The sequence below is a fragment of the Neolamprologus brichardi genome, chromosome 2, assembly GCF_056152115.1.
Source record: "Neolamprologus brichardi isolate AB-2024 chromosome 2, ASM5615211v1, whole genome shotgun sequence".
Taxonomy (NCBI): Eukaryota; Metazoa; Chordata; class Actinopteri; order Cichliformes; family Cichlidae; genus Neolamprologus; species Neolamprologus brichardi.
The window spans coordinates 9,366,639-9,438,727 of NC_142105.1; the positions used below are offsets into that span (position 1 = coordinate 9,366,639).

General features: G+C 41.3%; 3 protein-coding genes across 3 annotated transcripts; 1 reads left to right on the forward strand and 2 right to left on the reverse strand.

Annotated features, from left to right (window-relative positions):
• Positions 1-23,931: 23,931 nt before the first annotated feature.
• Positions 23,932-32,436, reverse strand: b4galt7 (beta-1,4-galactosyltransferase 7). Its single transcript, XM_006797625.3, has 6 exons — positions 31,916-32,436; positions 28,785-29,123; positions 27,178-27,403; positions 26,543-26,626; positions 25,814-25,918; positions 23,932-24,712 (listed from the first exon to the last, which is right to left on the reverse strand). Exons 1-6 carry the CDS (start codon positions 31,966-31,968, stop codon positions 24,557-24,559), a joined length of 963 nt encoding a protein of 320 aa, XP_006797688.1. The 5' UTR covers positions 31,969-32,436; the 3' UTR covers positions 23,932-24,556.
• A 1,339-nt stretch (positions 32,437-33,775) lies between these two features.
• Positions 33,776-38,119, reverse strand: tmed9 (transmembrane p24 trafficking protein 9). The gene is made up of 5 exons (XM_087847180.1): positions 37,930-38,119; positions 37,025-37,125; positions 36,379-36,504; positions 36,124-36,270; positions 33,776-35,171 (listed from the first exon to the last, which is right to left on the reverse strand). Exons 1-5 carry the CDS (start codon positions 38,117-38,119, stop codon positions 35,022-35,024), a joined length of 714 nt encoding a protein of 237 aa, XP_087703306.1. The 3' UTR covers positions 33,776-35,021.
• Positions 38,120-38,502: 383 nt separating this feature from the next.
• tmem216 (transmembrane protein 216) lies at positions 38,503-41,292 on the forward strand. The gene is made up of 6 exons (XM_087852551.1): positions 38,503-38,571; positions 39,654-39,667; positions 39,754-39,847; positions 40,464-40,556; positions 40,859-41,060; positions 41,154-41,292. The coding sequence occupies exons 1-6, from the start codon at positions 38,562-38,564 to the stop codon at positions 41,167-41,169; spliced, it is 429 nt and encodes a 142-aa protein (XP_087708677.1). The 5' UTR covers positions 38,503-38,561; the 3' UTR covers positions 41,170-41,292.
• Positions 41,293-72,089: the final 30,797 nt, after the last annotated feature.

Below are 72,089 nucleotides of genomic sequence, written 5' to 3' on the forward strand. Positions count from 1 at the left end.
GTATTTGCGGCTCCCAGTGTTTTCTTTTGCGTGGAAACCGGGTCCAAGTGGCTCTTTGGGTGTAAAAGGTTGCAGACCCCTGAGTTAGCTGTTTGACAACTACTGTTTCAAGGATTTTTGATATGAAAGGAAGGTTGGAGATTGGCCTATAATTAGCTAAGACTGCTGGGTCTAGAGATGCTTTTTGAGTAAAGGTTTAACTACAGCCAGCTTGAAGGCCTGTGGTACATAGCCGATTATTAGAAATAGGTTGATCATATTTAAGATTGAAGAATTAATTAATGGCAGGACTTCTTTGAGCAGTTTTGTAGGAATGGGGTCTAAAAGACACGTTGATGGTTTGGAGGAAGTAATTATTGAAGTTAACTCAGAAAGATCAATTGGAGAAAAAGAGTCTAACTTAACATCAATGGTACTAAGAGTAGCTGTAGATAATATTACATCTGTGGGATGATTATTGGTAATTTTTTCTCTAATGATAAAAAATTTATTTGTGAAGAAGTTCATGAAGTCATTACTAGTTAACGTTAAAGGGATGGTTGGCTCAAAAGAGCTCTGACTTTTTGTCAGCCTGGCTACAGTGCTGAAGAGAAACCTGGGGTTGTTCTTATTTTCTTCAATCAGTGACGAATAGTAAAATGTTCTGGCTTTGCGGAGGGCTTTCTTATAAAGCAACAAACTATTTCTCCAGGCTAAATGATGATCCTCTAAATTTGTGACACGCCATTTCCTCTCCAGCTTACGAGTCATCTGCTTTAGGCTACGTGTTTGAGAATTATACCACGGAGTCAGGTACTTCTGATAGAGACCTTAGTTTTCACAGGAGCTACAGTATCCAGAGTCATACGTAGTGAAAAGGTAAAATTATTAACAAGATAATCAACCTCTGTTGGAGTAGCGTTCAGATAGCTGCTCTGCTCTGTGTTGGTACAGGTCATTGAAGATGATAACAGTGGGTGGATTATATTCTTAAACTTAGTTTCAGCACTTTCAGAAAGACATCTAAATGTTATCAGGAAATGATCAGACAGGAGAGGGTTTTCAGGAAACACTGTTAAATGTTCAGTTTCTATGCCATATGTTAAAACAAGATCTAGAGTGTGATTAAAGTGGTGGGTGGGTTCTTTTACATTTTGAGAGAAGCCATAAGATGCAAGGTTATAAGATACCATGCCAGCCTGTCCTAAAAATCACACTCTCTGATGAACAGGTCGATTACATTCACACATAAGTGTTTGAGTCCAGCGATGAGATAGACCCACTTCAAAGAAGCTTTCACTAAAACTGGCCAACAACAGCTAACAGGAGCGCATACATAACTCAGTATGTAATCTGTAATCTGGTGATATAGATGTATGTGTGTTTACGGGCAATTTACAAACTGGAGTTCCTGATGGATAATTTTGCTCCTTTGAATGGCGCCTACTGGATGAAATCTAAGATAAAAACCAGCGTCAGAAACAGCAGCACCTAGCTGTAGCTTTTGATATAAAAGCAATAAATCAGTATTTTAAACTGGTAACAGGGCTGACTAACGGGAGCTATTACACTGCTTGTTAATCCTGTCATCTTCATGAGATAGTCCTCAAAATTGATGAGTAAACTGGGCTAAAATAATCACGTATAATTTGTGAGTTTTCACAAATTCACAAATATTTAAATTAAGCTACAACTAGGTTTTCTGCTACTGCATGCTGATTGGTTGGTCGTTCCTCAGTGGTGCACATTTTCTAATTTTAACTCCAGAAGGCATGTAAGGGGTGCATGTGGTTCTATGACCTCCCTAATACTCATACAAATTTACTTTAAAACGACAGACACAAGTAGAATGAAGATGGAGCTGTATCTATGGCTCACAATTTACAGTAAACTAATGAGACTGGTGGTCGGCTGAAGTCGGAGATCACATGACATCATTATTACTGGATGGTGTGTGTGTCTATGTTAAAGCAGCTGCTGCCCATCGGTCCCTGATGACATCACTGTGGTTTGGTTAATGATGAAAGCCAAGCTGCAGGTACAGATGGTCCACAGGAGACAGTTACCAACAACACACACACACACGTTTTCTGCACTTCAGAGGACATTACACTCACATTTAACATGACCTGTGTGTCATATGCAGAAAATGGTTATTATTATTATTTATGCATGGCGCCATGAAGTGAGCCTGCTCTGTCACATATATGTGTACTGTGTGTTATGTATGTTGTCCAGCAGCTGCGAGAGGAGTACAGGAAACATCAGATTACCTCACCATAGGGGTTAGTACATGCAGCAGTTACACTGGAGCTGACGCACATACTCGTGCGCATACAGGTCCACACATGTTTAGTTTGTGCACGCGCACAAAGCACACATTAGTGTGTCCCTGAAGGTGTGCATTAACTGTGTTTAAGGTCTGCAGGGAGCTAGTTAACTAACAGCCCGAGGGTCATCATTAGTGTAACTAAACTCCTCGTTCACTGAGTCTGTGAGCCAGACCAACAAACAAACAGTAAACAGAGTAAACAAACACATCTGGGACTGGAAAATGATAATGATCTAGTAAATAGTCTTCTACGCCGATATATATGTTGAACAACAGTAAAAGCAGACAGAGGGGAGGAGCTCGGGGGGAGATATTGACCAGGATGTGAAGCTCTGAAAAGCCACTGTGTCACTTTAAACGCTAAATTATAAACCAAGCTGCCAACCACAACCTCTAAACAACCCGCCTGATACTGTGTAGGTCTCCCTTAAGGCAGTAAAGCACCCCGACCTGTCGGGGCACGCACAGTGGGCTTCTGGGTATTCTGTAACTCTCAGTACGTTAGTCCTTTGTGTCTGTGGCATCAACTTTATATCAAACACAGACTCAGCTTCCAGGTCTGAAATGTGAAGTCTCAAACGTCCTCTTGTTATAAAGTCTGACTGTATTTAAATGAATGAGAGGTACCTTATTAACTAGTGGGTGGTCTCATGGTGGTACAATCCATCTTTTGCTCACTTTGCTCTGCTGATGCATTGTTGAATAAATGTGGAGTCCCTCAGGGGTTGATCCAGGGCCCCTTACTGTTTCTGTTACCACTGCATAAAGTTACTTAAAAGTTCAAACTTTCTTTTTGCCTCTTTGCAGATGATACCCTGCTGTCTCATCACATCTGTTCCAGCCTGGCTTTCCATTAGAAACTCTTGGATGATGACTAACCTTCTTTGTGTTCAGTGGGCATTAGCTGCACTCAGTGCTGCAGGTCCTCATGTTGTTTGCATCCAGGACCTCTGGTGTCTATCTTCAGTGCCACCAATAGCAGAGAAGAAAAGTCAGTGTTGCAGAATTTGTCCCTGTACCTTATCTTTTAGCTTTAAGGTGACTGCTGGTGGATCTGAGGGGAGAAAACCTGAGCTAAACTATTCATTGCTAATAACAATCAACCTTCACGTCTCCTGGGGTCTATTTGGCTCAGAGTTATTTAAATGTAATTATCAGATGGTGATAATGAATCTCTGAGTGGTCAGCACATCCTTCAAAGAACGTTAACAGGAATGTGTCCATGGTGTGTCCAGCTGCCATAATCGCTGCTTCCACTTTAAATCTCCACAGCCGACTTATTTTTCCCTGACCGCCTTTAAAGCAGCTTCGACTTTATGCTCTCTTTATTTGTCACTGCTCGTCAGGAGGAGGTTCTGCTCTTATCTTTAAATGCTGTCATTCTGTAAACTGTTTATTGTCCTCTGTGTGCAGCGTACATCCACACAGCTCGACAGCAGGTCTGAGCTACAGCTGGTGTGTGTGTGTGTGTGTGTGTGTGTTAATTGTGACCCGTGGGCTCCATGTGAAGGCTTGGTATAATTATCTGTGTAATTGTCGTGTATTTTGTAAAGTGCCAGATCATTTAATTCAGGATTAGATCTTCTCACCTCCAAACGGCCAGGGGCGATGCTCCCACTTTACCCCCACCCCACCCCACCCCTCCCACACACACACACACTCACACACATACACACACACACACACACACACACACACTGCCTGATTACTGGAGTCTTCATAAGGAAGTGAAGGGGTTAAATGTCCACACTTTCTCACTTTGTCTCCTCTTCATTCCTCCTTTTTGTTCTCCCAGAGTCGAGGAGGGTATAAAGTCGCTCGTCCATCTGTGATGTGGACTGCGAGAAGCTACTCACACACACACACACACACACACACACACACCACACACACAAACACACGATCATGCAAACACTGATTTACATGTCTATGTAATTTGTAACATGGAAATGTACAGACAGATGCAAAAATTATTTTTATACTGTGTTTACATGTTGAATCCCTCACAGACCGTTTGTGGATTTATGGCTTAGCAAATCATACAAACACTGATTACACACAGCAGTGACAGCATAACAATGCAGGGCATTTCCAGAGGTTTGCAGGAATGCTGCAGCTGAAAGACAGGAAGAATGTCCTGCCTGACCAAACCTCAAGTAATCCATTTTCAAATTCCTATAAACAAAACCGGCAGGTACTCCACCTGTCACTCAAATAGGCCACACCCCTTACAATGTAACCCTTAATACAATTTAAACAGGTGAGTTATAAAACAGTTATTATAAATGGGCCAGTTATTGATAGCCAAAAAATCTGAGTGGAAGCAGTTTTTGTATCAGGCTGTAAACATGATTTTTGTGCTGTTGAGTTGGACATGACAGTCTTTGGCAGGGGTGTCCAACTCCAGGCCTCAAGGGCCGGTGTCCTGCAGGTTTTAAATCAGCTGATTTAAATGGCTAAATTACCTCCTCAACATGTCTTGAAGTTCTCCAGAGGCCTGGTGATGAACTAATCATTTGATTCAGGTGTGTTGACCCAGGGGTGAGATCTAAAACCTGCAGGACACCGGCCCTCGAGGCCTGGAGTTGGATACCCTGGTCTATGGGGACTGACCATTGACTGTAGAAAACAGTCAATGGTCCCATTGACATTGACTGTCAATTGACTGTCAACAGTCAATTGACTGACATTGACATAGAGGAACTGCAGGTTTTGGCGCTTAATTTTTCAGCTCTGACGTTGTTTGTGAGGGATCGTTGTGCTTATAAATCATTCAGTTTAAATAACATCTGAAAATTAAATGTAATATTTTTTCTGACTACTTCTTGTTTTAAAATGTTTTTACCAGCGCCTGGTAGGAGGTGGCATTTTTTGTCACCTCATCTTTGGCTTCATTTTTCATCCCCAGAGTTTTGTACATAAAGCAAGAACACAGAAAAAGTGCAATCAGACCTCGCGGTCGTGTTTCCTTCCATCTGTTTTTATCTGCAAATCTTCAAACTAGCCAAAAAATCTGAGTGGAAGCAGTAAAATGTTGAGTTGGCTGCTCTTGGCATTATTTTTTAATTTAAACTTTCCTAATTTAAAACATTTAGTGGATTTATCCACTAAATGATCCACTAAATGATTTATCCATTTAGTGGATTTATCCACTAAATGAGCAGATAAACTCGTCTGCAGAGAAAATGTGAATAAACTGTGTGATGTAAAGCATGAGTGACACTCATTTGTAGAAATCGGGTGAAAACCAGTGAGTTTCTTTCCTTCCTCACCTCAGAGCTCTTAATCCTCTAAACTCCCGAGTTCAGACTTCTGAAGACTTCCTGAAAAGCTCAGGTGCGTCAACGTGTGTGTGATGTAACAGACTCATCAGGCTGACAGCAGCGTAACTCTATAGCCTGTTTGATCAGCCAGTTTTCAGTCACGCTCATGTTGACTTAACTAAACCAAAGCGCCTGCAGCGAGGAAATCACACTACTTAGTGTCCATCTATGAGCTTGTTTGAGCAACTAAAGAAGATGAAAAGTGAGAAATGAACATCAGTTTCCCTCCAGGCTCCGGACGTTTTAAACTCCAACATCTGTTCACGGTTTGAATTTTAAAAATAATCTAAATGAGTACAACCGGGAGGTAAACTGGGACTCTTTCTCCAGCAGCTGCTGCTGTCGGTGTTAACAAACACTAAAAAGCTCTGTAATGTTAAAGACTTTAAAATATCTCCTGTAAATCTTGGCCCTCTGGTTTTTTCACTGATTAAACCACATTGGTGGTTATTTGTCTTCATAATGTAGAACAAAGCTTCTAACCAGGTGATTCTTTGACTTCTGCAGCTTTGCAGACATGTGGCTACAGCGGTGACAGCTCTCCTGTTGTTGCATGAATCTAAATGTGAGTATTTCATCAGGAGGCAACCCGCGGACTTAAGCCAGGCCTGCAATTAAAATTCTTCATCCTGCTGACGGACAGGCCTGTAAAGAGAAGTCACACCCCGCTTCATTGTGATCCAGTTTCACACACAGCCCGCTGGGTCGAGTCCAGAACAAACGAGGCGTGGGCTGTTAGTGTTTACATACCGCACAGATTCATGATTGGCAGTTGGCACAGAGCTTCCTCTGCTCACTGAGTGACACATGCACTCTGTTGTAACCGTTAATAGCAGAAAGAATGTGTTTCACAGGACTGACAAAGAGGAAACGTGAAACCTTCAGCTGTGCTCGACGTGGATTCTGACGCACAAATGCACGCCGTTTACATGTCCTCAACCTGCTGCCATCGCTGATAGATGCTAAGCTGCAATGCTTAAAGCCAACAGCAGACTGCTGTGGATTGCTAATGAACGGTGGCTACAGATGGGTAAAAAGTCCAAACCCATCTACCACGATACCGGCAAGTCAGGAAAGTGAGGTCACAGGCTCTCCAATGCACGCCACAATCTTGAAACGGTTCAGAGGGTCAGCAGCACTCCTCAGAATGGAGGATGTCTTGATTGAAGGTCCAGATGAAGCAAAACGCCCCTCATACAGAGGACAACTGGTCAGGCACGTAAAACGTCTGGCTCGTACACCATCATCATTAGCGACGACCTTGACCAAAAGAAAAAAGGAGGACTCCTCTGGAAAAAGTGTAGCTCGTGATCGTCAGATAAAACCCTTGAAGTTCAGGGTTAGGGTGTTAGGCAGAGCGATATTTTGAGGACTCGCAGTTTCACTAACACCATTTTGGTTTCAAAAACTCAAAGGGACAGGTCTGACTGTGACTTGACAATCACAAGTTGTGCCAATGAGCACATCATGGAAAATCCTCCGTTTTGACTCACACTGACCAAAAACGGTCAACATTTTCTACAATGGCTTCATTTTTCTGACTTCAAAGCTGCGTCCATGTTTTTTTTGAGCAGCATTCATTTCAAATCAATTTTATTTACATAGCAAAAAATCACAACAGTTAACATGGTCACCTCAAGGCGCTTTATATGCTAAGGTAAATGGACTGATTCTTATATAGCACTTTTCTGCTCTCCCAGAGCACTCTATACAACATGCCACATTTACCCATTCACACAAGCACTGTTTCTGTGCTTTTGAAGTGCTTTTCTACCAAAAGCTGGCTGGTAATTACCTTCAACTAAATGCTGATAAAACGGAAGTCATTGTCTTTGCTCCTGAGAAATTTGTTCCCCTTGTGGTTAAAAATCTAGGCCCTCTTGCTTCTTATATTAAATCATCCATTAGGAACCTTGGTGTTACATTTGATCCAGCTCTGACGCTGGACACACACGTTAAATCCTTGGTTCGCTCTTGTTTTTACCATTTAAGAAATATCGCTAAGCTGAGTCCCATTGTGTCACGTTCCAAATTGGAAATAATTATTCATGCTTTGGTTTTATCTCACTTAGACTATTGTAATTCCTTGTTTGCTTGCTTAAGTAATGCCTCCCTGGAACGACTGCAGGGTGTTCAAAATGTTGCCGCTAGGCTTCTGACAAAGCATCACAAATACCTCCATGCCACTCCCCTGCTGATTCAGCTGCATTGGCTCCCTGTCAAGTTCAGGGTCCAATTTAAGATCATAATCATGACTTATAGGGCTCTGCACGGTGTAGCTCCAACTTACTTAAGTGATCTTCTTCTTTCTTATCACCCCAGCAGGTCCCTGAGGTCTTGTGACCAGGGATTGCTGGTTGTCCAGCATACAAGGTTAAAAACAAAAGGTGACAGAGCGTTTGTATCAGTGGCTCCCAGACTCTGGAACTCGCTCCCTTTGAGTTTGAGATCTGTGGACTCAGTCATGTTTTATCTGTTTAAACTTGCTTTTGGTTGATTTTGTTTTGTTTTAGATTTTAATGTCTGTTTTCTGCCTTTGTAAAGCACTTTATGATTTCATCTTGAAAGGTGCTATATAAATAAAATTTTACTTTTTTACTTTATTCACACACACTCATACTCTGATGGGTGCATCGGAGAGCAACTTGGGGTTCTTGTCCAAAGATATTTGGTATGCAGACTAGGGGGAGCCAGGGATTGAACCACCAACCTTCCAACAACAGTAATAATAATGATAATAACTTCTTCTCCATCATACTGGACGTGATACAACTACCAGGGTGGGGTCATGTTAACAATCCATTAAAATCTGACTTACATCCACCAAATTGTCAAGGTCAACTTCATGATTTTTTGTCAGAAAAATACCAAACAGCTTATATCTGACCTTTGACCCATGACCTTGAAACATTACATATTAAAACTGTGTGTTTTATTTTATTAGTCATTTTTGATTTGAGGAGAATTGGCTGAAAAATGTTGCACAGCTCTATGCCCTTATATATATATGTTACTCGATATGGTTTTTTCAGGGTCAACTTTGACCTTGTTTGCTAAGAATGAGGGTCAAGGTCAAATGGTTACGCAAGCTAGGTACTTATGTCCCTAGTTTGAAGACAATTCATACAAAATTGTGAGTATATATAAAGTTTCTATGGATTTTCACATTAGATGTACCCGTGAGCCAATTTTTTACCAAAATTAAATCAGCTCAGCTGTTATTGGTATCAACTATCAGACAAACATTTTAACATGATATCTAGAAAACTGTGGATGCTAGACTGCTGACAGACAAACAGACAATTGGCTGACGAGACAGATGATGAGCTGCCCTCGAGAGCTTTGTTTTGGAAATGCTTGTAGGGAAGTTTGCAGTTTTCCACTGAGTTTCTGGAAGCAGTTTTCAGGTTTTCCCGAATAAAGCATGAAGTAAATTTTGTGATTTATGGTCATTATTAGAGTCAGAAAAGAGGATTATCCAGGGTGTTTAAACGCAGACAAGCTGCCTCACTGTAACACCGTTACACCAAATACAACAATCACGATGTAAAAATCACAAACTTTGCAGTTTTTTAATGAAATTTAAGATTTTTTTGTGAAACTCATTGTTTTATTGCCCTTTCTGCTGTTTGATGTTTGATGCAACACTTTTTCACAGCTTACCTCAAGCTTCCAGTAGCACTCAATCTATCTTATGCATCACCCATCCACCCTGACAGGTTTACCTGTGCAGGTGTGTTGAGTAGTTTAGTAATCCTTGTGTCATTTACACCATTTACTGAATCACTGACTCAGATATGTTTTGCCACATTGTGTCACGTCCAAGAAACCGCATTCGTGGCAGCAGCTGCTGAACGTCGCTGTCACTCAGGTATGTTTATAGATGGCATTTGTGTCAGATGAGTTTTAATGGATGTCTTAAAGAGTAATTTACGGCTACTTGTCACGACCAGTTTACAAATGCCAAAGCTCCCTCCCTCCTTGTGAGAAAGAAAATGCCTTTTGCTGTAATCACCGATTCATCTCGCTGCTAAAATACCTGTTATTATCCCCGACAGGTATGAAGGCCTACAACCCTCCGCTCACACACGTCAGATAATTTCCACACGTCCATCTCTCACAAGAGAAAAAAGCAAACATACCACCGTGCTGTGCTAGCTCGAAGACTCCCGTCTCAAAATTTACTACCAGTCTTCTTCTGTCTGCTTTAAATATATCATTATTTTCACATTTCCTTCCTGCGGGGGTCTGAGCCGCTCCGCTCTGAAGAAAGCGGTGCAGCCAGGAGGATCCACATGCTTATCATATGCTTCATGCATGCAGCAACAATAAAAAACAAAACAAAACACAAATAAAGCACAGACTGTACTTACTTCCCATAATAACAATGACGAATCCAGAGCTGGAATTCGTTCCTCTTTGTTTTTAGGTTCAGAAGCCAGAAAGTGAAAAGAATATGATGTTATCAAAACAAAATGTTTTACTGAATACAGCATAAAACTTTTATCCACAGCAAAGAAAATATTTAAAACCAGTTCATCCTTTTGCTGTGCTGCTGTGGTTTAAAGGGGACATAGATTAGTAACAAACTAATGTTCTCATAAACTTATAATTGATGTATTAAAATTACATTAAAATTACATGGAAGCCAGTTTGCAATGTTTGCTAATGTTGGGCTTTGATAAACGGTTTGATTACATTCTCACATCATATAAGAGTTTATTCAACTTTATCCAACATCCACTTCAAAGAACGCTAATGAACAGCAGCTAACAGAGGCTAACAGCAGCATAAGCAACAGATCAACATGTCCTCTACAACAGTCCCCAACCTTACGCCACGGACCGGTTTAATGGCAGACAATATTTTCACGGACCGGCCTTTAAGGTGTCACGGATGAATACAACAAAATAAAACGATACAACCAAGACAAAAACTGGTATTTTGTAAATATAATAACAAACGCGAAATTCACTGTGTAATTGTGTAACTTGCGTCCTCCTGAAGTGCGCCAACAACATTGAGAGTAACATCCTCCTCTCTGCCCCTTAAGGCTCTCTGGTCGCTATGGTAACGCGTAAATATTTCTTTCAAAATAAGATGCACAACTATAACACGGGAAAAGACCCAGGGAAACTGAGTAAACGATAAAAACCCTGAAAACCATAAATTTCATAGCCGAGCCTCAACTCTCACGGCCCGTTACCAAACGACTCATGGACCATTATCGGCCCGTGACCCGGGGGTTGGGGACTGCTGCTCTACAACTCACTTCAGTGTCACTGTCGCTGGTCAGATTTGAGCTTCTCAGAGTCATCAACTCCTTTCACAAGGTTTTCCAGCCTCCTGCAGAGTAAATAAAGGTTTATGCTTTCGCCCGGCATAGACAGCTGAGGTAAACAGCAGATGCTGGTTGGATGTGGCGATTATGGGGTACAGCACAAGTTTAGTGTTTTGATGTCTCTTGGCTGACTAAAACTTATCTGTCCTATAACTGAAACTGTAGCTAGGGTTATGCACTTGAATTGGGAGGAACAAAAAAAACTAAACTCAGTTGACTGCATTCTGCAATCTACTGATATCTAGTGGTGAGAATTTACAAAGTGTAACTTTATAAGCTCGAGGATTAACTTACAAATCTTCACTTTATCTCATAATGTGTCTGAGAGTGACAGCAGTAAGTCTGAGTTGGACCATGAATGTTTTTCTTTCACTTAAACGGAGTACGGGACAAAACCGAAGAGGTATTTGGCTCGGTTCAGACTAATGCGAACACCTTTAATGAGGCGTCTTTCATTTATATCTATCATATCTAAACTGTAATCGCGGCCTTTGTTATCATTTCTGTTTGGTTTAGTGAGGTCAGTCAGCACAAAGCGCTCACCTGAAGTTTGTGGTGTGCTCCGATTTTCAGAGTGGCTGATGATGGAGAGAAGTTTAAAGTGTGGGAGGTGGGAAAGGGGAGGAGGGGTCAGTCCTTATCTGATCCAGACCACTTTAGGAAGACACCTGTGGCATCCTGGACGATATATTACCACCTAAGTAGCTTCAACCTCCCCACCCTCCCCCTCAGGTTCAGCGCTGGAGGTGGGCAGAGTCGTCAGACAGCTGCAGGCAGGAAGTGAAGACGACGGGCGGGAACGTCTTTTATTTATGGAGCGCTGAGTTTAACGAGGAGGAGTGCCAGACGGCGAAGGTGATCCGGTTCAAAGCGAGGAATGATGGGATGACACTCATTTAATTAAGACACTCAAATTTAATTAAGACAGCGACTAATCTCGTCCATCGGCTCGCTCGGTCTCACGGCTGAATCCATCCATCATTTATTCACAATACGGGACAGACAGTTAAATGAAAGCAACAAAATCAAGAGTACTTCAAAGACATTCCCATTAGAGAAGTGTTACAATTCAAACAGGTGCAATAACATAAGAGTCACTGAGTGTTTATGAGACTGATTTAGTCTGTAACTTAGACACAAACGTGAGGTGTTGTTTCAGAGGATAAAGAAGCCTGTTACGGGAATTAAAGTGAGTGTCACAGTGAAAAGAAAGTAACCCTTCTTTAAACGCTCAGGTTCAGAAGACGTCTGGATGAGATGGCCAAGGAGCGCTGGGCCAGTTTCTGATGTGATGTTTCACAGCTTGATGTGAGGGGAGAGTGTGCAAATGAATATGACCCACAAGCTCATTGTCTCGTACGCCTCGTATACATGTGTAAGCGTCTTTGATCGCCCTGTTCTGTCTCGATGTTTTTAAATGTTATACAACAAAATTTAAATTATTATTAATTACTTTGAAAATACTAAGGTTTTATGTATCAGTGTACTGTTATTTATTGAACAAAAACCAAAGAGACGGGCAGAAACTGCCCACCTTTGTGGCTTCCACAGGAGTTACCGGGTGTCAAAGTTCGGCCCTCAGCCTGACTCTGTGATGCTGTGATGGGATTTATGGTGTTGTTCATGTCATTAACTAACACACAAAAAGCATAACAAAAATCTGAACATCTGAAAAAAGTGTCTGAATGTGAAAACCGCAGAGATATAAAAAACAAAATAAAGGTATTTATACGCTGCATATTTTCTCACTAGTGTGATGAACTGAACTGATTTTCTCACATTGGGGCTGAATCTGGGATCCTTTTGGTGTTTACGGCTCAGTTAAAGGGCTGGTCAATGTAGGCTGTGGGTCAAAGGTCATAAATTGAAATAAAAGGAAAAAAAATAAGCTGTGAGAGCAGGCAGAGTTAGCTAAAAACTTTACTGTTTTTGTCCAGACGTACCTGTCGGCTCGGCAGGTAAACACGTCCACGGACAAAAAGAAACATGGCGGGCTGGCGGGCGGGTAAACAAACCATTGCAAGGAGGGAGGCGTTTAGCAGCTAATTGTGTTCACTGGGGAGCTGTTATGACCTCAGTTAAAAGCTGTAAACTCCCACAACCCTGAGGGGCTGGAAACATACGCTGTTACAGGAAGAGCCCAGGGGCAATGAGGAGGACTCACCTGGATGCACACACCTGAGCGAGAACACACACAAATGTAGAAATGAGAAGAAACAGATGAATGTCCCTTAGAAACACACACACACACACACCTGGAGACAAAGGGAGTGTTTCTCACCTACACACACACCTACACACACACACACACACCTGAGCAGGCCCCCTCATCACAACCTGTCATCACCTGAGGTGTGGATGGAATAAACATCCTGGGCTCGTCCAGCAGGTAATGTCAGCACATCAAAGAGAAACTGTGACGGCTCTCAGATCAGCTCCAGCACACAACCGAGGCTCGAATCCTCCAGATTAACTGCAGATTATCAGGATAAACTAATCCTGTTAACTCACATCCAGCTCACCTTTCTCCTCTGCCTCTGATTGGTTATCTTGAATTAAGTTATCTTGCTGTTAAAGTTATTTGCTTCATGTTTGATTGACAGGCTGTTAATGAAACAGACTAATATGAGGTAGGTATGTTGGAAACCCTCCCAGCTGGGGCAGATTTATTTTTTTGTTTTCCGGTTCCCTAAACAAAACGTAGGTGCGGTTTGTCTGGTCTGCTCGCTCAATAAAACAAGTATGTGAAATTTCAAAAATCTACAAGAACACACCAACCTTCTGAAGTGTAGCTTCAATCATTAGCACCAGCAGCACCGCTGCAAGTGCATGAATAAACATCTGCCATCCAGCAGCATGGATGAAGAGATTAAAGGTTTATTAATATTTCATTGACGGCTGTGAGTGGCGGATGGCAACACGGAGAAAGAGATGATCCGGATTCGGCCTGCAGGAGACAACAAAGGAAAATCTCTCAGATCTTTGATTCCACCGAACACTCAGACGTCTGCCGACATGTCCGCTCTGATGCCAGCTACATATCGAAGCGTCCTTTTGTAACACCGAGGCGTGCAGGCCATTTGCACGGTGGGCAGGGTGAGGGCCGAGGTCGTGCTGAGACACATCGTCCGGCAGCGTCCCCGTAAACACCCCGCTGAGCCCTATGATCCGCCCGCTGCATGTTTCACATGAATATATGAGGTGCTACTTTATAATCGAGTCACATCTATGATTTGAAACCAGACGGTTTTTGCAAGAGAGAAGAAGAACTTCAGTAACAACAGCGGACAAATAAATTCGGTTAAAAATGACGAAGGCCCTAAAACGGGGGCAGAGCGACCAGGTGGAATAAATGTTTGGGCCTGTTACCTGTGACTCCTGCTGACGTGGTTGGACGACATTCCCGCTTAAGTACATTAAGACGTTACGTTGGGCCTTGGGTCTTCGCCTGTCAGGCACTTTCATCTCAGACGGGTCAAGTCGTCTGTCGGCAGCTTAAAACAAAGCGCACGCCAGTTCCTGTCGCTCTGCACTTCCTCACAGGTGACGAGCAACAGGAGCGCCACATCTTCTGACACTAATGAGCAGTTTGTGATTCTTCACAGTTAAACAGATGAGAGCATGACAGAGCAAAAGTGCATCATTATAACTGTTGTATAGTTGAAAAAAAACATCTCCTCGGTGTGAAAAGTTATGACCTGTACCTTTATCCAAGTATTAAAACAGCTTTCTAATGTTCTCTGTAAACTGAAAAGGAGCCGGGCCAATCAGAGGTTTGTGTGAGGGGTCAGGAGAACAAAAACAGGGCTCGGTGGTTCCTTTGTGCCACTTTGTGGAGGCTTGGGTCCTCTGAAGTGTCGCTGGTTGAATATGAGAGATCGTGAGATGTTTAATCGACACGGTTTGTGGAAGTTGTGCAGATTTTCAGAGATATTCTAGACGACAGGCTGGTCGGCATAAAGCACACCAGCGTTACCGCAGACGTGATGAGACAGCCGTCTGAAAGCTTTATGATTTAAACATAAAGACCCTTTTCAGTCTGTAATTGTGAAAATTCCTGTAAATCAAAGCTGAGATGTAAACGGGGACTCCCTGGAACCCCCTCGAGGGACCCCGGAGGGGGTCACCAGCCTCAGATAGAGAACCGGTGCTATCCTCGCCCAGGCCATCACTCATTGCCTGGAAGCTCCTGCGGTTGTCTCCTAAACGGTAATTTACGCACTGTTGTGGAGGACAAATTGCTGCAGGAGCTGCACCATTAGCTAAACTGCATTCACACGACGTGTTTTCACCTGCAGCGCAGCTATGCCAAAAATGTCATAACTCAGCGCCGTGCTGCCGCCAGCCACAGACACGGGCGTTATCGGAGGGAGGCGAGCGTGGATTATACGTTGCGCGAGCTCTCACACTGATAAACATCTTTGTATTTAGGTTTTCACGCAGGAAGTACCTTTCATTACTTATTTGTAACGGGCATGGAGGGAAAAACCTGCAGAAAACAGAAACTCTGATTAATCAGAAGCACAAGGAAGAAGAAACCCAGACGTGATGCACGGCGTACTCTGGGTCAGTTATGCTGACCCAGAGTACGCCGAGTTTTTGTGGATGAAGGCAGTGAGCTTTGGCCTCGACACGAGCGTCAGAAAAAAACATGCCAACAGGGGCGTCCGCACGGGACATTGAGGCTCCGACTGCACAAGGCACCCTGTGATGTATTTAACGCCCTCTCATATGTCAGCAGTATCGTTCGCGCTCATTGGTCGTCGCTTCAATTGCTTCAAAGTTGAGAGAAGCTGAACTCGGGACGCGCCCTGCGGTTGTTTTGCCCGTTACTTGCCATCTCTTCCTTTGTGGACTCCTTATGAAGTTATTTCTTTCTTCGTGGCGTCAGCTGACGACCCAAACGTACATGAACGACTTCACGTTTTACTCAGTGTGACCCGAAAAGAGCAACTGAGACCATAAACAGCCGTCGCCCCCTGCTGGCCATTAGAAAGAATGCAGGTTTAAGGCGCTTTGTCATTGGCTTCACGTTTCAGACCCAAAAGTGATGTCCATGATTTCAAACTCAATGTTGTAAAGTAAAAAAAAAAAAACCGCAGAAATTAATACAGATGAAACCATAATGACAGATTCTTAGTGATGATTAAACGTAATTTTAACAAATAACATTTTATTTTTTTTATGACATGAAGAGCTTCTCTAAACTGACAGAAAAATGTAAAAACGGAGCAACAGTTTGAAAAATGTATTCCAAGCAAACAAAAAGTCTAAAAGTCTATCGACTGTTTGTGAACTCACCGATACGTATTTACTTTGGATTCAGCTGATCCTAATTGTTAGTATAGAGTGAAATAAATCAGCTTGTTATTGCCTGATTTATTATTCCATGGAGGGTTATGAAGAAATCAGACGCTAAACAGTCTCTTCTTCTGTTTGAGTAAAGACCTGTGAGAGGAAATTGGATCTGTGGCACTCACAGGCAGTGGACTTCATAACAAACAGCACAGCGCCTCCCAGTGGCCTGTATCTGCACCAGCACAACAGATCAGAGCTTAATAAAACCGTCCTGTTTGAGCAACAACTGAGCAAGATGTATGTAAAACATGAAAATCAATAAAAGCACAATTTGAAAAATGGGCCCTGCTATTGATTCATTAATAAGGATGCAATTTAAGGCTCAATATTTTATTCAAATTAAGTGTTAATTTATAAACGAGACTTTCAACAGATTATTTTAACTATATATTTAATATATTTCAAATACATTTGAATGGCTGTTAAGTGTTAAATTATTATAATTTACATACACAGACACAGTGAGGTCCATTTAAGAAACCACAGATACTCTCAGATTAAACAAAGAAGAAATGTTTCAGGTCATCATCAGTGACCTTCCTCTGAAACAGATTTCACTGACTCAGCAGAAACTGAAAAGTCCACCTGTCAGAAATGTGGCTTCACACCTGACCTGTTATCCTTCCACTGAAGCAGATTTCACATGAAAATAAATCAGCTGGTAGAAATCATTTTAATTCACTGTGATGGTAGGAAAATGGCTACAAGCCGAGTGTAAAACACAAAAAGTCATTCAGTTATCAAATAATATCAGGACACCAAGGATCGGACGAGACTCGTACCACACCACATCAAACCCAACACTGAATGAGGAAGGAGAAAGAAGAGAACAGTCCGTCACAGGGCGTTTACAGGTATGCACAAGTTAAAGCTAAATTAGCATCCTACTTAATAGAAGTTATTATGGAGGTGGCTTGCTGTTTAGGGTTAGCTGGTATTTTTCCGTCACAGGTAGCTAATAAAGCGTCATGGTGACCTCTGACCTATGACAGAATACATCTTGGCTCTGAAAGCACTGGGGAGGAGTCTACAGCTACAAGGAAATACCTCCTTAACAATCTGGTCGTTAAGTGATGACGTGACGAATCCTACTTCCGGGCCTAAAGTAGTCTGCGTTTAATATAGCTTTTGTGTTGTTAACATGTTTAATATTATGTATTTTCTTCTATTTAATCTCAAAAAGCTCCTAAAACAGTCAGTGATCACTGTTGACCTCCCTCGGCTTTTATTACCGCTAATCATTTATTTAAGCTCAGTTTTTAAAACCTTAGGATGTAACTACAGCCCAGCCCATGCAGCAGTATATGAATGACTAACCTCGTATTGTGGATGGATTATCTCAGTTGTTCTCCTGGCTGAAGTTTAGTCCTTTTACAGCATCCTACCATGCCATTACATTTGTTCCTGACCACCGAGAACACTCACGTTAACTTTTATCGAGTGGAAAAAAAGTTAACTTGTTTATATTATGCTAACATAGCTGTGTCGCTAGCAGTCGCGAAGCACATCATTATATACCAGCTAGCCAAACTTCAGTAACCCTACAAACGTCACTGCTGTTTCATTTTCTGTCTTCATTTATGTTGGAAGTGATAACAAAGCTGTACGTTTTCATTTGTTTCCAAAACCCCGCAGTCAGGACATGCTATATTGTATTTAGATAGAAGCTAGCGAGCTAACTTCCTGCTAACTTCTATCTCCGTTAAATGTCATAAATTCCGTTTTCATGGATGCCTGGATGTTAAACTCAATTGTTACACCTGGTAGAGCAGAACGCTGATCATTTTATTAAAGATGAAAGACTTTAGACAGTTTTTCAACTCTCAGTAATGCCATAGTGATCGTTTGATATATGGACCTGCACAGTGTTGGGGAGTAACGGAATACATGTACCGCCGTTACGTATTTAAAATACAAAATATGAGTAACTGTATTCCGTTACAGTTACTGTTTAAAAAGGTGGTATTTAGAATACAGTTACTTTGTTGAAATAAATGGATTACACAGAGGTACTTCCCTGTTTCATATTGTCGCGGGTCAGGACCAAAATGGTCAGGACTGTTTGGGTTTTGTTTGACAGCTACGTTCTGTTGTTCCAGGCGGCAGCGTTACGGTTGCCATGGTAACAGGGTGACACTCTCTCTCTCTCTGTGTTTCCTGGGTGAGAGAGCGCCTTTTTGTTGTTGTTGTGCTAAGCTAATAGACAGAATGCGTTAAAGAATGTATCATCATAGGCAGTGTAGTCCGTGCTGCAGGATGGATGGATGAAGAATGGACTGCCATACCCGTTATGTGTCTGTGAGCGCGAGGTGGGAGAAAAAGGAAAAGTACGAGTTGTCATCGAGCAAAAACGGGAGCTGGAAGCATGTAAATATAATAATAACCACTGTAGCCAAGAAGAGTGCCTGACGAGCCCAGTTGTAAGTAAGCTATTAAGACTCGACTGTATGCTGTGTTCGTGTTTTCCTCCGAAACAATAAGTTCCGTTGGAGCAGCCTTTCAACGCCTCTCTCTGTCACTCGCAAGCAAGGTTGACCCAGACAACAAAGTAAAGCTAGTTTTCGGCTACGAGCCCGACACGGAACCCGACGTATTAGCCAGAGGTCCCTTTACTACGGTTCGGAGCCGCGGACCTTCAGTAACAGTAATAAAACATTCGTGTAGTTGTAAACAGCATGATAATATATTAAGTAATCCAAAGTATTCAGAATACGTTACTCTCATTGAGTAACGTAACGAAATACGTTACAGAATACATTTTGGGGTATGTATTCTGTAATCTGTAATGGAATACATTTTAAAAGTGACCTTCCCAACACTGGACCTTCAGCGGAGTTTAGGGTCAGACACGGCTAGTGACGTCAGACTTAACGACCGGATAAGTAGAACTGACAATGAAACTTATAAAAATGAAACAAAACCTTTGTAAAAAAAATAAAAAACAAACAAAATCCCCACTCTTTAATAAGGAAACTCAGAAAAGTACCAGAAATTAAACTGAAAACTAAAATAAAAAATAAAAGTTCTGAAAACATGGATGAAACAGAAGCGCTGCTTACAAAGCAAGAAGTTTGACATTAGGCACATTTATTTTTTAATAAGACCTTTCATAACTCAGTCAACCGACAACGCCAACTCCACAAATGCTAATATTATCAGATGTCGGGTTATTAAAAATATAAACAGAATTTCTATTTCTATGTAAATTTTGTCTCACTGTGTAACGTTTAACGTCCTCGAGCCGTCAAAACCAGCAGAAACAAACCTGAGAGGGAGACACACGGGTTCAAGTCGTCGTTTGAGTTTCTCATTCTTGTCACAGATGAGAGAAGAATAATTAAGAATAATTATTGTGTCTTAACCATTAAAAAGGTGGAAGTAAAATGATTTTTAAGCACAGACTTTCAGTCAGGTTACGTCTCTGTTATTAGCAAAGCTTTCATTGTGGAGCGGTTTTCAACCACAGAAGAAGTAAGAAGTAATAACTGACTTTATTTGGATCTCCTCGTGGTATTATTGCAGGAATACAAACATCACATACGTGTGTGTGTGTGTGTGTGGTCTTGTGAAATTTCTGTCAGGTTTCCTGCAGAAGCTTCCAGCAGCAGCAGCAAAGCAGCCAATCAGAGTGTGACAGACGAGTGTGAGCGTGACCATCTGTACGTGGACTGATGCCGAAACACACACACAGAAAACACAGACCGTGTCATGTCTTTAAACCATGGACTAAAAAATGAGAGGAGTCACGTGTTGTTGTAACTTCGTCAGAGTGTAAACTACAAACAGAAACACGCATGAAATGATTCCCAGCAACGTGAGAAGCAAAGCAGCTGGAACGCTGACAGATCCCAGATCAGTCAGCAAAGTCACGTACTCGTGTTTACTGGTCAGAACTGGGGACGTTTCTGACTCTAGGATAAAAACACGTACAGCATTCCCAAACTACTCAACTAGAGTTAAAGTCGGAAAAAACTATAAATTAAATCAATCAATAAAAATATGCTGAAAATAATCCATCCATCCATTCGCTTCCGCTTATCCTTTTCAGGGTCGCGGGGGGCGCTAGAGCCTATCCCAGCTGTCATAGGGCGAGAGGCAGGGTACACCCTGGACAGGTCGCCAGTCTGTCGCAGGGCCAACACACAGGGACAGACAACCATTCACGCTCACATTCACTCGCACATTCACACCTAATGGCAATTTGGATTTTCCAATTAACCTATCCCCACAAGCTGCATGTCTTTGGACGGTGGTAGGAAGCCGGAGTACCCGGAGAGAACCCACACAAACACGGGGAGAACATGCAAACTCCACACAGAAAGACCCCGGCCTGATGTTGGAATTGAACTCAGGACCTTCTTGCTGTGCGGCAACAGTGCTAACCACTGTGCCACCGTGCTGCCCATATAAATATGCACCGACTGAAACTTTGTAAATCACGGTTTGCTTATTTTCCGTCCGATTTCGGCATGGGTTAAAATATTAAAAACAGACATGTCCTACTTTGTCCGGTTCCGTCTAAATGTAACGGAACAAGTTCCCATGGCTTTCCGACACATCCCACAATGGCTGATGAACATGCCGGGATCCTTTCACAACTGACTCTCAAAGTAAGGTCTGCAGATTGTTGCATCCCATCGACACACTGCCAACAACCCTTGATGGGTGAAGATGGCTCATAAAGGTCGCTCCACTGATGCCGTTTGAATGGAACAACCAAAAAGGTTGAGGAAGTACAGGAGCTACCTATTCAGCAAAAGCTTGGGTTTCTGCGGTTTGCTGGCACTGACATCAGATGTTATGGTGTGAATCACCGTTATAAACATTTAGCCAACCAAAGAGCCCAACTTTGCCCGTTCAAAGCTTAAGAAGAATCCCGATGTATTATGGAAATGCAGCACACAGATTTTTCAGGAAGGACTGGATTTCTCTTGAAAGTGTCTTCCAGGAGAGCCACATCCCTCCACATCCAAATATTAAAACTCGTAGCTGGGTTTCAGGATTGGGACATCTACCAGACGGCGACACTGTAAATTAACTAAAACTTGTCGAGGTTTCGATCCTCTTAAAAACAATGGGCAGGAAGTTTAACTGCTGGACCGGAGTTTTTAAAAAGCCAAGTTCCTGTTGCTAAAAATAATCTCCACACCAGTGTAGCTGGACTGAAGATCACTCTGCACCTCTGTCCTGTTTCCAAGCATCAACATGCACAGACAATGCAGAAAAGCAGCACTTTTACAATATCCTCTCCCCTTTTTTGGTGACTGTTTCTTCCCCACAATAACAGGAGTGCTGTGGGTGAAAATGGTGTGACATTATGTGAGTCTACGGCCTCACTTTCAGCTCTGTGAGACTGTAACACTGACTGTGAAGAAGACGATGCCCTGACAGGGATAATGGATGAAGTCTGTTTTTGGAGTTTGCTTTCAGATGCAAAAAATAAATTAAAGTGGACCCTTATTTCCTCTCATTGGTCTCCTGCTACAGTGGACATTCATATATAATGATGTGAGCGTATGAACACTAATCCATGTGAGACAAAGCTCAGGCGGCAGATACTCTAAACACTCAGTTTATTACAGTTTTTTCTACTGTTGGATCCGTATGATGTCATAAAAAAAGGATACACCTAATATAGTCAGCTCAGAGGCAGAAACTCCACCCACCTTATGGTCAGACTTTGAGGCAGCCAATCGGAACAAAGCTGTATTGAAGGAGGAGCTAAAAGTCGTTGTTTCATAGAAAGAACAAACTGAGATTATTTTGAGCTGGAAATATGGAGTTTAGACAGATAAAAAGCGTATACAGGAGAAAGAAAATAGATGGGGAATAAAATGAGGTTATTTTTCCTTCATGAGCACTGTAAAACTTTGTGGTGTGTTTTAATGTCTGATTAAACTTTAAATTCATGGATCGGCTCACCAGAAATCTGCAGCAGATTTACTAAAGAGGTGGACACGGCAAAGGCTGAATGGAAACGAGGCGTTTTTGAGCGTCTCACAGGTGTTTTTGAGGATGAAAACTGAACACTAAACAAACATGGTTCAAACAGAGAAAGCAGTGCTGAGCAGCTCTGCACATGCGTGTAAAAGCTGCGTTTGTTCCAGGAGAAAAACCTCCAGATGAGCCGTTTGGTTGTTTTGCCTCTGTCTGGTCCCTCTGTGTTTTATTAGCCGTGGAGTAAACATGATTGCAGCCTCTCATCCCTCAAGTTTATATTTTATTTTTTGCTAATTGCTTCATAATAGAAGCATAATGCCTTACATTCATTAACTAAGGCTGAAAATTAAGTGTCGGCGTCACATCTGCTCCCGAGCCCTCGGTGTCTATAAATACGTGTGAACCGCGGCGCCCAGCTCTCTCAGTTATTACTATACAATTTCCATTATCTGATATTACTGCTCCGATAAAGCACTATAATCACTGAGTGGGGAATTAAAAAAATTAGCACAGAGCTGCAGAGCAGGAGTGCTGCTCGGGTCTATTTGTAGCAGCGTGGAGGTGTTTTTTTCCCCATCGCAGTCACCTCCAACAAAAGGTGAAAATTGCACCCAGAGTGGGGAACAGCTCAGAGGGGGGTGAAGGTGTAGATTCACCCCATCCTCTTCTCTTTGTCTCCACTGCCGAATTTGGCTCATCCCCTACAATCCACAGCTGTACCATCTGAGCTGGTTTCTGTTTGCTAGAAATGATGGGGGGGTTTCAGGGGCCCTCAGAGGCCTCCAGGGAGCCACGAGTGGCTGATATCCAGCAGTGAAACAAAGCCGAGCTAATCAACATGTGTTAACGCTGCTGTTAGACAAGAAACGCGAAGACAAACTGTGAGTCTAAAGGCTCCTTTAGGAAGTGTTTGTGTCCATTTGCTGTTGTGTAGCTACTGTTCCAGTCCTGGAGGTCAATATGAAACATGATAAATAATAAATAATCAGTGTAAGTTATTCAAACTCTGATATACACTCAGTGTCATGTGCCTTTTTTCTGCTGCTGGCTCTTTATGATGTCATACAGAGAGATCTTTACTTTGCATTGCACACACAGAGCTCTGCAACATCACCGATCACTTCCCTCAGGTATCTAATCCATCAGATAACAATATATTTAAACCATAATGTAAGTATTGGATTTTGCAGGAACTGTTTGTTAGCTGCAGGTCAGAAATCCCTCGTAGACCTTTCCACTCCAGCGGGTTGACTCTTATTTTCAAATCAGAGAACTGCAGCAAGAGCAGTTTTAAATCCAGTGAGCCAAACTGGAAATGATCAAAATTACAGAATAGTACTTAAGTAAATTTCCTTAATTTAACATTGCGGGCACACACTTCCGTGCTTGTACAGGATTTTTCCGGGAGCGTTGGTTTCTCACACCACCAAAGTTAACGAATCAATGTATCATTAATTCATTCATTTTTCAAAATAAAACAGTCAAAACGAATAACACACACATCCCGTTAAGATTTTTTGTTTTGTCCATTGGACACAAGTGCCGTAACCCGGAAGTGACTTTTACTGCTGGAAAAAAAAAAGAAGAAAAAAACAACAAAAGTTTAAACTGTGAATATGACTGAGCGGTGGTTTAATACCAGCCAGAAGACAAACAGATGGGTTGAAACAGAGAGTTTATTTCTGAAATGTAAAATCAGCATACAGTGACCCCAACACTCCTACAAGCGTCCATTTTGACCAAAGTCTTCCCTAAAAAGAAAACAAAAAAACAAAATACATGAAGGAATGACTCAATTTCAGCAGGACAATAAAAACACTTTCACTTCACTGACTGATGAGTTTTTATTCCATCTTTACCTCCATCGTGGGTAAAAAGAAAAAAAATCAGTCCTGTGACGCTCACATGATACAGGAGTAACGGACACTCGTGACGCCCGGAGAAGTGTGCGGCGCTCTCTGCATGTATTTGCACGGCCCCGAGCTGAGTCTAAAAGCTAAAAAACAGGCTGCAGGTCTGCGTTCACGCCGTGCCAGCAGGTACCAGGAAGAGCAGAAAAACATGAGTCCTGAACTGGATCCGTCCAGGCTGCTGAGGTCAGAGGTCAGACGCCGACAAACCATCTTCGGATCATTTGTTATTAATTATTGTTACTAATACAGCAGTTTTCATGTGGAGATGTACCTCAAAGAGTAAATTAAACATTTGTTTGGACGCTCCAGCTGCAGATTTATCCGTAAAAGAGTCAGAAACAGGAACCGCTGTCCTCAAACCGGCTGCCCGCTATCCCAGAAGACACCAGGGCGTCTGGTTCTGGTCGCATTCCAGTTTGGTGTTGATGACAGTGCAGGGGGCGCCGCTGATGGTCAGCTCCTGTCGGGACTCCACCTCATAATGGAGGTTAGTCAGACCCCCCTCCGGATCCACCTTAAACTGTTCCTACAGGGAGAAGGAACAAGAGGAGGAGGGGGAGGAGATTGTTTTGAGTTTAAAAACTGCGAAAGCTCAGGTTTACAACAAAATCTAAAAAAATTAACTTTGTCACACAATCACATAATTGCTCAGGCACACGAGACAGCAGTTGAGGGGTGCAGCAGTGACATGAAATGATCTGTGAACATGTTGGCGTTCGATAAGGGAGCACGAAGAGAACCGAGGAGGTGGCGGGATGTAAAAAGGAAGGCAAAAGGGGGCGTGAAGCAAGCAGCAGCCTCCTGCATCACCTTCAACTGCTTCTTCTACACACATGGAAGCTTCTGCGGCACGTTGAAAACGCTCCTAACGTCTGCTGGAGCCACCTAAATCCTTAACTAGCCAATCAGCACGCATTAGTGTAATGCTAACATTTTATGGTTTTAGATTAAAATTACACTGCTGAAACATTTTTACGACAATGTTTTCTGTCACCCTTCTCTCTTTCAGCTCCTCATATTTTAGTCTTAGACTCTTTTAAAGGAGCTTTGCATGATTCACAGTTCAGAATATCCTAATCCTTCTTTATCTGATATTTCTTTCAAGCTTCTGAATCTGGAAAGTAGGTGGGAGGAGTTTAGGCTCCTGAGACGACCATATTAGGGATATCCCCTCTCTGTAACATCATACAGACCCAACTGTTGAAAAAAAAAACAAAAAACGAGTAAACTGAGTGTAAGGAGCATCTGCAGTCTGAGCTTTTGGCTCTCGGGGGTTACCGTTCACACACTTAGCTCATTATTACAGACTTCATGTTTATTATGAACCTCCACCACTGGAGCAGGTGATGTGTGACAGGTACTAAGAAAAAGTACAACAGGTCCAGTTAAGTTATTGACTAAAATAAAGTCAAGAGTATTTTTGTTTTCTGGAATTCATCTCAGGGAATCAATGACCCGCAGCTGACAAGTCATGCAGACGAGTGAAGGTACGAGATGTGACTTTATCACTTTATAAGCTGACGTGAAATTATTTGATTAATTTTAGTTTCTGCTGCCTCGATGAAAACAAGCTGGAATTTTTAAAATCGCCCGGTCGTGCTTTTCTGCAGCAGGTGGATTCTCGTACCTGCTTCTGAGCAGCGACTCGTTTCTGGTCCCTCTTCCTCCAGCCTGGGTCATGGACGTGCAGGAAGGTTTTATATCCTGTGGTGATGCCGCTCGGTCTGAACAGCTGCAGAGAAAAAAAAACAGCAGGAGCCCGTGAGAGTACACCCTCTGGACTTTCATCACAAAGATTCACTTTGATGAATTACAAGTTGTATTCCCAAGTTCACCACAGCCATGCCCTTTAACAAGAACTCGCTTCCTCACACATCATCATCGTCAGACTAAAGTAAAACCCCCTGGAAATGGCAAAATCACAACAAAAAGCACCTCTTAAATTCAAATTGGTGGAACTTCCTGTTGGGCTTAGGAAGTGGCTCCAAGAGGGTTTTTGGTACATCTTGGTATGTTACACAGTACCAAATTTCATACATGTACATGAAAGGCAGCAGTGGGGCACCTCCTTTGAAATACTCTGACTCACATGTGTAAGACCCAAATGAAATATGCTAAATTTTAGGAGTTTAAACTGAATAAAACTGGTGATGCTAAACCCTGCACTGGGAAGAACAACACATATTCATGGACTAACAAATCCCTAAGGCCTTTACAGAATTTTATGGGGGTATGGATCCAACAGGAAGTCTTTTTGCAACATCTGTGAACTTATTTTTTAAAAACAATGATGAACGCCATGTGGCGGATATGAGGACCAGGATGTTTGTTGTCTTTTTCTTTTTGGTTTTGTTACCTGTAACTCTGCTTTTCTCAACCGTCTGTAGAACTCGTCGTCCTCTCTGCCCCAACCCCAGAACCGGTTTGACATCCCGTTACACTGCAGGGAAACACAGGGGGGGTAAAAGTTCATGTTCTGCATCAGAGCCAAAGAATTAGCTTCATTTAAAATTTGAAAGCTGCAGAGCAACAATAAAAACACCATCGATGATGTTATTTTAAACTATAGAACATAAATCTGCTGATATAACCATAGCCAAGATCACAGACAGTTAAATGGCTCCACCTGGTGGACAATTTGAGTAACTGCACCCCCACTCTGGTCTATCCATCCATTCACTTCCGCTTATACTTTTCAGGGTCTATATATATATATATATATATATGCACAAATCTTTTAACCTCACAGGGACAAAATGTATTCCCTCCTCAGATTTCCCCCAATGCAAAGAGCAGTAAAGAGAGACGTTCAGCAGAGGTATCTCATATAGCTCAATGCTTTGACACTTAAATTGGCTTTATTGTCTTAAACAATACTAAAATGCAGGTAAGTGTCTCTCCAGACACTCTTCTTAATGTGCCACAGCGACCCTCGCAGCCCTGGGAGATCCTTTGAAAATGTGTGAAAGCCGGCGTGGCGAGGCTCAGTACCATGTGGTAATGCTTCTTGGTAAGCAGCAGGATTCCTCCTACGTAGGTTTTGTAATGGTAGAGGGGGTGAAGCTCTGGTGAGGCCACGTGGAACGGCCCTTTCTCTGGGAAGCCGTAATCTAGAGCGTCGTTCAGGGGCAGCAGGTCCACATCGTGCATGGCCAGGTAGTCGGTGTCGTTACCGCTCTCCGTGTAGCCCACGTTGATCAGAGATGCCCGATTAAATCTGAAAGAACAGGTAAGAAATCTACATTATCCTAATTTCTCTGTTTTTTGCAATGACAAGTTTTAAATTATCCTTCTTTTTAAAATCTCTGCCTGAGCAGGAAAATTCTCTTTGTTTTTCCTAAATGTGGCATCCCTCATGGATCCATTTTAGGTCCTTTTATTTTCACCATTGTTAACCCTCGGCTCCAGGTCTTTCACAAAAACAACTTTAATTATAACTTTTTATGCAGTCGATACTCATTTTTATCTACCAGCTGCTAGACCTGCAAACCTCTGATATCGGTCAGATGAACTCTGACCCTTGATGATGAAACCTTTTTTTCAACAAAATGACAACAAAACTGGAGTTAACCAGTGTTTAAACCAGCACAGCTGTCGAGGTGGACTTCTTTACATCCTTTAACCACAAACACCCACCTGGTGACATCATACATGAACATCCAGCTGCACTGCAAGCCACAGAGGTAACGCAGAGTGACAGAGCACAGGTAAATACGTACAGGTAAGCTAAAGGAAGGCGAGACAACCCACTCTTGTTTCAGAGTGTGAAAAAATGTGCTCAGTGAAACGCTGACAATATTCGACCCGATCTGGAACAAGAAGGCGACCATTCGCTTTAACAACATGCTGGATTGAAGCGGATGATCATGTGACCCACCAAGCTCTCGTCCTAAAGATCTGCTACCTACTACTGAAGGTTGTCTTCAGGACATGTGTGTAAATTATCAGTAAATGACAGCAGAGTATATACTGTGTACGCGCGCACGCGTGCGCACACACACACCATTTCCTATTAATTACTTGGCTGTTTGTTGTCATCATAGTTACTTCTGAACGTTAAAGTTTGAATGTTTTAGAAATTATTACAAATGTAAAACTAGTTTTAAGTAACTGTCTCTTCACTTCTTATTATTTAATAATCCATCTGTACATGAACAGATTAAAGTGGGATGTAAAAACATCCAATGACGTCACTGCTCTATAACATGTTGAGAACTAACGTGTTAACAAAGCTGAAACCATCGTCTCCTCTGAGATTTAACTGATCACAGGAGGTGATATTTATTAAAAAGATGATAAACAGTCATTTGCATTGCAGTTTCCTGTCACTACATTCACTACATTACAAAGTACAGATTATAGCAGTGTGGCTAAAACCTTCGGGTGTTGACTTTCTCTAACTGAATGTATGTTTCATCTTTCTGACTTAAACAATCACACAGATCCAGAAATATTTCTCATTTCCCACATTTTCCCACCTCTGTAAATGCAGCATTTTATTGACAAGTGGCCATCAAAGTGAGCAACAGCAAACCGGTTCTGATCCCTGGGCCACCTGTTTGACATATTTTCTTCTGTGGTTGGAGAGGATGCCTCACCTGTAGTGATCCACCTGGTTGATGATGAGGATCTTGTGGCGGATCTTATTCTTGTTGAGGAACGCGTGAATGAAGGGAACGAACACCAGCAGCTCCTCAAAGCGCTCTCTGAAGGGAACTACGACGGCCAGTTTGTGAGGCCCCCAAGACAGGTCGTCCACCACGAACGCCTGACCGCTGGCCGGGCAGGGTGGCGCCGGCTGTTGGGGCATGCATCGTTCTCCGTGCGTCGCAGACATGTCACCTGAACAGCTGAGCTGCAGCCAGAGCAGAGAGACGAGGACCAGCACCATGCACAGCCCGAACAGCTTGTAGACGGTGCATTTACCGGACAGGTACCTGATGCACAGAAGAAGAAGTGGAGTGGTCAGAGATTGGCTGGGTTGAGATTAAGGTTCATTTACAGGTGAAAAGAAATGATTTCACTTTATTTAACAACATAAAATTGCAACTCTGGAAACCACTGACTCAGGCCTCGACATGAGCTGTTAAACACGTCTGAAAAGGTTTTAAAACCTGAGAATCCTACTGCCTGTGGTCAGTGAACACAACAAACCAGTACACTGATATTAGAGGGCGAACACAGGAAATGACCAGCAGCATCCCAGCAGGGGCGTGGCTACCAGCGACTGTAGAAAGTCGATGATTTTAGGTGATGAAATAAAGTGACCACTGGTGGCACAAAGTAGGAGGCAAAGTGACAACCAGGCAGAGCGAAGGACAGAGGGTTACCTAGGCAACTGTAGTCAGAAAAGTCCACTAGCAACAAACCATCACCAGGTGATGTACATTGAGCTAATCTATTATTGTTTATTTTGTCATGCACTCTTCACATTTCCTCACGGACAATTTCTGACGCCTCAGCGTTGGCGTTTTTCATCGCCACCATCTTGTTTTGTTGAAGTGACCATATTTGGAGGAATGGGTGGAGTCATGAAGTAATGCTAGAATTCGGCCTTGTTCACTAATCTGTGTGTAGAAATGTTTTTTGACCCTGCAGCACACGCTACATTCCTGCGGGACTCGTTTAAGTAAACCGGTTTTCCTTCAGGGACCTCGAGGAGGAAGCTAAGAAGTTAAATCACTGAGGCAAAAAAAAAAAACCAAGAAGAAAAGAAAAAGAAGAAACTGAAGTGAAAGTAAATTTAAAATGTTTTCTTTCTGTTTATTTGATCCTGTTCTGTTTTTGGCCCTGATGGTTTGAATCCTACCCTCTCCTATTACTTCCCGTCTGTGGTGATATCAGCATTTTCTTGCTGTTACATCATGTCTGTGTGCTCACATCGATATCAGCGCTCCAACAAAACACTTTATACTTCCTCTTTCATCTAAAGTTTATATCTTCTGTTGGTGAAAACGTTCCTGTCTTTGTGCTTCTTTCTTAAATATAAAAATAAAGTTACTGTTACTACTGTCACCACTTTTCACAGCTCTCTGGGCTCAGTAAAGACTACCATGCCACACCCAAATATCTCTGAATCTGTTAATCTGAAAGAAATTGGCTTTATTTAAGGTACTGAAAATGTGTTAACACTGCACAAAAGCACCTGATTTTCTGTTTCAGACCTGAATGCACACATGCTGCACTTTTTGTTTCAAAGAACATTTCTTTAAATCGCAATTAGTCGACAAGCTGCTGAACATAAAAGCTGTGACTCAAATATTCAAAGCATGCAGAGAAATCAGTAAAACAAAGAAACTTAACAACAAGGAGGCAACAGCACGAGTTCCCAAACTGTGTCTCAAACAGAAAACTCACCATGCTGCTGTGCATGTAGACACTCTGGGGTGGCAACTTTGGACATTTTTACAGTGAATCGGACAAAAACAGTTAACATGCTTCAACAATGCATGGGGAATTTCCTTAAAGATAACCTGGTGTGATGCAAAAGTAATTAATGGAGAAGAAAAGTGCAAAGACTTAAAGCTGCTGTGACAAATCTGTCGCCATAAAGGAGATGATGATGATGATGATGATGATGATGATGATTCGGGTCGAGTCCTGAGGGGCAGCCTCTTAAATGATTTTGTGAATAATAAAATGAACACAGAGGAAATCTCCTTATTCTGTAGTCTTAATTTGAATTCTGACGAATCTCTGATGGATGTGTTTACCCTCTAAAAGACAAAGAGTCAAAAAGTCCACCACCTCTGTCCTACGCTCTCCATACAATAATAATGAAAACTAATCCGAAAATGTAAAAACTAGAGTAACTCTGGGCTACAAATTAAGTTTAAGATGTGAGGATGACAAACTGGGGAAAGATAAAGGAAGAAAGACTCCCTGACAGAATCACTTTAAGCACCTCTGAATGTCCCTGAACCACAGTTTGGGAACCGCTGGTGGAAACAACAAGGCTGAAGTTTTACTCACTTCTCCTGCTGCCCGGGAGCTTTAGATGGATCACTTCTTCAAAGCCAAGAAAGAATATTAATGAGGTTTCTGGTGATTTCCCATCACTTCTTTTACATTTAATTTTAATACCACACAAACAAGCTAAAAACATTTTTCAAAGAAAAAGAAATTTAAAATCAATGAATTCACATGAGTTCCTCCCTTCAGTGTAACAGTAACACCCAGAAATAAAACCCATAAAACAGGGTGTTAAACTGAAAGAGCCACGTTTGTTTGTTTTTTATAAAAAACAAAACCAACAACATATTTTTTTAAACAGCATGACTTTTATTGAGGCATTTTCCCCTGCATATTTCCCCATTTTTACTGGAAAGTTGGCGGTCTTTTCTCTTGTCAATTTACCAGTTTTTCCCCGTAAATGTGCTGTATTTTCTGCTGTATATTTTTTTACGGGTAAATCTGACATTTGCTGAAAAAATTATTTATCTTTTCTTGAATATATGCAATTTGTTTCCGTATGGGCAAGGTTTCCTTGTAAATTTGGCAGTTTCTCTAGTGTTCCCTCTGAAATCTGTTCTTCTGTATAGTTTCTTTTTAATTGTTCTTTTTAATCGTAAATTTACGGCTTAGACTATTTCAGTGATTTTAACCTCTCCGTGATATATTTGAACCTTCAGTGAGTCTGACATTCGGCTGTAGAAAACTTACTGAAACTAAATCAAAGCATGAAAATAAGAAAGAGAAAGGAAAAACAAACTTCATGCTCTCCTCTCACCTCCTGTCCTCTTTGAAGTAGAGCACGGGTTTCCTCCTGGATGAATACATCATGTTGCCGGACTCGCTGTAAAGTCGGACCAGCTTCTCTCCTCTCCTTCTTGTTGTTATAAATTATAGCTTGGTTATTTCAGGCTTTTCTCCTCCATCTTTCCTCATTTGTAAGTGTTGACGGAGACCAGACTGTGCTCCATGCCGGCCCTCGGCTCTGTGCCCCGCTCTGCTGCCGCCGTACAGCTGCTTATCATCTGCTCAGATTTAAATCCTCCTCCGGTCCGTTAGCTTCCGCAGCTAACTGTACACGTAGCATCAGCGGTTCGCTCACATCGCCGCTCCGGGTCCAAACTCAGCTCCTCCCGGCTATAACCTGGGCTTTACCGACGGTCACCGAGCCTATGCGAGTGTCTGCTAAATTTTTATTTCTGTCAAAACAAAAATGTAACACGATAGGCTCCGATTGGAAGCATATTTCAGCGTTTTTACTCGCTGAAAGAACAGCAAGCTGACTGTACTGTGGTCCAACCTCTATACGAGTCCGATGGGGAACAGCGGCGAGTATAAGCAAAGGTTCCTATGGTTTTTGTCTCATTAAAGGAGCAGCACACCCACAGGGAGACCTGCTGTGAGTTTAGAGACTGAACAAAAACATATCCCTGTTTTACTGCCACCTGTTCTACAGATGATTAATATTGCTGTTGTTAACACAGAATATGACACGCTGTTTTGCTGTAAAAGAACAACAGATGTTCTTCAGATGTTTCAGTCCTGGTGGATAAACCTGCACAGATGTTAACCTGTTATTTTTATGAGAGCAGTTCTCATTTAGTACCAAAGATTTCAGTTTAACCGCACATCTACAACATAAATGAACCTTTACCCTACTTAGTGCTCTGTTAGTTTTAAGAACACCAGGATCCTGAAAAAGTAAGTGACAGGTCACCTGCAGTCCCACCGGGAGATGATCCGTGGATGAGGCCGACATCCGTTGCATATGCAAACATCTGGATACACCACCTCTTCATGTGGGGCAATGCTGGACCAGCATGTCGATCTGACATTGATGACATCAGAGCAGCTCACCTGCTCTTTCCTCTTGGTGTCACTGTAGCACCTGGACACTGAGGACACGCCTCCACCTTCACCTCTGTTGACAAAACAGCAGCTAACTTGTTTTTGTTCCTCTCAAGAATGAGATGCATCATGAGTGTCACTCTGGTACAGCAGCAAGTCAAGAATGAAGCCAAAAGGAAGAAAAAGAAACTCAGTGTAAAGCTGAGTAAAGCATCAGATGTCTAAAAACAGACATTATTCTTGTTGTTGTTTTCATTTCAACAACATTTTCAGTAACATAATGAAGAAAGAAAAACTTATAAAGACCTTCAGGAAGCCCGGAGATGTGCTGAAAAACAAAGCTTGGCTCTTTGGATGGAAAACAAAGAAATGTGGGGCGGCTCAAAACTTGTGCACAGTACTGAAACACATTGATCTTTTTTCTGTTTTCATCTAAGCTGTTTGAGATGTTTAATGCTGTGTTTTGTTAATAGCAGCAGCTTTGATCTTATTTTATTAACACCATCGTTTTTAATTCCAATCAGAATCTCACATTTATTCTCAAGTACAAACACATCAAATCAGAATTTAAGCAGAAAATTTGCTTCAACACAAAAGTTTTTATTCTCCGGCAACAAAGAAATCCCCGATCACTTTAATTAAAGCAGTAGATTTTATATTAAATACTTGAAAATGTTTGGATTAAACATCCCAAATATATAATAACACTTCCGAGTTTTACACCTTAGACGGTGATTCTTGAAGGTTTATAACAGCAGTTTAAATTTGACTTCATCAACCACACAAACACTTTGATTTATTGTTTTAATTTTATTATATTTTGCAGTCACAATACTCAGGTTTCTTTTAAAATATCTTTCCCCTTAAAAGAAAACAATTACTGTGTATAAAAACTCTTTTGTGACTTTATGAGCTGTGTTTTGGCGGGAATATTACAAGAATGTCATTTAACCACGCCATCCTTCAAACCAACTAAACTTTATTCTGAGTGCAATCACAGAGTTTCACGTGGACGCTAAATAATAACAAGCCCCTCTCCCGACCCCAAAATATTTCACCATCTGATTTAAAGCCCACCTACAGGAACATTTCTAAAAACTGAAAACACGACCACCCGTCCTTTATTGTTAAAAAGAAACTAAATCTCATCTGAAAACAGAAAAAATTTGAACTGAGATCAGCGACCATCACCCCGAACGGTCGACCAAAGATATCACATTTCCTTGAAAATCGCCTGAAGCCTCGAACGAGCCCCTGAACTGAAGCAGCTCCAGGAGTCTTTCAGTAAATCAGTTCCGGGACTGATTACAGTGAGCAAAGCCTGCTTCAGATGTTCTCAAAAGCAGCAGACTTGAAACACAGAGGACAGCTGCAGCGACGCTGACCGGCACAAAAAACGCGTACAAACATCCAGAACCTGAAAGTAATGTGATGAAGTGAAACATCGAAACAACTCTCAGTGTTTCAGTAAAATAAAATAAGACCGTTTCAGATCTTTAATAACGTGAGCGGCAGCGTTAAAATCACGCCCCACTTTTAGTCAGCGTTGCAAAAAAAGAGAAACCTTTCCCGTCCCCGGTAACGAGTATGCAAACACCGAGATCACACGTCGTCTCAGTAACCATCAGATCTGTGGATTAATGAATGAATCTGGATGATCATTTCTGAGCTCAGATCACACGTATACGTGACTATCGTGTCCCGCAGACCTGCATCGCTATGGGCCAGTAACACATGCTGCGAGCGAGGAGGAGAAAATCTAAAACTGCTCCGCCGCCGGGCGCTGTAATAAATATGGAGGAGAGGGTGGGTCACACATTCCCTGATTGGTCAGGTTAAACGCTTGTCACGATCACGGCTGGTGACGAAAACAGTAACAACAAAAATCTTAAACACGTTTTTCAAGCCAAATCCTGCAGCTGGGTCTTTTCTGCCGCCCGCCACTCAGTACTGCATCCATCAGTAGACACACACACACACACACACGCACACACACGCACGCACACGCACGCACACACACACACGCAGACTCCAGATTACACCAGCTTCTTGGCCTCGAAGAAGCTCTTCAGGTGTCTCATCTGCCAGATACCGATGGCCACCAGGATCAGGGTCTGGACGATGGACCACCAGAGGACCCGCTGGTTGGTGCTCTCGCTGGTCTGACGGAAACGCTCCTCACGATACTGAGGGAAAAACAGACGGCAGGGGGTGCCTGTTAAACCTGAACGCTGTCATTTTTGACAGCTATGACAATACACAGTGTCTGAACATTTACAGAATTGAGTTTGTAGCAAAAATAATAATAATAATAACTAAACGTTTTAAACATAAACCTTATATTTGAACTAGGGCTGCCAAAAACGATTATTTTGATAGTCGACTAGTCACCGATTATTTTTGCGATTAGTCGACTAATCAGATCATGCATTCACTGGACCTAAAATGTACAACTTATTGCACCAGCATGCATCTGCTCTTATATAACTATCATTAGCTTCCAGCTTTAAGTGTTTAAGGTATGTGCTAACTAAAAATAAAGACAAGATGATAGTTTATTAAATTTTAATGAAATTTGCAGATTGTTTCGGTGAACTTTAATAAACTCCTTGCTATCTAAAATATAACAGGACACCGGAGAATATTCTCCAGCATCTCACACTTCTGATAATCAGCTGTCTGCTTGACGTTTATTCAGCTGTGTAAAAACTATAACTTTAATCTCAGCCAAACTGATTTCCTCAGGAACAAATAAAATACTGAAAGCCCTAATTTGAATTAAATAAATGTAGACTCCACTGACAGAAACAGAAAATGGGTTCCTGCTTTTCTACTTTGGTGACTTTTTGTGCTTTAAGTCATAATAAATTTAATGACCAGCTGAGGCAGGAATAGAAGAACATCAGGAGGTAAAACATCTGATTTAATGAATGGAGTCTGGTGGAGAGTACAGGCTTCATGTTGTCAGGAAACTGGTGCTGACAGCAGGTAAAGTGGTGAAAATGTTCTGTTAAACTGATTTTTTTGGGCGTGTACATAATATCAAAGAGCCTGAGAGACGAGCAGCTCTGATTCATGTTCAGGGTCTTCATGTGTTTCTGACAAAAACAAAAAAGCGCCAAGGCGTTTCTGACTGACCCGCTGGTAGTTCTGCTCCTTCTGGATCTGGTCCACCTGCTCCACCAGCTGTCGGACTCTCAGCTGCAGCTCCGTCAGTTTGTCCTTGGCAGCGATCTCAGCGTAGTTGTTGGCGTGTTCGCCCACCTGGATGTCCAGGTGAACGCGCTGCAACACATCACAGAAATCACAAACCGCGGTTATGAACATCATGGAGCAGAACAGAAAGGAATAAACTGCTGAAGCTCTCATTTGTATGTCTGAGCGTCTCCTCACCAGCATGCCGCCGGCAAACAGCGAGAACTTGGAGGAGTTGGAGTGAAGGCAGATCTGATGTTCTCCAGGTGTGTGCGACGTGAAGGTGAAGCGTCCTTCTGAGCCGTACTGTCGAGACAGAATCACCTGCAGGGAACAAACAAAACATCTTCCACATCAAGTCTCAGCATTTGTACTGTAACTCCTGAGAGCTGAAAGCTGCAGACTGCTCTGAAAACTCAGTTTATTACACTTTTTTCTTCTCCTGCATCGCTGTAATCTCACAAAGCAAGGAAGCCCCACCCACCTGTTGCTCAAAGCTTTGGCAGCCAATCAGAACAAGTTGGCTTAAAGGCAGAGGAGCTAATACATCTTAATTCATAGTATGAGCTGAAGGAGGAACATTTTAAACGGAACTACTGTGAATGGATGGATCCACACGTTTGATTTATTTTGTTCCAGGTACCCTTCCTGATGAAATCCCCCCATTTATCCGGGCTTGGGACTGACAGTCTCAGCTTGTGACTTCCTGAGTCTGGGTTTTTGTCTCCTCCTGGTCTTGATCTGAGGACCTTTCACATGAGGCATATGTGGCTGTACAGTTGAGCGTTAACCACGACAGCATGACACCACATAGACTCTTTAAGTACATGAACTTTATGCTCACCTTGTCATCAGGATCTTTGACTTCCACGAACATGCCGAGACCCTGAGTGGCCGGCAGGTACTCCTCTCTCTGCTTATCATACAGCTGAGTCCGATAGTTACCTGCACAGACACAGACACACGGCTTGATTAGTGAGCAGTTTGAATGAATATGGTTTGGACCTGAAACCAACATCAGTTTATCAACTTCCGGTTGAATATGTCGACTTTTTTCTTTATGTTTTAAACTTTATGTTTCAGTAAATTAAAAACAAAAACAGTAAATGCAACAGCAACAGAATTTGCTTTGTTTTCTTTAGAAAACTCCTTCACTATCACAACCTGAAGTTAACTCTCAGTTCACTGCTTTACTTTATCTGCAGATGCATTAGTAAAGGAGGTGCACCTGAAATGATTCCGAATTAACCTTTAACCTGATGAAAATTGTGCAGATTAAGATGCTGAAAGAAAAGCTTCTTTGAACGGACAGATTTCCTGCCAGGCTGATGGTGTGTACCATGTGGGAGTTTCTCTCATTCAAACAGAGGAGGGCTGGTTAACTTTGAGATAAACTTACCTTTAATATAACCCGGATTAAATTATAGAGGAGGATTTAACGGACCAAAGGACCCACTTTAAACTTAGTGTTGATGGATTATTATTTCAACAGCTTTCTTTAATGGAAAAATACCTTTATGAAAACTTTAATCACACTTTAAAGTTGAGATTTTTGCAGGGATTTCCCTTCCTATAAAAATAAATCATGCTATCGTGAACTATTATTTAGAATATTTATTTTAATTAAGTTTAATTTCTTTCGAAAAAGTACACACACATTTGAAGACACGACACACTAAACTTTAGCTGTTAGCTGCTCGGCTAACTAGCTGCTAGCATTATCCTACAGATCCCCCACCCCCCTCTCACCGATAATCATGGTCTCGTCCGGAATCTCCTCGATGAAGCATTTCTTCTCGGTCTCTCCGATGTGAAAGTACAGCGCGGAGACGAAGCTGCACAAAACGTTCAGGAGTAAAACTGAAAACAGACACGGCTGCATCCTGATCCGGAGCGACGCCATCTTCCTGCCGGGACACACGGAACTCAAACTGAGCATGCGCCTGTCACAGCAGTGCCACGTAAACCCTTGCTGCACTCTGGCCAATCGGCTAACCGCAGGACGGTACTGGGTGTCGTAGTTCTAAACGCTCTGGGCTTCTAAAATGAATGATAAATAATGTTATCATGATTAATCATTTCTTTTTCGTTTTTGTACTTAAAAAAAATCAAAATGCGCCTTTATGAAACATTGTTTAAAATATATAATATATATTTATTGATTTAATTTAGCAAAGGAAAACAAATATTTCATTTCATGAGTAAAACTGGGTTTTTATTAAAATGCTTTGATGTATACCTGTTATTATTATTTTGCATTACTGTAAGACCAAAATAATGTCGTGGTATTTTACTGTGAAAGACCAAAGCGGGAAAAAGCCTTTTTCACACATGCGTAGACCAAATCAAACGGTATCCACGGCAACAGGGCCGAAGCGGACATGGCGCCCGGTGAGTGTGAGGTTTTTGTTGTTGATGAATCGGTGATGGTGCAGGGTTAAAGTGTGAAATATTTCATAGGTTAAAGTCAGTGGAGAGTTTACAGGAGAGTGTACTGGTCGAATAAAACTGTATATGGTTATTTATTTTTGAGCAGGCTGAGCGTGGTCAGCGCAGCAAACACGCCAGGTTTCTGTCAGCTCATCAAACCTCAGCAGAGTCAGAGAGACGCTAACATTACTAATAAAGAACCGCAGCACATGTTTTTACACAGAAACAGCAGCTGCGGTTCCTTATTTAGTCTCTTCAGTTCAGTTAGTCACATGGAAAACGCCGAAAAAAAGATGCTAAAGCCTAAAAAACAACACAAAACAACACATTAAATAATTTCCCCCAGGTATCAATAAAGTATTCTGATTCTGATTAAACAGGAAGTTTAAAATGTCAGTTTTAGTCTGACTTTTGAAAGAGTCCACAGATCTCAGACACTCAGAGCCTGACAACATGACCACCTGAAGCTACTAGCAGTGCATGTTTGTTAAAATTCACAGATGTACGTAGGTTCCTGTCCCTGCAAAGCTCTAAAAGTCAAAACCAGACTCTTAAAGTGCACTCTGAAGGAGCTGAATCAGCAGTGACTCACTCTGGACCCTCACAGCGGCACTGTGAACGACCTGCAGACATTCTCACGGAGCTTTGTTAAGACAAGAGAACAAAGAAATTTGAAAATTGCAATAATTCAGAAGTGATGACATAGATGCATGAACGACAATCCCCAGTTCAGACATCCTGGAGCTCAAAGCTGCTTTATAAAGAATAGAATAATACAAGAATATAAATAAATTATTAAATGCAGTAAAAACAATCACAGACATTAGAAACGTCAAAGATATGACAAAAGAGACAGAAGAAAGAAAGCACACCTGGAAATCTGTGTGTACAACAAAATCACTTAAATAAATATTGAAATATTTTATATCATTAATATTATCAAGATCACCAATACAATCAGCAGGTTAATTAATAATCTGATCTGTCCTGTTTGTGGTCTGTAACTCACTCTTCTGCTTCCTGTTTCCACTTTTTTCCTGCAGGGAGCCAACCAATCGTATCCTTCACCTGACTCTAACGCAGAGCTGCAGGTCATGTGACTTTGTGTCTGCTGTTGTTTCTCCTTGACCTCTTCTTCATCAGCTGTCGTCCGCTCCTCTGCAGGTGCTGTTCTACCTGAACAGTTGGTACTTTGCTGCCTTCTACCTGGCCGAGGTCCTCATGTTCATCTATAAAGGTGTGTGAGAGCATCCTCCTCTTCCTCCTGCAGCGCAGAACTCAGAGACAGAGTTTGAGAAATGGTGCCGTTCACGCAGACGATTACACCGCACAGAGAATTAGGTTTTTTGACCGACCGGTGTGAGCTCGAGCTGAACTGAGTTTGAGGTGCACTTGATTTACCGTCGAAGCTTCCAAGCTCAGAAAGTGCACAGTCATAGCCCGGCTATGATTGTGCTGGGCTACAGTCAGAGAGAAATCTGGGTCCTTCAGGAGGTCTGCTGATGTACGCCTAACCCACAAAAGTCTGAACTCAGTCCAAAGTGCTTTTATTTTTTAAGATTGAGACACATTTAACTTAAGATTTTATTTTTACATTAAAAAAGCTTAATATCCTGCTTTTGTTGAGCTGCAGCCTGAAACTCACTTTGTTAAGAAGTCATACGTGGGTCCATTGTAGCTGTGGAACTTTATCTAAACAGGTTAAATCCAATTAACAGCCTCCACAGTTTAAACCGGAGGAGAGTATTATGATGGTGATGAAGATGATGGTGTTTGTTAGATGGAGAGGCTGATGATGATGGGGGTCATGTTGATGGTGATGATGATGGCGTTCTGATGTCTGCTCTCTGCAGGAGTTTTGTTGCCGTACCCGTCAGATAACCTGGTTCTGGACGTCGTGCTGCTGCTGCTTTTCCTCGCTCTTGAGATTCTGCGGATCTTTTATGGTGAGCAAAGTCACGTCTCATTTTGAATAAATCTTTATTCATAACAGGAACGGTCTTTCATGTCCTTTAAGAAGTCAGATAAGATGATTTTTATCTGTCTTGAGGTCATGCTCTACTGCTTCTGCCATCTCCTACTTAATTCAATTCAATTCAATTTTATTTATATAGCGCCAAATCACAACAACAGTCGCCTCAGACATTTATGTGTCTGACAACAAAGTGCTTCACAAGAACATGTCGCACACACACACACACACAACACGCACGTCACAAACTGAGTGTCAAACTGCGTCTCCATCCAGGCTGGAAGGGAAACCTGTGTGAGCGCTCTCTGGCTTCCTGTGTGTCACTCTTTGTCCTGCTTCCCTGCACCGCGCTCGCCGTGTACTACCTTCTGCTGCAGACCTTCATCCTGCGCCTCGAGTTCCTGCTCAACGCCGTGCTGCTCTGCTTCTACGGCCTCGAGTTCCTGCTCGGGCTTATCTCCATATCTGCCTTCTCCAGGTGACGGCGTCCTCGTGTGGGCTTTTTGGGTCGGTACAAATCTTAGTCGTTTCTTTAAATACTAAAGTTCATACTTTACGTCTTCTTCCGCAGGGCCAAAGTGTACTGAGGAGCAAACGCCACAGGATGATTCAGCAGAGGTTTCTGTACACCTTGTAAATATCTGCCATGTTTGATCAAGTTTTTTACCTTCACGAAACTGTTTCTGTAAATAAACTTTCTGATTTCTACATCACAATTCATTCATCTCCAGTGTTTCCTTTTAAAAGTTTTTCAATCAGAATGAAGTTTAAACTGAAGGTCGGCTCCTTATATCTTTTATATACAGGCTATAAACTATTAGCCTTTACAACAAAGGTGTAGTTAGCCAGCTGGTATCTTCATCACGCTCCACCGACACTTCGATCCTCTGGTCCTTGTGATCCCTCTGGTTCTCCCGCACCACCTCCGTCAGCTGCAGCTCCGTCTCACCACCTCCGCAGCTCAGTTTCCCCTGTTATGTCGATATCAGCTAGTCAAGTACACACCTACACAGCATGTTAACAAACCGTGAAAAAAGCCACACAAAAAATGAATGATTGCTGGTAAGGGTTTCTATACATTAGTATTTACGAAGGGTATGTTGTGACTTACCTTCAAAATTACAGCGGTCCCTCGCTATAACGCGGTTCACTTTTCACCTCGCTGTTTCGCAGTTTTTTAGTGCAAGTTTGCATGCTTATTATTTTTTTTACGTCACATTGTGTCCTGCATCCCGATCGCTGCAGACGATCTCCTCTGTGACGTCTCTCCTGTACAGTACAGAATCGCTGCATCGATAGCTAGCAGTGTGACTCTGAAGTGCAGTGCTGTATGTCCAGGATGTCCACGAAACGTTTTGCACCGTCAAAAAATAAAATTGGCTACTTGATTTCTCCTATCGCTGGTAATTTTTAGAACATAACACCTGCGATAAACGAGGGGCAGCTGAGAAATATAACATTTGAATCCCTTTTTTCTTTTGCTCTGAGGCGTGGGGGAAAAATATAGACAAGTCGATGAACATCATTTACAGATATATTGGGTAAATGCCCGAGACATCTATAGAAATGTAAATCGCCGCTTGACTCATTCATTAGCTTAACTTGTTTTGGACCATAAACAAGGCGTGAATAGGACACCGGAAACAAAGCTCCCTACAGGAGTTTCTGCACTGGAAGTAGCATATGCTAACACTTTGGATCTTCTTTTGCTGCTGGTTCAGTCAATATTGTTTGGAGAGAGATAAAACCTACAGCTTCTGAATCTAGCGCAAAAAGGACGTAAACAAAAAGCGCGGACTCGCCGAAACATCAGAATCAGCGAGCTGTCGGCTTTCAGCCCCAACCGTGTCCGTGCAGTCGGGTAAGAAAGGCAACATCTCACTGATTCTGATGCGTCGGCGGGTCCGCGCTTTGTGTTTACATCTTTGTGAAGAATCAGTGTAACTGCTCTCATTTACTGTTTTAGTTGTTTGGTGGTTTCAATTTTGTGAGGTTTAACCTGAGATTCTGGCGTTTTGGGCAAAATAAGACAAGATAAGACAAGAAAAGCTGACAGATGTGTTTTGTTGTGTTAACTTATTGTTGTGGAGGAACCACAGTAAATTTGTGGTCATTAAAATGATAAACACCAGAATGATACATGACACACCGCTCTCACCTACATAAGCTCCATTTACAGGTTAAAAGTCCTGGTGTGCTCTTTAGAGCAGTGCAACAATAAAAGGTGGGAAAAAACAAAGGCATCTTATCAGTATGTTCAAGTTGTTAATATATTGTTTGTCTATGAATTAAAACGCATCTCTAATCCAAATCTAAGAAGTTTAAATGCAGTGAAAATATTAAAATGAGCAAAGAAGAATTCAAAAAGTTGAAAACAGACGAACTGAACTCTCGCACAGGTCTGCTGAGGTCAGCCACGCATCAGCTACCTCACAGAAGTCCAGGTGTCAGTGAATGAAGTGATTAACTAAGGAAGAGCCGTCGCAGATCGATCGAATAGAGATCAGACCGAGGAGGAGCAGGTGATGCAGCACGGAGGTGATGTGTTACTGGGATTAAAGCCTGAGATTAGCTGCACTGTGACATATCAGCGCTTGTTATCATGATGAGTTCAAAGAAAGAAAAACGGCTCCAAAGGCGGGAATTCAAAGCGAGGCAGCTGGAAAATAAATGACCTCTACTTCATTTCTATTTTGCAGGATTTTTGTTAATGTTTTTTTTTTACACATTTTATGTATTTTCATACATTTTTTATGCACATGCACTCCGCACGTAATTATTAAAAATAACTTTTCATACAACATTAATCATCAGTTAATCGGTTTGGTTTTGTTTTTGTTTTTGCCTCAAAACTATGAAATTATGTTTTTTAAAATTTTCAGATATTTATTTATTAATTTTGGTAAATTGTATTAATTAAAAAAATGTTTGGGATTATTTAACAGTATTTTACAGACCTTTGATTATTATTTACAGACATTTTATTTATTTGAATTCTTTTTACACATTATTAATATGTGAAATTTTTAATTCTAATTTATATTACCATTATGACATCTTGTATTCAGAGTTCAAGCATTTATTATTAATATTTTAATAATAATTTTATAGAGGTATCTCTGTTTTAAATGGACATTTATTTCCCTTTCTGACATTATTTTTGTCTTTATTCATTTTTTCCTATAAAATTCTTTCTGTTTATCATTTTTAATTAATTTTATATAATGTATTAATATTTTTTTTCTCTGTGTAATGCGGTGCAGTGATAAAGCCTTCAGAGGGCGGCAGGACTCTCCTCTATGAAACACCTCCACCCTCTCTCTACCAGGACAGCGTGCAGAAGACGTCAAAGCAGGGCAAACCCACACCGGAGCATCCTGCCTGCTGCCTTCTTCAAAGATGCTACTGAGGCTGCGCAGAGCTGATAAACAGCATCTTTTTAAACGAATTACATACTTTGTTTTCTTTTATTTTTTTAAACTTTACTGTTATTTCAGTGAAGAAGAAACTTAAAGAAAGAACATTATAGACTGTATATAAAAGATGGGAGTAGCCCTCATGACATCACCCATGTTGGTTTTTATTTTATAATAAAGTCCAGCTTGTCCTTAAAGGAAAGAAAGAGATTTGTTTGGACATTTATGTCCATACTTGATTATGGCAATGTGATTTACATGCAGGGCTGCACATAAGTGGTCCGCGGGTGCGTATTTGCTGTCAAAATAAAAGATGAGCACCAGATAAGAAGTTGCAAAGCATTTGCGTACATATAAAAAGCACTGTTTTTGTCTGCTAGAGTGGGATTTTCACGGCATATTTTGCACCAAATTTCTGTGCGTTCATGATTTGTTTGAAGCCGGCTCACCTCCTGCAACCCCTTTTACGAGAATACGCGCTTCTTTTGCGGTTCGGACTCCTTCTGACATTTCTTTGGAGGTGGAGGAACACCAAAGTAATTGCTTAAAGGAGCTTGCTTCTTCTACATCTTTAAAAGTTCTAAACAAATGTCTGTCCTCCTCCAGAAAATCGTATGTATGCAAACACGCGTTGCGACTTCATATCTGGTGCGCGTCTTTTATTTTGACAGCGAATGCGCACCTGCGGACCACTTATGTGCACCCCTGTTTATATGCATGCATCATGTGAATGATTACATGTGCAGGATCCTGTCTGTCATGGAGCAGTGAGATCCATTATAAATTCTAAAGCTCTTACTCACCACTGTACGTTGTCTGCTCTGTCATGTCGTAGACTCCACCACTGGTATTTTCTTATCTGTAAGGCTATTCTAGGTTTGCTCCCGTCTTATTTACAGACATACAATAATCAAAAACGTCTGGGGAGTCATTGTCATTGGTCCCAAGAGTTATTCCTTAAATCTGTCTCAAAGGTTCACACTGAATTTGGAAAAAGATCATTCGAATCTGCTGCTCCATCCTCCTGGAATCAGCTGCAGAATAAACTCAAACTGAAGGAACTGATGTCAATGAATTGAAGGCAATTTTAAACCACTTGAATGGAGTCAATTCAGGCACCAAAATTTTTTGCCTTCCTTTTTTCTGACATTAGACAAATACCTTTGATATATATTCTTTATTAATGCTGACACTTATAAGTCTTGGTTTATTTTTTACTCTTTCACTGTACTTACGGTTTATGGATTTTTATGTTTATGTGCTATTAATGTATGAAACCTATGATCGTACTGCTGTCCTTCTTGACCAGGACACTCTTGTGAGATTTTTTATCTTGACAGTTTATTTTTAAATGTTAATAAAAATAATAACTGGTCAGATAATGTCATTAAAAATGCTCCAAAAGACCCCAACAGCACAAAAACGGTCCCAGGACTCCAGTTAGCTGAGGTTGCCTCATATGTACGTTAATATCCTTCGCTCTCATCACGTCACCTGTAAGCTGTCAGTTTAACTCCTAACTCACCCACGTTTCACTTTCCATCCTGTACGTACAACACTGCAGGAGAATATTTCAGGTTTTGCGTCCCATTTAAACCTCCTTGCTGTGTTATGCTTTTATTTCGTTTTTCCCAATTAGCAACATATCTCACAATAACTGAAAATCTCTGTCGTTAAGCTGTGTCTTATTAAGATTTCGTCACGTTTTGCTTCCCGAGTGAGACCTGAAACCTTTTAATGAAAGCTAACAGACGCTTTTAGGTTTGTTTGAGCTGCAGGTTAACAGAAAATGTAAAAAGGTGAATCTCACAACGTCCGTTTGGTGGAAAGTTTCTCTGCAGGCTGACGGCTGCTTAGATGAAGCTGCAGTTATGAAGACGAGGTCGGTGCTCAACAAAGTGGCACAATTTAATTTGTGTGGCAGAACTGCACGGCTGCGATAGACTCGGTAATGAAACCTCTCAGCTTTAAGTTCTGTCTGCTTTATATTCACAAAGAGAAACGAGCGAGGCAGCCATCGTGGAGACATGCAAATACACTGATCTCTCTAATACGAGCGGCGCCCAATTGGATGGCGACTTTGACAAGCAGAACAAATGCCCTGCGAGCGCAAACATGTGCAGGTCAGGAGGAGCGGCGCTGATGGCCGAGGCAGAATTCAACTTTCTTTATCCTCTTTTCAACGCTGGCAGTCACATTCTGCCTGTTCGCTTACTGTTAAATTAGTCATCTGAGATTAGAGACGGCTTAAGGAAGAAAACTTTTCTCTCAAAAGTTGATAAAGCTCTGCGACTTCATGTATACGCAACATATGCAAAAACAAAATGTGGAAGTTTGTCTGTGCTGGAAAAGTCTCTGTGAACTTTTAACATATTAACAGCGATCAGTGTTGGGAATAGGGCTGCCACAAACGATTATTTTGATAGTCGACTAGTCACCAATTATTTTAGCGATTAGTCGACTAATCAGATCATGCATCCATTGGACGAAAAACGTACAGCTTACTGCACAAGCATGCATCTGCTCTTATATAACTATCATTAGCTTACAGCTTTAAGTGTGTAAGGTATGTGCTAACTAAAAATAAAGACAAGATGATAGTTTATTAAATTTTAATGAAATTTGCAGATTGTTTCGGTGAACTTTAATAAACTCCTTGCTATCTAAAATATAACAGGACACTGGAGTATATTCTCCAGCATCTCACACTTCTGATAATCAGCTGTCTGCTTGACGTTTATTCAGCTGTGTAAAAACTATAACTTTAATCTCAGCCAAACCGATTTACTCAGGAACAAATAAAATACTAAAAAAAGCCAAACAATAACATTTTTAAGTTATCTAAGTGACTTATATATATTTAACCTGAGTAGCAAAAGACAGCGGTGGGTTTTAAAACGATTTGCCGGGAGTCCGGTGTTCTCACGGGCTCTAGTGAGCCTTGTCCCCGGCTAGCTATCGAGATAGTGGGTAACAGACGTCACCGAAAACGTCGGAGCGCTTTTGAAAATATGTGGTGCCTTGATAAACTGAGCAGATATTTGAGGTTTATACAGTTACATTCTCGCCTGAAAATATGTTAAACGTTTATTTTGTGACCCAGAAAGAATAATAAGAGTAATATTAAAACTAACTAGCTGCTGCCATTGTTGGAAACTGAGCTGGGCTGCGCTATGAATTCTGGGACACAGCTTCTTCTTCTTCGGGGTTTACCGGCAGCTGGCATCCTTGTACATGCAGTGCTGCCATCTTCTGTTTCAGTCCGTTATTACACTCTTAAATCCTACTACTTATTCCTGTGTCTTTTGTGATCTTACAAAGCTTCAAACGACGTGTCGACTATTAAATCAGTCGTCGACGATTTTGATAGTCGACGTAATCGTGACTAGTTGACTAATCGTGGCAGCCCTAGTTGGGAAAGTTACTTTTAAAATGTATTCCATTACAGATTACAGAATACATGCCCCAAAATGTATTCTGTAACGTATTCCGTTACGTTACTCAATGAGAGTAACGTATTCTGAATACTTTGGATTACTTAATATATTATCATGCTGTTTACAACTACAGTGGGGCAAAAAAGTATTTAGTCAGCCACCGATTGTGCAAGTTCCCCCACTTAAAATGATGACAGAGGTCAGTAATTTGCACCAGAGGTACACTTCAACTGTGAGAGACAGAATGTGAAAAAAAAAATCCATGAATTCACATGGTAGGATTTGTAAAGAATTTATTCGTAAATCAGGGTGGAAAATAAGTATTTGGTTACCTCAAACAAGGAAAATCCCTGGCTCTCACAGACCTGTAACGTCTTTTGTAAGAAGCTTTTCTGTCCCCCACTCGTTACCTGTATGAATGGCACCTGTTTGACCTCATCATCTGTATAAAAGACACCTGTCCACAGCCTCAACCAGTCAGACTCCAAACTCCGCCATGGCCAAGACCAAAGAGCTTTCGAAGGACACCAGGAAAAGAATTGTAGACCTGCACCAGACTGGGAAGAGTGAATCTACAATAGGCAAGCAGCTTGGTGTGAAAAAATCAACTGTGGGAGCAATCATCAGAAAATGGAAGACATACAAGACCACTGATAATCTCCCTCGATCTGGGGCTCCACGCAAGATCTCATCCCGTGGGGTCAAAATGATCATGAGAACGGTGAGCAAAGATCCCAGAACCACACGGGGGGACCTGGTGAATGACCTGCAGAGAGCTGGGACCAAAGTAACAAAGGTCACCATCAGTAACACACTACAACGGCAGGGAATCAAATCCCGCAGTGCCAGACGTGTTCTGCTGCTGAAGCCAGTGCATGTCCAGGCCCGTCTGAAGTTTGCCAGAGAGCACATGGATGATACAGCAGAATGACATGTGGTCAGATGAAACCAAAGTAGAACTTTTTGGTATAAACTCAACTCGTCGTGTTTGGAGGAAGAAGAATACTGAGTTGCATCCCAAGAACACCATACCTACTGTGAAGCATGGGGGTGGAAACATCATGCTATGGGGCTGTTTTTCTGCCAAGGGGACAGGACGACTGATCCGTGTTAAGTACAGAATGAATGGGGCCAAGTATCGTGAGATTTTGAGCCAAAACCTCCTTCCATCAGTGAGAACTTTGAAGATGAAACGAGGCTGGGTCTTCCAACATGACAATGATCCAAAACACACCGCCCGGGCAACAAAGGAGTGGCTCCGTAAGAAGCATTTGAAAGTCCTGGAGTGGCCTAGCCAGTCTCCAGACCTCAACCCCATAGAAAATCTGTGGCGGGAGTTGAAAGTCCGTGTTGCTCGGCGACAGCCCCAAAACATCACTGCTCTTGAGAAGATCTGCATGGAGGAATGGGCCAAAATACCAGCTACTGTGTGTGCAAACCTGGTAAAGACCTATAGTAAACGTTTGACCTCTGTTATTGCCAACAAAGGTTATGTTACAAAGTATTGAGTTGTATTTTTGTTATTGACCAAATACTTATTTTCCACCCTGATTTACGAATAAATTCTTTACAAATCCTACCATGTGAATTCATGGATTTTTTTTTTCACATTCTGTCTCTCACAGTTGAAGTGTACCTCTGGTGCAAATTACTGACCTGTTTCATCATTTTAAGTGGGGGAACTTGCACAATCGGTGGCTGACTAAATACTTTTTTTTGCCCCACTGTATGTGAATGTACTATTGCTGTGATTTATTACCAGTGTTGGGTAAGTTACTTTAAATTAGTAACTTAGTTACATTAATGTTACTTCTATCAAAAGTAACTCAGTTACTTCAAGTTACTCGTTACTTTCAGAGTAACTAGTTACTAGGGAAAGTAACTTTGGTTTTACTCTGAATTCTCTTGTTAATGTGTTGCTTCCGTAACTGGATACCCAGCAAGTTTGCCAGTCTTCTAGCTTGCTTACTTGCCACAAGTGCACTGTGCCACCTACCAATAGAAAGGAAAAAAATAATGTGCACATTTCCACGAGAGAAATCCCACACCTGGACCGTCGTTGACCGCCGCCATGATTCTAGCCTGCTTTTTACATCCAACACAAAAACTGCAGTCATGGTGCTTTCGATTGTACTCAGAACTCGGAAATTCTGCCTTCTGAATAGGAAGATGTAGATAACACCAGACTGCAGATGAGCTGCATACAGGGCTAGACTGGGACAAAAAAAAAAATCATCCCGGGGAATTTGACTAGAGACCGGCCCACCATTATAGGAAAAATCATAAAGCCTTTGAATGAAAACAAATGCTGTTGTGACAGTGATGTACACTGTTCTGATGGTATATATGTATCAATCTATCAATTGTTTGTTGTAAGACTCAGATAATTATTTTTTTAAAAGCTAGACATTTTAAATGAGAATAAGAAAGAAAAGTATTTCTTTGTGCCCCCTTTCCCTGTTAATGTCCTACCTGGCCTCCTGGCAAAACTTTGCTAGACCCGCCCCTGCACAGTTACCAGCTGTCAGCTACTTAGAAAAGCATCCTGGTGTTATTTGTCTCTCAGAAACAGTTCATAACTTCCCTTCAACTCATTCATGTCACCTAAAAGGTAAACCTGTTTCTCCATCACCTGTTCAGCTCTATTGATCCAGTAAGGACATCTCCTGGTTTCATCTTCATGTTTCCCTCTCACCACATATCCAAACCGACATCATGACCAGTAGCTTTACAGCTGTGGCTCCAGCAAACATCAGCTGATACTAGAAATTAATATTAAATAAATTCTAACAACAGCTGATCAAGCTTAAACGTGCTGCTGTTGTTTAGCGCGACATCCGCTGGTTTCCTCTTTCTGGCGCAAAGTGGGCGGTAAACAAACAAGGGAGAAAAGCCGATGAGCTGATCACTGATGAGTTTTATGATTGAAGTAGAAACAGGAGGGGGGAGAATGAGAGAAGTAGAGGCAGCTGACAGCATAAACACAGAATAAATCCAGCTTTGTGTCTTTTTCATTCTAGCTGAAGTACGGGACAAAATGTTCCTTTTCACCTCAATAAGAAATGCTAATATTTTCTCTGAATACGAGACGATTCTGCTTTTTACGGGATGGTTGGCAACTCTAATAACTAACCTATGAACAAAATAAAGTTCAACATCAGTAACATAGCACCCACCCAGCTGTATAGAAACTCCGTCATGCTAGCTAGTACGCAGTACGAAAAAGTCAGCATAACGAAAATAAACTCCACCTAAACTTGGTTTATATCTGACTCAGATACACTGCAGGTCATAACTTCTTACTTGAAGTTCAGTTCACCTAACACTTGGACCGGCGGCCGCTTCGGGTCTCTCCTCTTGCCTCCCTTTTCCCTCATCCACCTGCTGGCTTCCACCACTTGCTAATGTTACTGAATCTGTGGAAGCTCCGCGATAGCCACCACACGAAGTAACGAATAACAATAAAACAGTAACGAGTAACGCGTTCCTGGTTTTGGCATAATAACTAGTTACCGTGCTCGTTACCACAATAATAACGTAGTTACTGTAATGTTAGTCCCAACACTGTTTATTACTGTTACTGAAGGTTCGCAGCTCCAAACCGTAGTAAAGGGACCTCTGGCTAATACGGTGGGTTCCGTGTCAGCTCGTAGCCGAAAAATAGCTTTACTTTGTTGTCTGGGTCAACTTTGCTTGCGAGAGACAGAGAGAGGCGTTGAAAGGCTGCTCCAACTGAACTTATTGTTTCGGAAGAAAACACGAACACAGCTTACAGTCGAGTCTTAATAGCTTACTTACAACTGGGCTCGTCAGGCACTCTTCTTGGCTGCAGTGGTTATTATTATATTTACATGCTTCCAGCTCCCGTTTTTGCTCGATGACAACTCATACTTTTCCTTTTTCTCCCTCCCTCGCTCACAGACACATAAGGTGTATGGCAGTGCATTCTCCCTGCAGCACGGACTACACTGCCTATGATGCTACATAGAGCTATGCCTGTAGCATTCTGCCTATTAGCTTAGCACAACAACAACAAAAAGGTGCTCTCTCACCCAGGAAACAGGCAGAGAGAGAGTCACCCTGTAACCACGGCAACCGTAACGCTGCCACCTGGAACAACAGAACATCACAGCTGTCAAACAAAACCCAAACAGTCCTGACCCGCCACAATATGAAACAGGGAAGTACCACTGTGTAATCCATTTATTTCAACAAAGTAACTGTATTCTAAATACCACCTTTTTAAACGGTAACTGTAACGGAATACAGTTACTCATATTTTGTATTTTAAATACGTAACGGTGGTACATGTATTCCGTTACTCCCCAACACTGACAGCGATGCATTTTAACAGAGATGGGTGACAGGGAAGCTCTTATTTTAAAATTCATCTGTACAAAGACTCTTTTCTCTGGTCTTTTTTCTGGATTTGGACCAACCTGTCTACAATCTGTTATTCAGTTAGATGAATGGATAATTGCAGATTATTTCTACTGATGTGTCTGTACACATCAATAGAAACTTGTAGTTTCTAGTTAATGTCTAAAGCCATGAATGCGTCTTACATTTATACGTTTATGATGGTAAATGATAGTGAAAGAAGAGTTTACTAAGCTTTACGCTGAGCTTTCTTTGGTTGTTTTTCCTGTAATTACTACTAAAAATAAATGTAACCCTGAAAATATTTACCTTTCCCAGAAAAGTCACTTTTGCTTTTCTACAGATATAGGGTTAGGATTAGTGCTGTCAGTGTTCATCTTGTTAAAATGACGTTAACGCCGTGCAGCCCTCGCTCGGGCGATCTGCATCAACTCGCTAACGGAGATTTGCCCCATTAATGCGGCTATGGCGTTAACGTCATTTTAACAAGATTAACACTGACAGCACTAGTTAGGATACATTTAGAGTTAGCACCAGCTTTGATTTAAATACTATTTTGTATTTTTTGGGCATAAAACCACCTTTTTATATAAATTAGGGATGCTCTAATCCAACTTTTCCAGTTCCTGCACTTTGAATTCAGGCATCTGCCAAAACTGAGTACAGATTGTGATGGGACAAAGTCTGCAACAAGGTCAGCTGCGGTCAAGCTATTTTAATTACTGCATGCAGGAGAGTTAACACACATCAAACATCACAGTTCTACAGTCATGAGAGCTCTAACCTTGGGGTGTGGCAGCGTCCATTTTACAACACTGGCCAAACTCTCTGTATCTTTTCAGTTACAATGGTCTTTTGTCCGAACCGGGCCAGGCAGGGACGACTTTACTATCTATGTTTCAGGAGGCACCTGGGCTGGACACTTGGAAGTTTCGTCCTGCTACACCCTAAGAGTTAGCAGATAACATAGTGAAACATCGTTAGGCCTAGCTAAGCAGTTTTCACCAGGTCATGTTGACACATACACATACTTCATCTAAGCAAACCAAAGGTTATACAAAATCCTCCATTGAAGGCCTAACCACCTAAATCTAAATGTGAGGATAAACTAGAACTAGAAAAATTTGCATTTCCTGCGAAAATGCTGTGTGGATGCTGTAAAGCTGAAGCTGTCTGCTGAAACTAGATGAAAAAGCTGAAAAGTTGCAGAAATTGTAAAAACTTTGCAGAAGCAAAGGAACTTTGCTAAAATGTAATAACTTAGCAGAACTGCAATATCTTAGAGGAAACACAATACTTGGCAGAAATACAATAGCATAGCAGAACTTAGCAGAAATATTGTAACTTACCAGAAACATGATAACTTCTCAAAAATACAAGAATTATTACATATTTGTGCTAAAATATAGTATTATATATAAAAATAATAAGGTTTACAAATTCACGCTAGTTAGGTGTGTTTGATTTAACCCAGTAGTCGAATAAGTGGGCGTTGGTCGAGACAAAGTTGTCAAATAGCACAAAGCCTGTTCCTTGCTTTATGAAGGAACCAGTTATGAGACAAACTGACTCGCTCAGTTCGAGCAGCAACATAACACTGCGAATTTCAGTAAAAGACTGTTGGCTCTTTCCAAAGGTCTCCTTCCTGTATTTCAGTGCTTCCTGAAAAGAATTTTTAGGGAATCTACTCTCCATCCATCGTTTCAGACGCGGATACTGCTGACAAAGTAGATCGTAAACCTCCTTACGGTCAATACTGCTGCCCGTTTCTTTGATTGCCATTTTTAGACTGAATCCATTCTGCTGTGCTACATCTAAGACTGATGTCATTCCACCGCTGCGCTTTGCATTATTTGATGCGTGTGGAGGTTTCTGCTGCCCTGGGATGGCTACATCTTTTATTTCCGTATCTGATCCCTGTGGAAAATTGCCCAGACGATCAATTATGTCTGTGCACTCAGTCTTACGTTCGTCGTTGATGTTAACCAGCTGAAAGTAGCCCAGGTCATCGACGAAGCGACTGTCTCTTTTCAGAGCCTCGGCCGCAGTTATTCCCTTCTCCCTGTAAACATAAAGATACTTGAATTGTTTTAAAGCGTCATTTAAAAAAAAACCTTCTCTGTTTTTTGGCATTTAGTCCTCCCTTTGTACCGATGTAAAAGACAGAATAGCAATCTCTCGCCTTAACCATCTTCTTATATTTATTGAAAGGCCTCCGTGCATGCTTGAACATGTTGCGTGTGCCGTCTGAACTGATGTCCGTGTTGGTCCTGCAGAGAATCAGAGTTGGAAAAGTCGTTAATGTAGCATAAAAAAAAATGTAATGCATTTTGTTCATAATCTCATTAAAGCCACGATCTTTTTTTATCGCTTTCACTGTAAATGAGTCTGCAAAGTAAAAAAAAACAGATTTACATTTATTGTTTATTACTTTTATTGGACATCACCCGATCTCATTTATGCACATTTAAGAAATACCGTGGAAAATATCCTTTTGTTTGCATTTGGAACCATCCCAAATATCTGGACCAGGGATCCAACCCCTCAAACCGGTAAAAAGGTCAAGGACACAGTTACACGATCTAAACTAACCTGTTTTTGGATAAAAGAAAATCATATAAGCATGAGCCCTGGAATCTCGGTTTTTAAAAAAAGAAGCACTACACATTACTTTTCTTATGTTTAGTATACAGGAGTTGCTGCTCACACCCTGAGTTGCACTAATGAGTCTGTCAGACGTCCCAAATGGAATGTCAGGCCGCACGCGCACTCACGCCGGACACCTCCTGACCTTATTTCCACGAGCCCTCGACTCAGCTGCAAAGTGCTTACGGGGTCAGTTTCCTTTTCATCAGAATTATCAGGTTTCCAGATGGTCGCCAGGAGTTTGAGCTGCTCTCCATCAGCCCAGATACCGTCAGAGACTCCAGCTTCAGTCCCAGCTTCTCTCCATCCTGACTGCTGCAGAGTTCCTCCTGCTCCTTTTTTAGGCTACATCCACACGTACGTATTTTTGAAAACGGAGACTTTCCTTTTTCATTTTGAAAAAAATATCTCCGTCCACATGTAAACGCCAAAAACACAGTCAAACGCTGTCAAGAACAGGCCAAATGCTAACCGTGTAGAGATGTTGGCCAATCAGAAGTCTAGAAGCCTGGGAGGGAAAGAGTGAACGGGGTTTTATGCAAACCTTAAGTACTAAGGTAAGAGAAGAGAAGTTTTCCCTTTTCTTTTCTTTTCTGTTTTTCTGCGAAGGCAGCTACTTTTGTGCTACTTTTAAGTGCCTTCATCATTTCAAATGTAAATAATTAATTTATTCAAAACCGACGATGACGTTGGCATCGGGAGTTGTTTGTGAGAGTGTCTGTATTGAATGTAGAAGTTCACTTTGACGCCTCTGTCTTTCTAAATGGAGGGACAGTAACTGTATTTTGTCTATATCTGCCATTGTAGAAATTTATCTCATGTAAACAATAACGTGGCGCACAGTGTGACGTCAGAAATGGTACACACCTTTGACGTTGCGTGATTAAATCTCCGTTTTCCTCGTCTACATGTAAATGCAAAAACAACGTTTTTGAAAATCTTCACCCTGGCAGGAGTTTTTAAACATCTCAGTTTTCAGTGATCGAAAACGCTGTTTACGTGTGGACGAAAGGCCCAAACACAGAGAAAAATCTTCTTTTTTTTTCCTTTTCTAGCCTAATTCTGCATGTTTTTAAGTTACACTAAATTTTGCTGGTTTATTCCCTACATTCAGGTTGAGGGGTCGTGGGATGATGACGAAACTTTGATTGCAGAAACAATATAGAAAATGTATAAATGTGTAACATTACTAACTGTTAGTGCTCTCCTACCTGTAAGCACATGGAGTTTTTTGACCTGTAACTAAATAAATACGCTGCAGGTTGGACACTTATTTGCTGGACATGCACCAGTTGTTGGATTTGGATGTGTCCAAATCCAGCACAACATTTTTGAACCAGGATTAAAATAAAGGTACCACTATGTCTGTTAATTTATTTGGAGAGCATAAAGCTAGAGAATTGCCAGCAGTTATAAGCAGAGTACCAGAGCTTCCTGGTTCACTCTTACAGCCCTGTTTTGACTCCTGGACCCCGTGAGTGTGAGTGGGTTGCTCGTGTGAGGAGTGTTTGGACAAGGAGCGGAGCAAGTGTGAAGAAGTGTGTTTCCCCGGCCTATTGATCCCCCGGGACCCTGGTGTCCCCCCCTCACGTGTACATAACGCACCGGAGTGATTAATAAAGTATTGTTGAACCGTGCTACCTCAGTCTGCGCCTGAGTCCATCCACCACCGTGACATGGCAGGCTACACAAAATTGTACTAAGGGGCATCAGAACCTGAGGGGGGCCGGGGCCACTTTGGCATTTTTGCAAACTCAAGTTTCTCAGTCTAAAAATATTATTATTTCAGATAATTAATCTATCTGAAGCTGATTTTATCAGCTGGATGTTAAATTCTCTGTACCCACCTGTCCTGTTGATGAAGAGCAAGTTCACTCAAATGCTGTTTTGGCAACACTCGCCACTTCTGTAAGAATGATATGCGTTTTTGAAGTACAAGACAAACTGTGAAATGTTTTCAATTTCTGTTTTTCTGACTATGTAGCACAGACAACAAAACTGGAACTGACAGAAAAGCATAGTGACAATATCTGTGTATAGACTGCCTGTGTTCCCAAGCACTTTAATTACAGAGAAGGGTAGACAGTAGAAATGCATAATCTGTAAAAAAAAAAAAAAAAAAAAAAAGATTTTCTAATTAACTACATATATTATTTAATCCAGTGTGAAATCCTGGGCTACAATCTTGATTATTCAAGAAAATTTTAAATCTGATAACAAGTCAGATCAGATGTAGATAAGCTATATGTCAGATTATGGCAAAGTCCTTTTAAAAAAGACTTGTGATGGCAATATTCTTTTTAACAAAACAACTAGTAAATGTTTTGGAAGCTAATCAAGCAGACTAGGACTTATTGTTACAAGATGATGTTTATAGGCCATGTTTCACACAGGCCACATCAGCTTATAGAATTGGTAAACAGGATCTTATCATTAACTTTCAATCGCTGTTTTCTCAACCATAAAGTGACATTCTTTACAAACATTAATGGACCTTTCACCCTTAAATCAAATTTACACATTTTTCTTCTTGCCAGCTGTACTATTCATTAAACCAGATTGTTTTAAGTTGCCTAATTTTGGAGACATTGACTGTAGAAGCCTAACTTTCTCTTGATTCCAATCGAACTTAATGCTTAGTAGCAATGTCTTTATGTATTTTTGGACTGTGAAGAAGGAAGTGTGATGTGAGGGGCATGACAGTGTGACTGGATATAAAATTACTGGTGTCCCCATCAGCTGACTTGTTTTTCATGGGTTAGATGTTATACCACAAGGCAAGCACCATCCAGTTTCATTATACTTATGAGAAGGAAGACATCTCTACAGCTAATATATCCCAAAACTGGGCAACTCACACCAACACAATCTTGATGGATAACAGCAGGCCAAAGGAAAATGTGTGTCACAATGAGAGAAAGGACACTGAACTTTAAACAAAAGCGAGCCTTTATTCGGGCTGATGGCAGGAGTAAAAACAAAGGCTAAGGCGAAACAATGACAATGTGTACAGCTGATTTTGATGTGAGCTGTCCCTTTAACACTAACCTCAAACCTGGTTTCAACAGAAATGAAACATGCTGTCATTTTCAAAGCATTTTAAACAATAAACATTCCTTTTGAAATCTGAGGTAACATACAACTAAGCCGTCAGAAAATTAAATTGACGACTGCTCACTATACGGCTGAATGCATCAAATGCTTCAATGACAAATAAAAAAAGACAGAATTAAGTAAAATAATACATGTAACAATTTCAGCTGTAACTATTACTACACGTATCAAGTTCAAATGATGTCCATTTCAAAGTAACTGCTGGAAAGGACATTGTCGAACTGACACACCCACCACTCCCCCTGCCAGTGGCAGACGCCCTCAGACATCGGTGAGTTGGTGGTTCTTTGTGTCCGGGGGTGGGCGTTCGGGTACACACTGGCTCACTCCTTGGTGGCTGCTTGTAGGGGCCTGGATCCTGGGACTCGCTCGGGCTCCTTCGGGGGTGGGGCGCCCTCGGCCTCTCGGCCTGGGGCCCGGTCACTCTGGCACAGCTGGCTGCCGGCGGAGCTCACGGGCACGTCACTGCAACCCACCCCTGGCTTCTGCTCTGCGGCTGCCGGGGCTCTCCTCAGCCCTTTCTGGGATAATGGCACGGTTGCCCCTCCATTGGTCTTCCTTGGTCTCTTGTGCACTGAGGGCCTCTGGATGTCTGGAGCGTGGATCTCCTCCATACCTGCTTCATGCCCAGGAGGACGGGGCTGTGGTCCCCCCACACCCTCTAGCAGATCATTACATGAAGGAACCTTTTGAATACAAGCGCGCTCATGCTCACAGGTGTACACATTAGTGATGTGCGGATCGATCCTGAAATATCGATTCCTCCGATACCAGTCATTTATGTTCTAGAATCGATTCTCACATTAAAATATCGATATTTTAGTAATTTAGGGTAAATTTGTAGTTTATCATTAACAGGAACACAGTGGAAAGAAACTATAACGTTCAGATTGTCTACATTCAAAGGAACTACTTCCTCTTCCGCCTTTCATAGTCATGTGCGAAATACGGCTGTATAAACGTCTCGCAGCCCCTTGGCGCGCGCACTCACAACAATAGCTGAGTGTAATTGGAGTCATGTGCGGACTTATTTTACCTCCACAAACAGCTGAGACGTGGTTTACAATGTGGCAAAAAAGTGAGATGTTGTTGCCATACTTGCCAACTTTGAGACCTCAGAATTAGGGAGACATTAAAATTACATTTTACAGTGTTTATTTATTGGGTAAAATACGTTAAATGTCACCGTTATTATTGGCCGGCCCGGAAACAGTGGGGGTGTCCAAATTCAGAGGCTGCTTCCACCTGAGGACCCGCCCTTCGTGGTCTAAAGAAAGCCGGGTAGTACGTCACGAGCTCCCCCGGTGGAGTGAAACTCTGCCATCTGCTCCTTGCTATCTAAAATATAACCGGGCGCTGACTTAAACTCTCGACCGTCTCACACTTCTGTTTAATTCGTTTTCTGTTTGACGTTTATTCAGCTGTGTGAAAACCCCGGAGGAACCCTCCTGAGGGATTAATAAAGTTAAATTTAATTTAATCTAATCTAATAACTCAGCCAAAGCGATTTACTCACGAACAAATAATACACTGAAAAAGCCAAACAATAACATTTTTAAGTTATCAAAGTGACTTATATATCATGTTTAACCCGAGTAGTGAAAGACCGCGGGGGTTTGAAAACGATGTGTCGGTCGGCTCAGATATTTGAAGGTTACACAGCTACATTCTCACCTGAAAACGTGTTAAAAGTTTTTTGTGACCCAGAAAGAGAAATAAGAGTAATATTAAAACTAAGTAGCTGCCGCCATTGTTGGAAACTGGAATTGGCTGGGCCACGCTATGAATTCTACAACATGGTTATTCAATTTTGTCGTCCGGGTGGAAAATGGGGAGAAATTCGGGAGAATGGTGGCTCCGGGAGATTTTTTTTTTTTTTTTTTGGGGGGCGGGGGGGGGGGGGGGGGGGGGGGGCACTGAAATTCGGGATTCTCCTGGAAAAATCAGCAGGGTTGGTATGTATGGTTGTGGCAGCATCACTAACCTTGTCAAGCACCTCAGAGTAAATCATATCACAGAATATGACGAGCGTATGTTGAGGCAAACTGAAGAGGAGGAGAGGGACAGGTGCTGCTAGGGCGAGACAGACGTCTCTCACGGAGTCCTTTAGTGCTGCAGGCAGTCAAGGTGTTCAAATAGCCACAACTTCAGTTTTTTTATTTCTATATGATGAACTCTGCATTATTACGTTTTAAGAACAAGTGATCTGATGTCCTGTAATCATTATGATGCTATAATTTGAGATACAAGAAATAAAATAAGTTTTTGTACAAAGTATCGGTATCGGATCAGTATCGTCGATACCACCCTGAATATTACTTGGTATCGGATCGGAAAGGAAATCAGTGGTATCGCACATTACTAGTGCTCACACACACAAACTACATCCTTTTTGGCTCCTACCTCAAAGCACACTGTGCGCTGTCAATCTTATGTGCTGCAAAATAATATTCAATATTTAGCATTTACTGTTATATTCACATAGATCATCGTGATGATGTTGTTTATTATGTTGCTCTCTTTTTTTGCTTGTTTTCTATTTTTTCTTTCTCAACAGGTGATCCAGGTGATTGATATATGTATTTTTTGTCTGTTTGTTTTGTTGGTTTTTGTTTTTTGCCCTTTATCACAGTTCCTCTTCCCTGCTGTTTTTCTTTCCCTCTTTCTTTCTCCCTTTTCTTTTCCCCAGTCAAGTCTGTCCCATGTGTAGCAAGTGAAATTAAAATAAAATAAACAATAAAAACAAAGGTGAATCAAATAGACCAATATGGCAAGGCCGGGATGGTCCATTTGGTAAAGTAAATCCTTTGGGCGTCTTTTGTTTCCTTTAGACAATAATTCTGATGGCAAAAGAACCAAACGGGACAGGCGAAAAAAAAAGAAAAAAAGTAAAGAAATTCAGGATAAGAACTGTAAGTGCATGGAGCTTCAAGGGTGGCTCCACAGGTATGAGCAACAGGCCTTCTGTTGAGCCCAGTTTCAGCATTAAAGCACACCAAACTTTTGTCAACACAGATAACAGAGGATGCAGTGCAGAAGCGCAGGATTTTTTCAGCTTTTGTTTCATCAGCGTTTTTGACATAACGCTGAAGATGGTTAAAGGTTGTCTGTTCTGCCTGAGACAGCATCAATTTTACTGTTTTAAATAGCTGCACTACTCTTTTGCCTGTGGCCTTCTTTGTCTCATACAGAGACAACAAACTTTCCTTGCCTGACAGTTTCAGCTGCAGACGTGCCATGGGTGTGGAGAAGCAATCCATTATATACTTTTGCTCTTGGAGAACGGCCTTATGAGCCATTGTTTCAATGGCAGGCTGCATGTTGTTCTTAGGTGGTAGGAAGTGGGACCCCATCCATGCTTGCCATCCTGCCTCACAAAAGTCTGGCCTCAGTTCAGTTTCACCTGCACATTGTTCCAAAAAATGCTCCCAAAATGCAGTGTAAACCTCCCTTGACACCCCAGCATCATCAATAGGATTTTCATTTACAAAGTTCACCTTCATTATGTTACTGTCCATAAATACAGCCAAAAGATCATCAACAACCTTTATCCTGCAAATTCACACATGTCGGGGGTTCTGTGGATTTCCTGAATTTGATGGGGAAAGTTGGTTGCTTGACTCTAAAGGCAAACAAGACAAGACAAAACACGCACATTCCATAAGAAATGTAAATGAATTATATAGATTCCAAAATATCAATGTTCTGATTATGTTTGAAATTTATTGTCTAATTTCAGTTGTCTCTCCGTTCCCAAACCATGGTTGCACTGACAATTTATATATAACATTACCATTTTGGCCTGATGGAGCTCCTCCTACGCCTCACAGAGGCGTCATGATGGACAGCACTGCCTTATCCACCTGCAGACGTAAAACATTAGAGAAATGCTATTAATGAAATTGCGTTTCTAGTTTTATTCTAGGAAGCCACACTACTGCACATTTATAAATATATTATTTATATGTACTCTGCAGCAGGAAGGAGTTCATGCTAATGCTTCAGCAAAAGATTGAATCTACCAACACAACACTGACCAAACCCAAAGTATCTTTAGTTATTTTGGCTATAGATTTAGTATTATTTAAGCCTAGCCAACAATTGGTAATTAAACAGTTTGCAAATGGAATACTAACTGTATTAGAAAGAGAGTTCTTAATCACTGTTCATGATCACTGTCAAAAGCTACTTTGTCAATTTCTGTCTTATTAATTTACTGTTGCTGTAGTAGTATTAGTATAGTAGTAGTATAGTAGTAGTAGTAGATATTTATATACCGCGTTATTAAAAACTATTTCATGAAGTAAGGTATAAGTAAGATAAGTTCCACCAAGTATTTTGTGCCATGGCGTCCACGTTACCATGGTAACGGCACAGCCAGATAACAATATGAAATTTTAAAACATACGTGCACTTCACGAGTTATGTTTAGTTAACCTGAACATATTTTATAAGAGTTAACATTAAAGGCTTGCATATACAACTTCTGTTTTTCAACAAGTTGCTCACCTTCTCAACCCCGGTGTTTTATGCTATCTTGTTCTTTCATTTACTGAATTTTATACGTACTTTGTCTTGTGTATGATGCCCTCTTGTGGGACCTCTCTTGACCGCAGGAAATGTTCTAAATCCTCGTCCATGTCTGCTCTGTACCGCACCCTTCAACAGAACCGCTATCAAAAAGTAGCGCGATCTTTTGCAAGTGCTCGCAAAACTTTTGCGAGATCCCGAGTTACTTTTGCGAGATCTCGCAAAACTTTTGCAAAATCTCGCAAAAGTTCATCTTATTTTCTTCTTCTCCCATGTCCCTTGCGGGGCTCCGTAGGGTTGTATTGCACTGGGGGGAAAATTATTTAAGTGACAGGAAAACAATTTGTTTTCCTCATCATACTTACTACATTGCATGTGTTGCTCCACAAGGCTCTGTACTGGGTCCAAAATTATTTACAGTGGGGCAAAAAAGTATTTAGTCAGCCACCGATTGTGCAAGTTCCCCCACTTAAAATGATGACAGAGGTCAGTAATTTGCACCAGAGGTACACTTCAACTGTGAGAGACAGAATGTGAAAAAAAAATCCATGAATTCACATGGTAGGATTTGTAAAGAATTTATTCGTAAATCAGGGTGGAAAATAAGTATTTGGTCACCTCAAACAAGGAAAATCCCTGGCTCTCACAGACCTGTAACGTCTTCTGTAAGAAGCTTTTCTGTCCCCCACTCGTTACCTGTATGAATGGCACCTGTTTGACCTCATCATCTGTATAAAAGACACCTGTCCACAGCCTCAACCAGTCAGACTCCAAACTCCGCCATGGCCAAGACCAAAGAGCTTTCGAAGGACACCAGGAAAAGAATTGTAGACCTGCACCAGACTGGGAAGAGTGAATCTACAATAGGCAAGCAGCTTGGTGTGAAAAAATCAACTGTGGGAGCAATCATCAGAAAATGGAAGACATACAAGACCACTGATAATCTCCCTCGATCTGGGGCTCCACGCAAGATCTCATCCCGTGGGGTCAAAATGATCATGAGAACGGTAAGCAAAGATCCCAGAACCACACGGGGGGACCTGGTGAATGACCTGCAGAGAGCTGGGACCAAAGTAACAAAGGTCACCATCAGTAACACACTATAACGGCAGGGAATCAAATCCCGCAGTGCCAGACGTGTTCCGCTGCTGAAGCCAGTGCATGTCCAGGCCCGTCTGAAGTTTGCCAGAGAGCACATGGATGATACAGCAGAGGATTGGGAGAATGTCATGTGGTCAGATGAAACCAAAGTAGAACTTTTTGGTATAAACTCAACTCGTCGTGTTTGGAGGAAGAAGAATACTGAGTTGCATCCCAAGAACACCATACCTACTGTGAAGCATGGGGGTGGAAACATCATGCTATGGGGCTGTTTTTCTGCCAAGGGGACAGGACGACTGATCCGTGTTAAGGACAGAATGAATGGGGCCAAGTATCGTGAGATTTTGAGCCAAAACCTCCTTCCATCAGTGAGAACTTTGAAGATGAAACGAGGCTGGGTCTTCCAACATGACAATGATCCAAAACACACCGCCCGGGCAACAAAGGAGTGGCTCCGTAAGAAGCATTTGAAAGTCCTGGAGTGGCCTAGCCAGTCTCCAGACCTCAACCCCATAGAAAATCTGTGGCGGGAGTTGAAAGTCCGTGTTGCTCGGCGACAGCCCCAAAACATCACTGCTCTTGAGAAGATCTGCATGGAGGAATGGGCCAAAATACCAGCTACTGTGTGTGCAAACCTGGTAAAGACCTATAGTAAACGTTTGACCTCTGTTATTGCCAACAAAGGTTATGTTACAAAGTATTGAGTTGTATTTTTGTTATTGACCAAATACTTATTTTCCACCCTGATTTACGAATAAATTCTTTACAAATCCTACCATGTGAATTCATGGATTTTTTTTTCACATTCTGTCTCTCACAGTTGAAGTGTACCTCTGGTGCAAATTACTGACCTCTGTCATCATTTTAAGTGGGGGAACTTGCACAATCGGTGGCTGACTAAATACTTTTTTGCCCCACTGTATTATTTATTTAAATGATATTTGTAAGGCTGATATGTTAAAATTTGTATTTGCAGACGACACAAATATTTTTTGTTCTGGGGGTAATCTAACTGAGCTGCTTCATAAAATTACATCAGAAATGTGCAAAATTAAAAAATGGTTTGACAGGAACACACTATCACTAAATCTAAGTAAAACTAAAATCGTCTTATTTGGGAATTCCCAAAGAAACGCACAAGTGCATATTCATATAGATGTTGTGGAAATTGAAAGAGTTCTTGAACACAAGTTATTTGGTGTGATAATAGATGATAAAATACACTGGGAGTCTCATATAAATCATATACATAACAAAATTTCAAGAAGTATTTCCATTTCGAGTAAAGTAGGACACGTTCTGGACCACAAATCACTCCACATTCTCTATTGTTCACTGATTCCACTGTATTTGCATTAATGGGTTTGGGTCTTCATATTGTCATGGTCCTGGGTCATTTTGACCCAGCGTTCTTAGTTTTCTCGTGTTTTTGTATTTTGTTCTTTATTTATTCCATGGTTCCTAAGTTGTTCAGTTTAGTTTATCAGATTTCCCCTCGCGATTTTACCCCGTGTCCCCCTCCACGTATCTGTGAGTCCCCATGCCTCGTCTCTCCTCGTGTTTTATTCCATGTTTTCCCCAGCCCGTTATGTCTGTGCTCTCCCCGTGTTCTCTCCTCCCCTCCTGTCTGCGCCTCTGTGTACTTCCTGTTTTACTTTGACAGTCTCCCATCAGTATGCATCATGCTGTGTTTGCTCCTGCCCTGTCTCGTTAGGATTATCTGTGTCAGCTGTGTTCCCCGTGTGTTCCCAAGTCCCTCGTTATCCTTCTGTGTATTTATGTCCGTGTCATGTCCTCCCTCATGGCGGTGTTTCCTCGTGTTTCAGTTAATCATTTCCCAGTTTAGTTTAGTTCTCTGTTTTCCTTGTACTCCTGCAATAAAGCAGTGCTTTTGAGTTTATTCCTCGTGTCTCCATGAGTTTGCATTTGGGTCCTCACCTGCCTCCGTTACGCAGCCGAATCATGGCACATATTGAAAAAAAAAAAAAAAAAGGGCCATAAGGATAATCCATAAAACTGGTTACAGAGATCATACAAATCCACTATTCTTTAAATCATAAATACTAAAATTTACAGGTTCATTTTCTCACTGCACAAATTATCAAATCAAATCAATTTTATTTAGATAGCACTTTTAAAGACAACAACTGTTGACCAAAGTACTGTACAACAGAATAATCAGATAAAATTTAAAAGGAAAGTAAAATCAAGGATAAGAAAATAATAAGAATAAAAATAATGACAGACTCATACCGACTTAAAAGCCAAGGAGTAAAAATGGGTCTTTAGATGAGTTTTAAAAGTATCCAGTGTTGGAGAGGTCCTGATATATAAAGGCAGTTTATTCCACAGTTTCAGAGCAGCCACAGCAAAAGCCCGATCTCCTCTGTGTTTTAATCTAGACTTAGAGACAACTAGAAGCATTTGGTCCGCAGACCTCAAAGATTTCGCCGGAGTATACCAATTTAGAAGATCAGAGAGATATATAGGAGCTAGTCCATACAATTTTTTTGAAAACAAGTGTCAAGATTTTAAAATCAATTAGAAAACCAACTGGCAGCCAGTGTAGTGAGGCAAGTATAGAGGATATGTGCTCTCGCTTGCGCATGCCAGTCACAAGCCTTCCCGCAGCATTTTGAACCAGCTGTAGTCGACCAATTGATGACGAAGTAACACCAGAGTAGAGGCTGTTGCAGAAGTCGAGGCAAGATGCAATAAAGGCATGGATTGCTTTCTCAAAGTCTCTGAAACAGAGAAATGGCTTCACCTTTGCAAGTAGGCGGAGGTGAAAGAAGCTGGTCTTGATCACATTATTTTTCTGTTTATCGAATGTTAAATTACTATAAAAAATCACACCTAAATTTCTCACAAATGATTTTTTATAATTTTCTAAGGCGCCAAGGTCGTAATGGTCACTAGGGCCGAAGACAATGATCTCAGTTTTCTGTTTATTTCGATTGAGAAAACTTAAACCCAAGACAATCGAACAGTTGCTTCAGAGGGTTCATAGATTTGCATTTCAGTGGGAGATAGATCTGTGAATCATCTGCATAAGAGTGAAAGGAGACACCATATTTTTTTAAAATAGAGCCCATAGGAAGCATGTAAATTGAGAAGAGAACCAGGCCAAGAATAGATCCCTGTGGAACCCCACCAAAGAACGAGGTCCTTGGGGATCGATTAGATAGGTAAGATTTAAACCAACAAATCCAGTGCAGTCTCTTTAATATCAGCATATTGTTCCAGCCGTGAGATAAGAATGCTATGATCCACTGTATCAAAACCAGCACTGAGATTTAGTAATATTAAAATGGCGGAATCTCCCGAGTCAGTAAAAGTTAAAAGGTCACTGGAAAGTTTTAAAAGAGCAGTTTCAGTGCTATGATGTGTTTTGAAACCAGACTGGAATACTTCACCAATGCTGTGATTATATTTATAATGCCAAATAAAATATGAGGTTTGTGATGCTTATTGGACACAATCTTAGAAAAATACTTATGTATAAAGCAAAAAACAACCTACTTCCTGACAATATTCTTAAATTGTTCTCTAAAAGGGAACAGGGATACAATTTGAGGGGGGAATTAAATTTAAAACATCCCTGTATCTGTACAACACTAAAACATTTTTGCATCTCTGTGTGGAGTGAAGCTGTCGAATAGACTAAGTAAAGAAATTAAGCAATGAGTCAGTTAAAAAAGCGGTACAAAGGTACAGGGAGGAGGTAGGGCTCTGATTGGGTGTTCTCGTCTAATATTTTCATAATTTGTGTGTGTTTATTTGTGTGCAGGTGCACGGGCATGTTTATATATATATATATCTGTAGGTTGTGTATCCTTGACATGTTACTGGGGTTATCAAATATAAGTGTATATGTGTATGTATGTAAAATATAGGTAACATGTAATGTAATTGTAATGAGGTATTTCTGATGGACGGCATAAACAGGAATACACATTGTAGACCAAGCCTATTCAAATGGCGGCCCGCGGGCCAAATGCGGCCCAAAAGCAACCTGCGAGTAGCCCTGCCTGTGGTCCTGGCAGAAACACAGAGAAAACGCAAAAGATTAATTCATTAATTAATTTTTAAAAAATTAAAGATTCCTACAGCGTAGTGTAGACTGTGAATGCAACACTCCTAGTAGTCTAGCAACATTTAACCCACAATGCACAGTGATGTAAACATATTAAACAATCATCGTAATATATGATGCGACAACAGCATGTCTTTCTCACTCCAAAAGCGCAAAATTGACAATGAAAACTGTCGGTTTAACCCTGCCTGGACTGACAAATACTTATTCATTTTACAGAGTTTAATAATCTTACAACCAGAGTTGTACTACCATGGTGAGGGTCCTGTACAGCCCAAGAGAGAGCTGCAGCATCTTCTCTTCGTGTTTGCTTCTTGGTGAAGAAGAAAAGGCCTTTCACAGATTCTGAAACAGTGAAATACTGCATGCTGGCTGTGGTGGATGCGGTGAAAAGTGATGAAAAAATTAAAGTAAGTGTGACATCTGCTATTAAAAACGTACCCCTGTAGGACAGTTCAAATATTCGTAGAGTTGAAGTTCTGGTGTCAGAGGAGTTTGAAATGCTGTTAGATGACCTGAAGAAAACTGATGTAATGTCTATAGCAGGAGATCACAGACAGAACTGATAATGCACAGTTGTGCGTATATGTCCGTTTTTTGGATGGGAAATTGCTCGGCTTATACCGTTAGAGGGACATACAGCTGGCGAAATAATGTTTGAGAAGATTTAAGCTCTTTTGGAGGAAAATGGTCTGGATATGAAGCATGTCTGTATACTTGTGAGGGATGGGGCTCCATCCATGGCAGGAAAAGTGAGTGGTCAGCGAAATATTTATTTTAATTTGAAAGGGAATTATCAAAATGGTTTTTTTGTTATTATTATTATTATTATTTCAAATGTGCAAAAAATAGTTTAGTTATAGCTCCCTTTTTTTTAAATGGACCTTTTGGTGTGCATTTGTGAGAGGTCACCAGATTTACAGGGGAATAGGAATAAAAAAATTACTTGTTTTTCAATACAGTTGTGTGGGTTTGAAATTGATCATGATCTGCTGCTTACTGGTTTCAAAAAAAAATATCTGGCCCAGATAAATTCCTCAGTTTGAAAATCTGGCCCAACTAACTTCGTAGTTGAATAACCATGTTGTAGACTATTGATTACTAGGTGGGGAAAAGCGGTGGATTAAATAAGCTTATACGTCTTCCTGCTCCATGTAAGTTATTTGTAGTTGTAGTTGCTTTGTTTTCGTTTGTTTTGGTTTGTTTGTTTGTCTCTTTTTATTTCTCTGTTGTTGTACTTAATTAACATGTTCAACATAAAGATTCAATAGAACTAGAAGTGACCCCAAATATCTTTGTTCTTTAGGAAGCTGACTCAGAACTATAATTCGGCTGTTTACAAAGAGAAAGAGAACAAAGAGAACGAACACATGAGGGAAATTAAATAGCAAATCATGAGGGGAAAAATAAGATTACATAATAAACTTACTCCACATAACAAATGCCAAGAAAAACTATGGATTGTCGCACTATTACTGACACGTTTCCTTATTTCTTAGCATATTTCAAGTACAATAATGCATATTGAGTTTTGTGCTTGTAAATTTTAATTTTTCATCCTTTCAGAGTGACTCAGAAACAAAGACTTCTCTGCTAAACAAAATACTCAAAGAGGTTCGAACTATTAAATCCCTGCCTCGCTGCGAATAAATAAATAAAAAATCCTCTGAGAGATGCCACTGTTTTTCATAATAAGACTTTAAGCCATAAACCTGCAGTGGTAATACGTCCCTTTAAGTCTTAATCAGCGTGGCTGACAAGCAGCAATTTAGCTTTCAGTCAGGGAAACGCCATTTTGACATGTCCAACTGTTAATGTGAGATATCAGTAAAACAGTAATGACATGTTAGATTATATGTTTTCACGTTTAGAAATTATATTTCATCCAGTTAAAACTCATTTTCAGAAATCTTTAATTTGACAGGACTCCTTTGTACTACATTTGATACCAGGTTCATCTTCTAGCCCTCATTCATTTTGTGACTAAATGATTTGCTAACAGTCATTTTTTGCACTTGGGTTTAGCCTCTGCAACGTGGCCTGAAGCGTTGGGTGCCCTTCGCTTGGCAAACTCGGCTGGTGGTTCCTCTTTTTAAGAAGTGGTACTGGAGGGTTTGTTCTCATGCCTTCCCAGGAACATCTATACTAGAGTCCATGCATTAGTCCAACTTCAGATTTAAAAGGTACAATGACATTTTTATCCTCCTCTCACAGATATTTGACTTTGCATTGAAGTCTGACTAAGCAGACAGTGTTTTGAGAACTCAGAGAAGGCATTCGGTCATGTCCCCTGCGGTATCCACTGGGGTTCTTTTGGAAGTATGGGTATGGGTATCTGCAGTCTCAGTCTGGAAAGAGAGTAAATTTGTAAAAATACTTGAAGGTCTGGATCATGTAGGGTCTCTGGACACACATACCCAGAATGCACTTTTTGAAGTTTCCCCCAGTGAATTATCATAAAACACCTCAAACATCCAGGGTACCAAGCTTGTTTCTGTTCCTCTATTTCACAAACATTAAACTGGTACTTTTTCTTTCAAACTATATTGATCCTGTGACACCCCCGCTCAAAGATGCTTACACTGGTTTTCCATCCTTCCATTTTCTTCTGCTTATCACATTCAGGGCCAACAATTAAAAACTGCCTCCAACTCTGAAAATATTGATAGATAACATTTTGTAAGTCTTCATGAAATACCCTAAAGCTGATTCTGAGGCATTTAGATGGGAGGTGCTGATTGACTCCTGCAACACTGAAGTAATTTGCAGTTAATAACAGCTAGAAAATACTCATGAATAAACATTATTTATTATATTTAAGCAACATCCCATCGCTTTTTTAAAATTAATTACTAGGTTTCCTGCTTTCAGGTGCAGTTTTGCCAGCAAACCAGCAGGTGTCAGTAAACCTCCATCAATAATGCTGCCGTCACCAGTTTCATATTCATATAAGAAGAGGCAACAAAAGTGATGTCAGAATAAAAGAAGAACTTTCTGTCACATCTAGTGTAGCAGCGGCAGGACTAAATCTGAATAGTTTTATGTTTTCCTCCTTGTGATTTAACTCATGGAGAGCAATGAGGTTATATTTTATTCTAACCTACAACAATAAAGTGTGTTCATGATATAAAAATAATGAGAAAGTAAAGTATTTGCCTCTGAACTGCCGTATTAATCATGATTTGATAACTAAAATATGACTGATCACATTCTAAATAAGCAGCCACCAGTTTTTATTACGCAGCAAACTCTCCCTAATTTTGGACTTTTTCTCCTTAACAATGTCGGGATGTGAGACTGCCAATCAGCAGCCTAACGAGCAGCAGGAGGCGGGGCTTATGGGCCCTGATGGATGCCTCTCGTCTCTGCTGCGTTGACAGAAAGCAGAAAATGATGATTTACTAGGTGAGCTTTTATTCACGCCGTGTTCCCAGATGAATAAAGATCAAATTAGAGGTTTATGAGCGCCGCTGTCTATCCTGACATTTATATGAGCTCTGGGCTCGGCTCGCTGTGATTTATGTTTACAGCGGCGCAGGAGGGAGGAAAATAAATAAAGAAACAAATGAAGTAGCCTGAAATCATATTCTAATGGTCTGTCAGCAGCAGCAGAGAGTAATGATGGGAGAGGAGGATGAGGAACGTTTACTTAGTCCACCCAGAAAGGCCTCACACAGTCAGCACCCTTTTTCTTACCTCTGTAGCGCCCCCTGGAGTTCGGACACTAATATCCACAGCTTATAAACTACAAATGAATAATTTAGACCTTTATATAAGTTTTAAAACAGAAAAAGTACCCTGAACACAGAAAATGCTAATAAAATTTAAAAGATTTATTATAGATTCATGCCAATAAACACATCTAGTAAATCATATATTAAATAAATTTCAATTTGTGAAAAAAGAAATTAATAAATATGTTATTGTAGGACCAGAAGCAATGTAGGCGCATTCATGTTAAAAGTATTAATGGCAATCTGTAAAATTTAAAAAAATGTGTCATATATTAATATGCAAGCAGCATTTCCCAATGAACTGGCTGCTTTGCACAGATGCAGACACCTGACTGCTAACCACGTGATGCTAACATGGACAGCCATGGATGAAGGATGAAGTAAATAAGGCCTAGAGACGGGTCTACAACCATCTGACGACCAACAAGCGAGATGTTGTACTGTTCCCCAGCCAGTTGCTGGCAGTCACCAGGAAAATAATTGTTAAAAACTCAGTCACATGAGGCAAGAGTTTGGTTAGCAAACCCCATTTTTCCCTAGTCATCATCCTGTTGCTAGGGAAGAACAAGTATTTCCTGACCAGTTGGCAAAATGCTCCTTGTGAACGCTGTGTTAACTGGCTTATTGGTGCAGTCGTAGTTTGAATGGAAGTGACAGGCGTGGCCATAAACAATGGCCGGCTCCACTTTGACTTCCAATTAAACTGAAAAGTGCAACACAAACAATAAACTGAGAGCATTTCCCTTCAAAGTAAAAGCTGGCACGGCTTTTGAAAGCAAACCTCCTTTCTCAGGCTGTGCTACCACTGAAGTAGTAGTAAGTGTGTGCAGACAAATTAAAGGTAACCGTGGCAACCTGAAAACAACCAAAGCAAAAGCTAGGAGGTTTTTGGTGCAGCACCTTTTTTCCAACTGATTTCACCCAGCAAGAACCAGCAACCTGCCCACCATTCAGGGAACACTGATTTTCTCCTACCAGCTGATATTTGCCCAACACTGCACACACATCTCAACCTATGTGAGAAACCTCAGTATACCCTGAAAAGTGCAAATT

What these genes read in the sequence shown, in the direction of transcription:
- tmed9 (XM_087847180.1), bottom strand. Translation starts at nt 38,119, where the DNA reads ATGCTCAGTTTGAGTTCCGTGTGTCCCGGCAGGAAGATGGCGTCGCTC. An exon ending in TCAAAGATCCTGATGACAAG is followed by an intron (nt 36,505 to 37,024) that starts GTGAGCATAAAG and finishes TGTTCCCTGCAG; the next exon opens with GTGATTCTGTCTCGACAGTA. An exon ending in AGGAGCAGAACTACCAGCGG is followed by an intron (nt 35,172 to 36,123) that starts GTCAGTCAGAAA and finishes TTTTTCCCTCAG; the next exon opens with TATCGTGAGGAGCGTTTCCG.
- tmem216 (XM_087852551.1), top strand. An exon ending in CCTCATGTTCATCTATAAAG is followed by an intron (nt 39,848 to 40,463) that starts GTGTGTGAGAGC and finishes TGCTCTCTGCAG; the next exon opens with GAGTTTTGTTGCCGTACCCG. An exon ending in GATTCTGCGGATCTTTTATG is followed by an intron (nt 40,557 to 40,858) that starts GTGAGCAAAGTC and finishes GTCTCCATCCAG; the next exon opens with GCTGGAAGGGAAACCTGTGT.
- b4galt7 (XM_006797625.3), bottom strand. Translation starts at nt 31,968, where the DNA reads ATGATGTATTCATCCAGGAGGAAACCCGTGCTCTACTTCAAAGAGGAC. An exon ending in AACCAGGTGGATCACTACAG is followed by an intron (nt 27,404 to 28,784) that starts GTGAGGCATCCT and finishes CTGTTCTTTCAG; the next exon opens with ATTTAATCGGGCATCTCTGA. An exon ending in GAGTCGCTGCTCAGAAGCAG is followed by an intron (nt 24,713 to 25,813) that starts GTACGAGAATCC and finishes TTCTCCCTGTAG; the next exon opens with GAACAGTTTAAGGTGGATCC.